The sequence below is a fragment of the Anomaloglossus baeobatrachus genome, chromosome 2 (assembly GCF_048569485.1).
Source record: "Anomaloglossus baeobatrachus isolate aAnoBae1 chromosome 2, aAnoBae1.hap1, whole genome shotgun sequence".
In the NCBI taxonomy this organism is placed as follows: Eukaryota; Metazoa; Chordata; class Amphibia; order Anura; family Aromobatidae; genus Anomaloglossus; species Anomaloglossus baeobatrachus.
Genome location: NC_134354.1, coordinates 238,572,336 through 238,644,424, shown reverse-complemented (window position 1 = coordinate 238,644,424; position 72,089 = coordinate 238,572,336). Strand labels below are relative to the sequence as shown.

General features: G+C 45.2%; 1 protein-coding gene and 1 long non-coding RNA gene across 2 annotated transcripts in view; one reads left to right on the top strand and one right to left on the bottom strand.

Moving 5' to 3' along the window:
- The window catches only part of YOD1 (YOD1 deubiquitinase), a 22,252-nt gene extending 18,147 nt beyond the window's left edge, over positions 1-4,105 (top strand). Inside the window, exon 2 of the mRNA XM_075335713.1 lies at positions 1-4,105. This exon is cut by the window's left edge and continues 3,100 nt beyond it. The gene's annotated coding sequence lies outside the window, so the exon portion shown is untranslated.
- Positions 4,106-35,939: 31,834 nt separating this feature from the next.
- LOC142289767 (uncharacterized) lies at positions 35,940-59,865 on the bottom strand. Its single transcript, XR_012750153.1, has 3 exons — positions 59,777-59,865; positions 40,638-40,727; positions 35,940-36,143 (listed from the first exon to the last, which is right to left on the bottom strand). It is a non-coding gene; the product is annotated as an uncharacterized LOC142289767 (long non-coding RNA).
- Positions 59,866-72,089: the final 12,224 nt, after the last annotated feature.

Genomic DNA, 72,089 nt, shown 5'->3' with positions numbered 1-72,089 from the left:
ATGTCAGTCAGTGAAAATCGGACTGCACTCGGATGTCATCTGACCATGGTCCAATATGTTCCACAGACCCATAGATTTGCATTGCAAATTTTGATCCGAGTAAAATCAGACGTGCACAGCCTCATACAATAATATGGGAAACCGTGAAAACCCCAGACAGCACTGGTCCGATATAGTTGATTATGTGCATGAGCCCTTACTTTGCATAGATCTTAATTGTAGAAGTGATGTCTGGTTCACTCATAAATAAGAAGAGGACCGAAGCTGCAAGGAAGGCCAGGGAAGATGGTAATCAGTAAGTACTACACACGTGGTCAAAATTGTTGGTACCCCTTGTTTAATGAAAGAAAAACCCACAATGGTCACAGAAAAAACTTGAATCTGACAAAAGTAATAAATTAAAAATCTATGAAAATGAACAAATGAAAGTTGACATTGCTGCTTTTCTGCTTCCACAGAATTTAAAAAAAAAACCAAAAACCTCATGAAATCGGCCTGGACAGAAATGATGGTCCCTTACCTTAACCCCTTCAGCCCCGGGGCACTTTCCGTTTTTGCGTTTTTGTTTTTTGCTCCCCTTCTTCCGAGAGCCGTAACTTTTTTTATTTTTCCGTCAATCTTGCCATATGAGGGCTTGTTTTTTGCGGGACAAGTTGTACATTTAAATGAAACCATAAGTTTTACCATATGGTGTACTGGAAAGCAGCAAAAAAATTCCAAGTGTGGAAAAATTGCAAAAAAAGTGTCATACAAAGTCATATATTAGCCATTTTCTCCTATTATTCCTACTCCTAAAAAAATGTATACTGTATGTATACATTTCTTCATCAAACACATGGTAGGTGACTACTTTCCACAATAACTTATCCACAGGGATTATGTGTAATGCTGTGCAAGGTTGTAATATGTTTTGTATTTTATTACTTTGCAAAGTCATTACTTGCACACAGTGAATGAGATTGTGGCTATTTAAATGCTCCAGTCTGAGACTTTGATTATATATAGTCCAGACCATCCTCTGCCGCTAAATACATCAGCGTCACAAATCCCAATACTGTCCTGAGCTTTGCAGGTCGCTTTAGTGTATAAGTCTTGGTACCAAACTGTTACAGCTCAGTCCTGGCAACTAGGCAGTATCTTCCACAGCTATCTGGGTGTGTGTTTTCATTCACGGACAGCGAACCGGTTATAATAATGGTGGGACAATGAAATGCAAAATATATTAGATACATGCGTTGCATAACTTGACATATCATTATAAAACTCATCTATCAAGTCAAACTCCTTCCACGTGTATGAGCTCCTCCCGAAGGGATAAAGGATAACCAGAATCAGTGAAGAATTGTACACCATGATAGGCATTTGCTAAATCTGTCATACAGAGTTTATCAAGTACTTGTATATCCTTCTATAGAAGAAAAGCTGTCCTATTGGCTGCATTAGTACCAACCAATCACGTCAGTGTGTGAAAGTGATCAAAATGTAACACAAAGGTCCTCAAACATTAGAGTAATGTGGACGGCACCTGCTGATATTGATGGGATTGGCTGACACTGTCTATGGGGGCCCCGGACAACTTATCAGTGGGGAAGATGGCACCTGGGCACGTCTGAATTCAGACTGTTGATTCCTTTGTTCTCTGAGCGATAGGTGCCCAGCAGCAATGTCTGTTGGTGGGTTTCTCACAGAGAACCCATGATCGATAGGCAAAGTGACTGCCACTGTGTATGGCTGGCTTAAGCCCGCTTTACACGCTGCAATGTATCTTACAATGTGTCGGCGGGGTCACGTCGTAAGTGATGCACATCCGGCATCGTAAGTTACATTGCAGTGTGTGACAGGTACGTGCGATTGAACGTTAAAACGTTCATCGCATACACATCGCGCCTTTCTCTAGAATTGCACGTCAGGTTGTTCATCGTACCCGGGGTATCACACATTGCAGTGTGTGACACCCCGGGAACGATGAACAGATCTTACCTGCGGCTCCCGGCCCACAATATGGAAGGAAGGAGGTGGGCGTGATGTTTACGTCCCGCTCAGCTCCGCCCCTCCGCGTCTATTGGCCGGCTGCCGCGTGACCGCTCTGACGCCGAACGTCCCTCCCACTCCAGGAAGTGGACGTTCGCCGCCCACATCGAGGTCGTATGGACGGGTAAGTACGTGTGACGGGGGTTAATCGTTTGTGCTGCACGTTCAACAAATTGAACGTGCCACACATACGATGGGGGCGGTTACGATCGCATACGATATCGTATGTGAAATTGCAACGTGTAAAGCAGGCTTAAGCCCAGAAACATTACAATTTCATAGCGCCAGTCATGCAATTGTGGAATAGTTCCTTTTTCAGAGCTTGGCCTTGCCACCTACATGTTTTCCTGTTATAAGAACAATATGCCATCTTTGCGAAGTCTGTGTTTTCCGTGTGTGCATGATAGTTTGTATTCGGAGAAGGAATGCCATCATTGTAGCAATGTACGATGACATCCTCACTCAATCTGCTTAATGGAACATAACCGGAGTGATGGCTAGGCCTTGTATTGTGCACCAAGTATCTCTGAGATGCAATCCTTATCGACCCAGCTCCTTACATTTAGGTTATGACTAAGATATTCTTCAGATCGAGCTGCCTGGAGGCACCCGAGGCTCGCAGCTTACTATTTTGTACGCCGTTACTGTCAATTTATACAGCCGCCTGTTACATAGTCTAGATATAAGCTATAAACCCTCATCTCTTTGCCAATTGATGGAAAGCTATACTGTCTAAGTGGCAATACATACGGCAGCGCACACTGCTTTCTTGCCCACCTGCTGTCATCCATAGTATTTTATAAAATGGCAGTAGAAGGGGGGAATGATAGTATGCCTGTGGCTTTTATCGTAGACCAGTCCACATTGTGTGCTTGTTCTGCCTGTATACCACCATGATTGTGTTAGTGTTATAAGCTATATTTATATGTACTGTATTGTGTATGTAACACTGATGCCATGAAATAGGGCTGAGTAGCTTCAGTTCTGTTTATTATGTTGCTGTGATTTATTTTTTTTTTCCTTCATTATTAAACCCATTCTCCTACACATTAGCATCAAAGCCAGACAACAATAGTGGTTTCAATAACGTCCTGTGATGCCAGAACAGCAAAGAAAGCTAAACATGATCTCGTCTTAATGTGTCGGCTGAAGCCTTTATATTCTGCACTTAGGAGTGCTCTGCTTGGATTAAAAGTCCTATTGACTTGAATAAGTTTGTAACTTAAATTTATCCAAACACTTAACGGTGACAAATCGTCTGCTGGGATTTCCTTGGAGCTTTGGTTTCCAATCCCTGGTGCTTGTGTATGGGTCTTACACCATTTTTCTGCAATGTATGAGAGCTCGTGTTTGAAAATGAATGTACTCTCCAAAATCTGGGATGTAATCAATCATCCAATACTTCACTGTGAAATATTTGCTATTTTTTTACAAAATGGGAGAAAATTCATATAAAAGCTGACTTTTGACAATTTGTAGATGGCTGTTGGAAACTAAGAAGTATAGTCCACCTACACGTGGATCCTGTGTGTTGGGGCTTTGCTTCTACTCCACACTTTTTACACATTCAACACCACTCAGATTACAAGTATTGATAGCCTTCAACACTAAACCTACCATAGATTTCGACCCTAAACTTGCAGGCCATTATAACTGATAATAATAGGCTGCTTAGGATCTTACATTTGGTCATTGAAATACAAAGTATAAAATCTCATATGTGTGTTACTTTGTGGTAAAGTCATCTATTCCCAAACCATGAGGATTTATACAGTCCCATTTCTAAACATGTCCTCCTGGTTTCATTAATGTCGTACTCCAGGATATATCCTTACGAGCAAGTTCATACTATGTGAAGCAAGATAAGATGTAATGGTCTTGGCTTCAGTTAGGGATAGTGCTCTATAACTTGGGCACGCCGCACCTCCCAGATCATTCTGTCCACATAATGAAGATCCAGTGTATTTTAAGACTGCTTATATAGGGATAATGCTTTAGGGGTTCAAAATATCATGGTGGCTTTTTTTTCTTAAAAGCCTTGTCTACTACCTGTATATCTTCCTTTTTTTTTTTTTTTTTTTTTGTTAAAAAAAAAAAAAATCCTCCCGTGCCAGGGCTCATGTTAAAATGTAATGCCACGTTAACCCTGCAGCCACTCCACGTCTATTGGGCTGCTGGGCTCTCGCTTCTCTTGGACAAGTGGAAATAATGAGAGCGCAGCAGCCCAATAGACGTGGGACTATCTGCATTGCGCATGTGGCGTTATAATGTCACTGAAGACCCTTTCTCACAATGCTGGAACAGATACGGAATGGGAGGTGTGATTTAATTTTACAAGGGGGAGTACTTTTTTAATAGGTGTTGAACCCTAGTTCAGAAGGTAAACTGTAGGGAACACTAAAGCTTTCTGCATTATATGACTTGGCATGGCATCAATCCATGTATTCAAAAGGTGACTACAAAAGCTTTCTGTCATCGTTGTCACAGTGAAACAGGTGTAGAAGATGTATAGATGTGTTTTGTGCCACCATAGCGCTCATTTCATCTCTATTAGTGATGAGCAAGCACTACTATGCTTGGTAGTCGAAACAAGCAGATCAGACTCTCGTACAGACTCAACTAGAGTACCGAGTATAATGGAAGTCAATGGGAAACTCAAGCATTTTTCTGGCAATTCTTCAGGAAAAATTCTCAAGTTCCCCATTGACTTCCATTATACTCAGTCCTCGAGTTGAGCGTGTCCGACCTCCTCGTTTCGAGCACCAGAGCATAGTAGGGCGCCCTCATCAATTATCTCCATGCTTTACTGAACCTGAATCTACATTGGTATTGAAAATGAGATTAATTTCTATGTTCTTCCACATCTGGACATCCATCAACTGTACTCTTGGATTGAAACGACTTGAATCTATGCTTAACGTCTTTAACAATGCTTGTATTGTATGCCTTCAGATGGTGCACGATCCCTTTAGTGTATTGCGAATGTCGTCTATAAACCTGTCCATCCGGAATAGCCTTAAACATTCAATACGACTTTTCTGATCTTGTATTACATGCATCAATTCTCCACCAGTTTTATATATATTTTTATTTATTTTTTTAACATGTTGAGTAATTGTATATACATTGCTATTTTGTTTCTGGGTTGTTGTGTTTTTTTTGTTTGTTTTTTTTTCTTGCACCATCGTTTTCAGTTGGCATATACATTATTTCAGGTATGTAATACTATGCTGATTTTTTGAGGTGCTGCTTTAACTGATAACTGCTTGACAATGAATTCTACCTTGAACACATTTTGATAAGTACAGAAGACAGTGACTCGCTTTGTCTGTTGATTTTGCCCTTATATAAATAAAGTCACTATTTAACCAAATGTGTGTTGTGTGTTAAAGTTTAACTTCTATCCAGATGCTAATAAAATGCTACCTTTCCTATGAAGGAAACCCTACCAAAGACTGTGTTTTTCTATTACTGAATCATTTTTGTTTGTTCATTTTGCTCTAATTATTCCAACTCAAAATGGTCAAAGCAAAAAACAAAATGCAGTTTTATTTGCAGCCAATCTACCCGCTCTCTGACTGCTGAACTCTGTATAACCCCGCCCACATTACTGATTGGCAGCTTACTGTGTATAGGCAGTAAGCTGGCAATCAGTGATGGGGGTGAGGGTCATACAGAGCTAATTAATATGGAGGACTACATGGCAGCAGGTTTACTAGTCCTCTAGTAACAAATCAGTTATTTTATCAGTAGGAGAGTAGTTTTATTATACCAGTAATCGACACATAGCTGGTACCACCCTCTTTGCCCCTACATTATGCTGCTCTTAGAGTATCTTAGATAAGATTGCAAAAACCTGGTGACTAAAGGCCACGTCACACGAAGCAACATCGTTAGCAACATCGCTGCTAAGGAACAACTTTTGTGACGTAGCACCGATGTTGCTAGCGTGTGACATCCAGCAACAACCTGGCCCCTGCTGTGAGGTCGTTGGTTGTCGCTGAATGTCCTGGGCCATTTTTTAGTTGTTGCTCTCCCGCTGTGAAGCACAGATCGCTGTGTGTGACAGCGACAGAGCAACAACTAAATGTGCAGGCAGCAGGAGCCGGCTTCTGCGGACGCTAGTAAGCACGGTAAACATCGGGTAACCAAGAAGCCCTTCCCTTGGTCACCCGATATTTACCTTCGTTACCAGCGTCCGCCGCTCACACTGTCAGTGCCGGCTGGAGCATCGCTTAGTGTGACATTTTACCAGCGACCTCCTAGCAACTTACCAGCGATCCCTATCAGGTTGTATCGTTGTTGGGATCGCTGGTAAGTTGTTTAGTGTGACTGGGCCTTTATTAAATCTAAAGTTGCTCAGTGATCACGCCGATGTAAATGACACAAAATTGCAGAGCCCAGTGATTTCCTCCAGCGGTCACATGCTCTGTAGTTGTGGTATCACCACTGCAATTCACTCAATCACATAATCAGTCCTAAAATTGCTGACGAGTGGGTGTCCCAGGGATCTGCATCAAAAGCTCAGATTGTGAAGTATATGTTGCTAACTAGTGATAACCGAGCTGTATCATGCTAGGGTGCTCTGTATTGGTAACCAGCAGTCGGACGCTTGGACAGGCTCGACTCATGTACTGAGTATAATGGAAGTCAATGAGGGACTCGAACATTTTTCTGGAAGATCTTCTGGCAAAATGCTCAAGTTCCCTATTGACTTCCATTATACTCGGTAAACAAGTTGAGCCAATCAGAGCATCAACTGCTTGTTACAAGTACAAAGTGTCATGGGTACAGACAGCCATGTGGTTTCTGGCCATAGAAGGTCACAGCTTTTGGCTGCGCAGAATGCACCCTGACTTTCCATTGGTTGTGCTGTCAGTATTCATTGGTATAGGTAGTTTTCCTGCTGGATTCATCTCTCCCCTTTTTTTGGAACCAGCAGGGTGCTCGCCTTCCACCCAGCTGCTGATCACCAGCATTCTCTTAAATACCCCTTCCTTCCTTGGACTGGTGCTGGTGATATTATTCAGTTATGTCAAGCCTTGGTTACAAGCAGGTGGCTTGGACTCCTCTGTTGTATCATTGCTGAAAACTTTGCTGAACTTGTACCTGAGTCATCTGTAGATAAGTAGTTCATGCATTTTTTCCCCTTGTGTATCCCCCTAGTGTCTTCTATAGTGTTTAGTTGGATTGACTAATAGCTCATCCCACCCGATCCCTATTTAGGGTCTAGCACTAGGGATACCTAGGGTCAGGTATCTGGCTCGGCGCATAGGTGTGGAACCTATCTAGGGTAATGAGGGATCCCAGGCATCAGAAGTAGGTTTGGTCAGGGGTCACCATCTTCTCCTTCTCTAGACACAGGGTTTCCCTTCCCTTTTGTTGTTTGCATGGTACTTACCCATACCGAGCGTGACACAAAACACCCAAGCATGGGAGTGCTCTCATCACTATTTCATTATTACTAACACAAAGATGATACAGCTAGTTGACCCTTATTTCATTCATTCTCTTGGGGGCTGCCAGAAAAAGCCAAGCGCTCGACAGCCCAATGGAGAATGAATGAATGTAGCAGCAGCCGAGCATATTCGTACTGCTCAATTCTTATTCTGCCGATCATCGTGGGCCCCAGCAAGCTGACCCTCCACTGACAAACAAGTTGTCACCTATCCTGTGGAAAGCGGTTGTCCTGTGAAAGCGTTCGTTAAAAGATGCTTATGTGTGGAAAAATATAATATATACAGTACAGAGCAAAGTTTGCACACACCTCATTCAAAGAGTTTTCTTTATTTTCATGACTCTAAAAATTGTAGATTCACATTGAATGTATCAAAACTATGAATTAAACACACGAATGAAATACTTAAAGTGTGAAACAACCGAAATTATGTCTTATATTCTAGGTTCCTCAAAGTAGCCACCTTTTGCTTTGATTACTGCTTTGCACACTCTTGGCATTCTCTTGATGAGCTTCAAGAGGTAGTCACCGGAAATGGTCTTCCAACAGTATTGAAGGAGTTCCCAGAGATGTTTAGCACTTGTTGGCCCTTTTGCTTTCACTCTGCGATCCAGCTCACCCCCAAACCATCTCGATTGAGTTCAGGTCTGGTGACTGTGGAGGCCAGGTCATCTGGCGTAGCATCCCATCACTCTCCTTCTTAGTCAAATAGCCCATACACAGCCTGGAGGTGTGTTTGGGGTCATTTTCCTGTTGAAAAATAACTGATGGTCCAACTAAACGCAAACGGGATGGAATAGCACGCCGCTGCAAGATGCTGTGGTAGCCATGCTGGTTCAGTATGCCTTCAATATTGAATAAATCCTCAACCGTGTCACCAGCAAAGCACCATAACACCACCTCCTCCATGCTTCACAGTGGGAACCAGCCATGTAGAGTCCATCCGTTCACCTTTTCTACAAAGACACGGTGGTTGGATCCAAAGATCTCAAATTTGGACTCATCAGACCAAAGCACAGATTTCCACTGGTCTAATGTCCATTCCTTGTGTTCTTTAGCCCAAACAAGTCTCTTCTGCTTGTTGCCAGTCCTTAGCAGTGGTTTCCTAGCAGCTATTTTACCATGAAAGCCTGCTGCACAAAGTCTCCTCTTCACAGTTGTTCTAGAGATGAGAAGGTGTGTCCAAACTATTGGTTTGTACTGTATGTAAAGTGCTGTAGGCGCTATATAAAAATAAAGATTATTATTACCGAGCTCATTTTAAATAAAGGCGGGCGCTAGCAGTGAGACATGTAATGACATGGGTCAGGAGAGAAGACTGTATCTTGCACTGGTAATTCCCCCCCTGTCTGTACTGCATATATAATGTAAATTACTGGAAATGAAGAATTCAAATGTTATGAAAATTCAGTTTCCTGTGGAGTTGATGGGAAGTGTCGAATAGTCAAAAATAGAAATGTCTCACCATAACATATTTTTCACAAAATGAGAACTTGCAAAAAATCTAAATTTATAAAAAAAAGATGTATCAGGCTAATGAATACAGTGAGAAATACTACAAAAGAGAATGTAGTAGGAGGCCTATCACTTCTACAAAAAATCCACCCTAAAGCATATTCTATTGGATATGCATTAAAGATTGAAAAAGGAGATGGCATCCAATAGCTAATAAAATATTTATACTAGGTCACGGTATATACGTCTAATGCAGCATGTATAGTGTATAGGTAGAGCAAGCAGACACAAATTCCAAGAAAATGGTCAATGTGTCCTCTCTGTTTAACCCAATATCAGCAAAACAATGGCATGTGTAAAGCCCACCATACACAGACTATTCTTGGCCAAACCTGACGATACTGACAAAAGACTACTTGGCCAATTGTTGGGTGAGTTAACAATCCAGCATGTTTGATTTCTGCCTATCCTTTTGTTCCCCCAGAGATCAGCATGTCAGGCGTCAAGTCTTTCGTAGAGAACACTGGGCCAAACATGTACTCCTGTGCATGGTAGAGTTGGCTAACATGGCTGCTGGAGAAACCATTGTTTATCATACCATGTAATGAGTATGGTGGTGGGTAGTGATGAGCTAGCAGTACCATGCTCTGTGCTCAGTACTCGTAACTGGCATTTCGAAGGGCTTGAATCCTGTACCGAGTATAATGGAAGTCAAGCATTTTTCCAGAAGATCTTCCGTAAAAATGTTTGAGTTCCCTATCGACTTCCTTGATACTCGTGTCAAGGCCGTCCTAGTCTCCTACTGCTCGTTATGAGTAGAGATGAGTGAACCAGTCGCGGTTCGGCTCGAGTTCGGTTCGCCGAACGGAGACCGTGTTCGAGTTCGGTTCGGCGAACCACTCGACTCCCATAGGAAACAATGGGAGGCAATCACAAACACATAAAAACACCTAGAAAACACTCTCAAAGGTGTCCAAAAGGTGACAAACAACTCACAACACAACACAAACACATGGGAAAGTGACCAGAACAAATTCTCATGTGAAAACAAAACAGCTTGACGAGGAAAAAAGAGATCGAGACACATATAGGCATGGCATGCCCTTCTAAAATCATGCAGAACACCGCAAGGGGACTCCAAGCGGAGTCTCCCTTTTTTCCAAAAATTGGGCCACACAGACACTCCTTCAGTGGCAGCACTTGTGCCCCAGTTGTACACTTCACAGGTAGATTTGCATCAAGCACATTCAAAAATACGCCATTCTTAACTGTCCCCAGGATGGCACCGGGGTAGGTAGCAAAGTCTTTGCTGATCCCAGATCTGTTCATCTTGGATCATTTTTAGAAACACTGCAAGCAAGGGTTACTCCAAGCGGAGTCTCCGTTTTTTCCAAAAATTGGGCCACACAAACACCTGTTCAGTGGCAGCAGTTGTGCTCCAGTTGTAAACTTGACAGGTACATTTGCATCAAGCACATTCCAAATCCACAAGCCTTTACTCTCCACAGGATGACACAGGGGTAGTAAAGTCCTTGCGGATCCATGACTTGTTCATCTTGATGAACGTTAGTCTGTCCACATTGTCACTGGACAGACGCGTGCGCTTATCTGTCAGCACACACCCAGCAGCACTGAAGACACGTTCAGAGACAACGCTGACAGCTGGACACGACAAGATCTCCAAGGCGTAATTGGAGAGCTCAGGCCATTTTTCAAGATTTGAAGCCCAAAATGAGCAAGGCTCCAGTTGCAAAGTCATAGCATTAATGATCATTTGGAGATACTCCTGTATCATCCTTTTCCAGCCGTTGACTATGTGTCAGACTTGTTGTCTCTTGTGGCCTTGCAAAGGATGGTCTAAAAAAAATTATGAAACGATTCAATAAAATTGCTGTTACCAGCACCAGATACGGTGCTGCTGGTACGGTTAGACTGTTGATGATGAGACCGTCACATGTTTGTCAAGTTATAACGGGGAGATTCACTCCGTGCACCATGGGAGTTTGGTGGAAAAGCCGAGCTAAGATCAAGTAACAGCTTCTGCTGATACTCCTGCATACGTGCGTCCCTTTCTATGGCTGGAATTATTTTACAAAATTTGGACTTGTCCTGGGGATCTAATAGTGTGGCAACCCAGTAGTCATCATCACTTCTAATTTTGACAATTCGAGGGTCATGTTGTAGGTAGTGCAGCAAGAAGGCGCTCATGTGTCTTGCGCATCCATGCGGACCAAGTCCGCGCTGTGTTTGTGGCATAGAAGTGCTAACCATGCTTTCTTCCTCTGACATCTCCCCCCAACCTCTTTCAACTGAAATTTGACCAAGGTCTCCCTCATCTGCTGAGTCTTCCATGTCCATGGACAGTTCGTCCTCCATTTCTTCATGTTCTCCTGCACATTCCTCCACATTTTGCCTGCTACCATGCGCCCTTGTTGATCCCTCTCCCCCACCATCCCATGCCTGCCGTCTTGGTGATGATGAACGTCTGGACCTTGTAGATGTTGGTATCCCTCGCGCATATGAATCCTCCTGTATTTCCTCCCCTTCCTGTGGTCCCACCCCCTGACTCTGAATAGTGTTTAGCGTGTGCTCCAGCATGTAAATGACTGGAATTGTCATGCTGATAATGGCATTGTCAGCGCTAAACATATTCGTCGCCATGTTGAAACTTTGCAGAAGGGTGCATAGGTCATTTATCTGAGACCACTCCATCAGGGTGATCTGCCCCACCTCTGCATCTCGTTGGCCCAGGCTATACGTCATGATGTATTGCACCAGTGCTCGGCGGTGCTGCCACAGTCGCTGTATCATGTGGAGAGTCGAATTCCAGTGTGTCGGCACATCGCATTTCAGGCGATGAACCGGCAGGCCGAAACACTTCTGGAGCAATGCAAGTCGCTCAGCTGCGGCGCTTGAACGGTGGAAGTGAGCAGACAGTTTTCGTGCCCTGTGCAGAAGGCCATCTAGGCCGGGATAGTGTGTTAAAAATTGCTGGACAACAAGATTCAACACGTGAGCCATACAAGGTACGTGTGTCACCTTGCCCAGGCGAAGGGCCGCACCCAGGTTTGCAGCATTGTCGCACACGGCCTTACCTGGCTGCAGGTTGAGTGGAGACAACCATTTACCAAACTTGGTCTCCGGAGCTGCCCACAACTCAGCCGCTGTGTCACTTATTTCCAAGTCATTTCAAGCTAAAAACCGCCTGATGCCATTGCGCTCTGCTGCCAGCATAGTAATGAGGTGTGCGTGATTCCTTGTGCGCAGTTACAACTATGGTGGCTTGACCAGCTGGAAGAAAGCAAGTGGGATTGGGATGACAACTCAGAGGACTGTTGTTTTTTGGATTTAGAAGTTGAAGTGGAGGAGAGGCCACTTGTTGGAGCACTTGAGATCCATTCAAGCATGTGCTTTTTTTGTGCATCATCTACCTTTATTACAGTTGTTCGGTTCAGTAAAAAAGGGAGCACATCGGATTGTCCACGGAAAGTAGTAGACATCTTACTTTTGCTGGAAGATGGCCTATCTTCAGCAAATGTTAATGTAGCTTTGCCACCTTCCCCACGGACACAAACTTGTTTTCCGATTACAACACGCCTGTTCCCCTTTCCACCAGCATCTGTCATTTTGCCACTCATTTTGTTAGCGACAAGATTGGCCACTTAAAATGTGATAGCAAAAATTGAGAGGTGGTGTAGATTGCAGAGGTGGTCTATTTTTATTGACAGCTGAAGAACCAACACTGACTATCCCTGACAATGCAACTATGGCCCTACAACTGGCAGCACTCTTTGCTATTAAAATAGCTTTGCAAAAAAGGGCAGCAGGGTACAATGCAGAGGTGATGGGACTTGCTTGGCACAAGTGGGACACTAATGGAGTACAGCAGCCACTTTTTGGATGGCACTAACTGGCAGCACTCTTTGTTATTAAAATAGCTTTGCAAAAAAGGGCAGCAGGGTACAATGCAGAGGTGGTGGGACTTGCTTGGCACAAGAGGGACACGAATGGAGTACAGCAGCCACTTTTTGGATGGCACTAACTGGCAGCACTCTTTGCTATTAAAATAGCTTTGCAAAAAAGGGCAGCAGGGTACAATGCAGAGGTGGTGGGACTTGCTTGGCACAAGTGGGACACTAATGGAGTACAGCAGCCACTTTTTGGATGGCACTAACTGGCAGCACTCTTTGCTATTAAAATAGCTTTGCAAAAAAGGGCAGCCGGGTACAATGCAGAGGTGGTGGACAATGCTTGGCACCAGTGGGACGCTAATGGAGTATAGCAGCCACTTTTTGGATGGCACTAACTGGTAGCACTATTTGCTATTAAAATAGCTTTGCAAAAATGGGCAGGAGGGTACAATGCAGAGGTGGTGGGACTTGCTTGACACCAGTGGGACACTAATGGAGTACAGCAGCCATTTTTTGGATGGCACTAACTGGCAGCACTCTTTGTTATTAAAATAGCTTTGCAAAAAAGGGCAGCAGGGTACAATGCAGAGGTGCTGGAAAATGCTTGGCACCAGTAGGACACTAATGGAGTATAGCAGCCACTTTTTGGATGGCACTAACTGGCTGCACTCTTTGCTATTATATTAGCTTTGCAAAAATGGGCAGGAGGGTACAGTGGCCGGGTTGTGGGTCAGTGGACATGAAAGGAAGCCTCACTTTCTATCCCTCCTAATGGTGAAATGCAGCAAGGAATTCCCTGAGCTTAGGTACACAGACGCTGTTATCTGAAGCTGTACACAGCGTTTCCACGGACCTGACTGCCACCTATGGCTCTGAGCCCAAGGAAATGAGCCCTGAAAAGGGCTGAAATAAACTTCTGTCCCTAATCTGTAGAGCGCTGTGTGTATAGCGTACACAGCAGGACCGGCGACAGGAGCTGCGTGAGCGGTGATTGTCACCCAGACGCAGAAGGCAGATAATGGCGCCCTGAGGGAAAATGGCCGTATTTATAATGCAAGGACATGTGACATTCACAACCTATGACACATGCCCTTGCTTGTCTAGCAAAAAGTCCACTTACCTGTGTGTGTGTCTGGGATTGGCTGACATGCTGGCCTGCCCCACTACACACGCGCTTAGGGAAGATGGCGATCGGCATTTTCTCAGCCACACAGATCTAAACCCCGTCCCCCCCGCACACTATACGCTGAAATTTGATAATAGTGTGAATCACAGTGACTCACACTATTACAGTGAAAAGCCAGCTAGTAATTAGCTAGGCTTTTTCCTGATAGAACCGTTTTCGAACGTAAGTCGAGCTGCCGAACTTTTAGCAAAAAGCTCGAGTTCGAGTTCCAAAGTATGATGGTCTCCATCTGAGCAGGTGAGCCGGATAAAACCTTGTTTTTCCTGCTAGATACAATATGGTGTCCGAGCTCAAGCAGTGAATGACCCTACATGAATACCCTAGTATATCATGTTTCCCTTAAATAAAACATTTCTGTAGCAGTATTATATTGACAAATATGGGCCATAGCATTCCATAGACATCTATATGCTGCAAGAAGAAACCAAGAACTATTGCCAGGTAAACGTGATACAATAATCCCAGAGTGAGTAAATATATACAAGCCTTGCACCATGGCCCAATGTGTTGCATACTGTGCACATCACAAATTACTAGGGGAAGTGACATCACTTCCTTACTCATTTGAGCGGAGACCTAGACGCTTCACAGCAATTGCTAGTTGACACGTTAGTAGGAAGAGTAACAAGTCCATATCTTGATTCTTGTTGAATTATTTTCCTATCTTAGTCTACTTCCCTTAAAAGAACTGAATGAACAGAAACTTTGTCCTCAGATGTAGATATGAACATAGTTTAATAATTTCAAGTAGACATCTTAAAGGGAATCTGTCAGCAGGTTTTTGCTTCCTCATCTGAGAGCAGCATGATATAGGCAAGGATATTCTGAATCCAACAGTATATCACTTAGATTTAATTGCTGCAGCCATTCTGACACAATCTGAATTTTTAGCTTTAGCCATGTAGCTGAGCCCAAGTAGCTGTCCTACGCACACATGAGGCTCATAATAGAGATTGTACATTGACAGAACTGTCAGTCACAGAAAGGGGTGTGCCGGGCTGCTGTGTGTGCCAGCTAGACCTAGCAATGATAATCAGCAAGTTATAAAGCCTTTAGCTTAAGTAAAAAACAGCACATCGCATGATAAGAGAGGCATAGGTGCTTTTTGTATTTTAACCCCTATAGCATGCTGTCTTCAGCCTAGCAAAAATCTGCATACAGATTCCCTCTAAGGGGGAACCTGTCAGAGTCCGATGTCTGGACGGCATGGCATATTTAAGGAGAAGATGAGCAGAATGAAATATATCAGTTTGTTTGAAAAGATTCAGTAAAACTCAATTTTATTCATTGACATCCCTGGTGTATGTATATGAGTCCAGTGGGTGGTCCTACTCAGTCATGATGATCATCTCTGCATGCAGTCATACAGGGAAGAGCTATTAGGGATTTTCAGTTCTCTGAAAAGGTATTCATACCCCCTGAACTTGTCCATATTTTTTTTTTACTTTGCACCCACAAACTTAAATGTGGGTGCAAAGTATAGAGGTGTGAGTAACATGATAAATTATGGATAAGTTCATTCGGTAAAAATACACTTTCAAGGCACTGTATAATCCTTTTGATATAGTATCCACGTATTCTGCAGATCTTTACAGTTCAGACGGTACACACACCTAATATATTGTACGGAGCTCTTTACAGCCACCACGTGACCATAGTGAGAAATCAGACTCAGGAGAAATCATTTTTGGGATGAATATTTAATGGCCTCTGCATAGATAGTAACCATGATTCACATGTAGTCAGAGCCAGCCAACTGGTGCTGTAATATAGTTATAGTTTATATCAAACACTGCAGCCAGTCTCAGTGACGGTATGATTTGAAAGTTGTGTTTACTGTCTTATGGCAGCAGGTGGTGCTGTACTCAAGACTGAGTTTAGTTAGCAGCTCCAATATGAATCCAGATAGTCCATTTCACCATTACATACAATATTTAATCTGGTCTTAAAAAAAAGTACTTTATTATGAGAACACTGGACAATAAATGAACTGATTGTGCTGACCACTTACATTGCGTTCCTTTGACGTCATCTCCCCAAGACTCTTAATTTACGTGTGCACAATGAGTTTTACGTTTTTGATGCATAGTTTTGCTGCATCAAAAATACAGAGGAAAAACATCAAAATGCATCTAATCGACACCTAAGAATGTCAATACCAAGAAATTTTAAAAATAAAGCAGCTTTATTTAAAGGGGTTGCCCACTGCTAGGACAGCCCCTTGTGATTCCATATTTCCCGCAGGTAAAATAATAAAGACTATTCTCATCTCCCACAGTGGCGCCGTTCCAGCAGTGTTGAGGATTACGGTGTCGGGGCTCACATGGGGTTGTGACATCACGCGAACCCCACATCCAATCAACGCCGGCATCCTTCTCCCCACCTTTGGACCAACTGAGCAATCAACAGGAAGTGAGTGCAGCCACAGCTCTCACTTCCTGTTGATTAAATAATTTGGTCCGAAGGTGGGGAGAAGGAAGCCAGTGCTGATTGGACGTGAGGTTCGCATGATGTCACAACCCCATGTGAGCCCTGACACCGTAATCCCAGACAGCGCCAGCATAGAAGGTAAGTCTTTATTATTTTACCTGGAGGAAACGTGGAATATGAAGGGGTTCTCTAAGTAGTGGACAACTCCTTTAAAGCATGATACACCAAACAGAGACAAAAAATGCAGCTTCAAAACCGCAACATCAAAAATACACACAAATGTAATGAAAAAAATGCAAGTATACTTAAGGTGCAGAAATTCTGCAGCATCTAAAACTCTTCAAACACTGATCATGGGAACATACCCTAAAGGCCCCGTCACACGCAACGACATATCTAACAATATATCGCCGGGGTCACGGATTCCGTGACGCACATTCGGCATCGTTAGTGACATTGTTGCATGTGACACCAACAAGCGACCGTTAACGATCAAAAATACTCACCTTATCATTGATCGATGACACGTCGTTCATTTTCTAAAAATCGTTGATTGTTGAGGTTGCAGGTTCTTCATCGTTCCCGAGGTAGCACACATTGCTATGTGTGACACCTCGGGAATGACAAACTACAGCTTACCTGGGCGGGATGTTACGGCCGCTCATTTCCGCCCCTCCGTTTCTATTGGGCGGCTGCTTAGTGACGCCGCTGTGACGCTGCACGAACCGCCCCTTTAGAAAGGAGGCAGTTCGCCTCCAACAGCGACGTCGCTAGGCAGGTAAGTCCGTGTGACGGCTCCGAACAATTTTGTGCGCCACGGGCAGCGATTTGCCCGTGATGCACAAACGATGGGGGCGGGTGCTTTCACCAGCAATATCGCTAGTGATATCGCTGTGTGTAAAGCCCCCCTTTAGGCTATGTGTGCACTAGAAAGTGCCTTTTTCTTAAGGAAAATCCAGACCCTCTTAAAGAATCCCGCACCCGCGGTAAAAAAGCGGACCAAAATCCGCATGCGATTTTACCGCAGTTTGCCGCAGATTTGCCACGGATTTTCCGCAGGTTGGTCCCTGTGGATTTTTACCATTATCTATGAAAAAAGCTGTCATCAAAAAAATTACCTATTGTTTAGATTAAGATTTGTGTTACATTTATTTTTAAAGAAAAAAATATTTATACCTGTAGTAATAAAAAAAAAAAAATAGTACTATTACAATTTTCATATTGGGCACTAGTTTTTTTTAGGCTCCTACTTCCTGTTTTTTTCAGGTAGAGTTTTCAACAAAGCTCAAGATGTTACGCTCGTAGGCACCGAGTCAACCTGGAGGGGTGTAATTAAGTTACCCCGTCTTCACTAGAGCCTTTAATGATGAGGATAGGCAGTGGCGTAACTAGAGTCTGATGGGCCCCTGTGCAAAGTTTGAGCCTGGACCCCCTACCACATGTTGGTCAGATGTATGAACCATTGTAGCATTTTAAATCCTATAGAAACATATGAGTTACCCCACCCCTTCATTGTGTAATAATGACGTCCACCTGTACTAATGTCTCCCATCCTGGGCCACTTCTTAGTAAACATGTCCAACTCCTGGTATATGGCCACATCCTTGTATATGCCCCTTTCATGGTCCCATCCTAGTTTATGACCTCATCATGGCTATGTCCTGGTATATATCCCCAAAATACCCCGATCCCGGTATATTTGTCCCTATCCTGGTATGGAAAGGGCAATTTAAGGTGTTTACCATCACAAGAGCTCAGCCCTTTCTAATGCACAGGGAGACCTTAAGATGTCTAGTTAAATATCCAAGACAATATGCACTGTTAACCTGTAGAGAAAGTCTGCAGATGATTAGGTCACTTGAGGCTCCACACAACCACCTTGTCACTACTACTACAGAACGTATTTAGGCTAGGTTCACACAATGCGTTTTTGCGGAAAAAACGCACAAAAACGCACCCGCGGCAAAAAACCGCGGGTGCGTTTTACCGCGATGTGGTGCGGTTTTTGCTGCGTTTTGCTGCGTTTTTGCTCACTGCAGTTTTATGCGTTTATTATCAGTGAACAATGCCATTAAAGATTGTTGAAGAAAAAAACGAAAAAAAAAAACTCTGATGTAATTTCCTTCTTCAATATGTTCTTCATTCTCCACTAGTGTATGCAGGAGAGCAGACAGCTGCAGAACTACAAGGCTCAGCATGCTCCATCCAGGACTGTATGCTGGAGGGAGAGGCAGGGCGAGCAGAACTACAAGGCTCAGCATACTCCATCCAGTAGTGTATGCAGGAGAGCAGACAGCAGCTGCAGAACTACAAGGCTCAGCATCCTCCATCCAGGACTGTATGCAGGAGTGTTTTGCCCCCCCAAAAAATGACATGGGCTTCACCATATTTTTGTATGTTAGCCAGGTACAGCAGGCAGGTACGGGCTGCCCCCAACCCCCAGCTGCCTATTTGTACCCGGCTGGGAACCAAAAATATAGGGAAGCCCTTTTTTTTTAAAATATTTCATGAATTTCATGAAATAATTTAAAAAAAAATGACGTGGGCTTCGCCCAATTTTTGAGTCCAGCCAGGTACAACTAGGCAGCTGTGGATTGGAATCCGCAGTACAGGGTGCCCATGCTTTCTGGGCACCCCCGCTGCGAATTGCAGTCCGCAGCCACCCCAGAAAATGGCGCTTTCATAGAAGTGCCATCTTCTGGCGCTGTATCCAACTCTTCCAGCTGCCCTAATGATGGGTGGCTTGCTGGGTAATAATGGGGTTAGGGCTAGCTGTATATTATCAGCTAGCCATAAGCCCGAAATTCATGGTGTCACGCCAATATTAGACATGGCCACCATGAATTTCTAGTAAAGATAAAAAAAACACAACACACAGAAAAATATTTTTATTAGAAATTAAACACAACACAATTAGTGACTCCATCTTTATTGAAATAAAGAACCCCCCTCCGCAGTAATCCTGGGTCAAGGGTCCCCCGGCGTCTAATCCGGATCCAATATCATCTGATCGGTTTGCTGGAAGGCAAAGCGATCAGATGATGTGTCAGGTTCAAGGATGTCAATCACATGACACAGCAGCTGATTATATAAAAGCCGTTTATACAATCAGATGATGCATCAGTGCAAAAAAATCCCAAATACTCACTTATGTGCTGATTACCGGCAGCTCCTGGAGCAGAGTCTGATCCCGTCCGATCGCTGCAGGAGCTGCCGGTAATCAGTGATGAAGTCATCTAACGGCATAAGCTGATAGGTGAAGCCGGCTAGGTGCCGGCATCACCGCGAGACTTACGATCAGCTAACGCGTCAGGTGACCGCATCAGGTGATCCATCGCCAGGTCCTGCAGCCATCGGACGTGCCCAGGGAGACTGCACACTGCCGGAGCGGCAGTACCGGGAGAGGAGCTGGGAGCGGACATGACACCGGGCGTTTGCAGACAGGTGAGTATGACATTTTTTTTCCTGCTGTTCACTTTTGATTTCACAGCTGCCTCCATCTCCTGCCCATACATGGCGCCGCACGGGAGCAGACATGCACAGGACTGGAGGTGGACGCAGCGATGACGGTACCGGGAGGATTCACGCTTCTGTGTTTACTGACAGAAGGAATCCTCTTCCTGTGCATGTCACTTTACTACCCACCTCCTGCGTTTATAGCTGCGTTTTTAGTCATAGAAACGCACTAAAATGCAGCTATATTTGCAATTTGCGTTTTTCATTGCATTTTTGAACATCTCATTGAACTCAATGGGTGGAAAACGCAGTGAAAAACGCAAAAATAATTGACATGCTGCCTTTTTGTGTGCAACACAAAAACGCAGCTAAAAAAAACGCTGTGTGCGGACAGCAAAAATGAAAACTCATAGACTTTGCTGGGGAAGCAATGTCACAGCATTTTCTGAGCAAAAACGCACGCGCAAAAACGCCGCGAAAAACGCACTGTGTGAACTTACCCTTACAGTAACCAGATACAACACATGACTCACTACCATATCTGTTATTTTGGGACAGTTTGCTGAAACTTTTCTATGAACATTCTGAACAATTCCTAGCCAGGATAAAAAGCAGGGACATAGATATAATGACAAATGGAGCCACCTTCATCTGTTTAAAGGAATGTGCCATCAAATTTAATTTTTTTTCCAACAATTGAAAAAATGTAATGTTTTAATTAAAAAAACAACTTTTTTTTTAATGGTATAATATCTAAAAAGTCATGTTGAAAAGGTTTGTTATTTTCCACTTTTGAACACTAGGAGGAACAGCTAATGCAATTTGTCTGTATCTTGCGCTCTGATTAGATAGATGGACTGTCACCAGTGCTATGATTAGATATGCGGCATGTATCCCATGCTGGCACTAAATAAGCAGCCTGTATCCCATGCCCTGATTAGGTACGCGGACTTTATCACATGCTGGGAATAGATATGTGGACTTTATCACATGATGGGATTAGGTAGGGGGTTTAGAAGCATGTATCAAATAGAATGGGATTAGATATATAGAGTGTATCACACAGGATGAGATTAGGTACACAGACTACATCACGTGCTGGGATTATATGCACGGAGTCTATCACACAGGATGGGATTAGATACAAAAATGTGGTGCCTAGATATAGGGCACAGAATAGTTTATTACATAGGATGGGATTGGGACTCAGCATAGTGTGTCACACATGCTGGAACTGGATATACAGCCCAGCAAACGGTCACACATTATAGGATTAGATACATGGTCAAGGGGACTGTCACGCATGAGACTGGATTCACGGTCCAGCCGACTGTGTCACACATAATAGGACTGGATGCATGGTCCAGCGGACTGTGTCACAAATAATAGGACTGGATGCATGGTCCAGCGGACTGTGTCACACATAATAGGACTGGATGCATGGTCCAGCGGACTGTGTCACACATAATAGGACTGGATGCATGGTCCAGGTGACCGTGTCACACATGATGGTACTGGATTAATAGACCAGCGGACCCTGTCACATATGATGGAATGAAATGCACGGCTTTGCTTGTTCAGTGTAATGCCTCACTCAGATGTCTGTAATGCAGGGGCGTCTGAATGAGGCTTTACTGATGACTTCTGATGTACTTTGCAGACACAACAGTATTTTTTTTTAGATGTCCCTGCACTCATAGCTGTCTGAATGAGGCATTACACTGATTGACCAGAGCTGAGTCAGTGTTCAGAGCACAGCAGCGTGATGATTATACTGATGTGCTCTGAACACTGCGTTGATAGCGGCAGCGAGTGCAGATCGGCAGCCTGACATTGTACTACTAATCCCAGCGAGGTTACTGAGCTGTTATCACCGCTGGAAGACATTACTGCTGCAGCACAGCTTTCATTATTCAGAGCATCCCGGCAGCGGTAGCTTCTTTCAGCGGTGAGAGCAACTCGATAGACTGGTATTAATAGCAGAAACGGGCAGGAATAGGCCCCCAAAAATTTACAGTTATGTATAGCAAAACTTTATTGATTAAAAGTCCAAACAGTCTGAGATAGATGATGCAGTAAAAAATGGCAACCTGACTAGGAGGAAAGGACATATACTATACATATGAGGGGCTGCTGATAAGTCTTTGGCTTTACCCAGAAAGAAAAGAGATAGGATGATGAAACTTTACATTTATTCTACATACTCCCTACTGATGTTAACACACTGCTTACACCGGTATTCCAAGTTCTGTAAGCCTAGCAAAAAGAAGGATTTCAGTTGTGCCTCAAACCAGGCATCCGTAGCAGCCATGGCATGAGAAATGGTGTGAAATTTGGTACCCTTCAGGCGTTTCTTCAGGTTTGTAAACAGATGATAGTCAGAGGGAGCTAGATCTGGTGAATAAGGCTGCTTTCACACCTCCGGTTTCTGCAATGCGGCACAATCCGGCACTTTGCAGGAAAATCGCAATCGTTTTTTTTTGCTGCCGGTTGCGTTTTTTCTGCATAGACTTTAATTAGTGCCGCATTGTGCTACAAGGCCATGCGTTCCATCTGGTTTTTGCCACATGCGGCAGATTTAGCCAATGCGGTGGCCGGATGGAACGTTGCCTGGCACGTTTTTTCGTGCGGCAAAAAAACCCGCATCGCGCCGCATTCGGCCAATGCGGCGCATTTTTCAATGCATGCCTATGGCGGCCGGATGCAGCGCGATGCGGCAATAACCGCATCCGGCAGCCGCATGCGGTTTTTGCCACTGCGCATGCTCAGTAGCATGCCGCAAGCGGCAAAAACCGGACTGGCCGCAAAGGAAAAACTCATGCAAAGGATGCGGTGTGTTCACCGCATCCGTTGCATAGCTTGCACAGCCGGATTGAGCCGCAGAGCTCAAGCCGGATGTGTGAAAGCAGCCTAAGGTGGGTGGTCAATCAGTTGGAAGCCCAGCTCTGACAGTTTTGCCGTGCTCGGTTGTGCAGTGTGAGCAGAGGCGTTGTCTTGCAGGAACAAGATTCCTTTGGACAGCTTGCCGCATCTTTTGGCCTTCAGAGCTGCCTTCAATTGGTCCAAAAGTTCAATTTAATACCTTACATTGATGGTGGAACCCTTTTGAAAGTAGTCCACTAGCAACACGCCCTCCTTATCCCAGACCACAGACACCATCACTTAAGTGGCTGATTTTTCCACCCTGAACTTCTTTGGACGAGGAGAACCACTGTACCTCCACTCTTTTTACTGCTTCTTGTTTTCAGGGTCATACAAATAAATCCAGGTCTCATCCATAGTGACCAGTCGATCCAGGAAGTTCTTATCAGTCTGGAAATACTAACAAATCCCCATGATGTCTGCTTTTGCTGAAATTCATTGATTCTCCAGTATGAGGTTGTGCACAGCATTGACAATCTCCGGAACAATAACCACTTGGTCGTCCAGAACGTTCCTCATCATTGGGGCTGAAGTGGCCCGTGTTACATTTGGCAACCCAGTTCTTAACTGTGGAATATGAAGGGCGTTGATCCCCCAATGTCTGCGACATATCACCATGAATATCCTTCGAGGACTTTCCTTCCAGAAACAAAAATGTTATCACTCTCAGTTACTGTGAATATCGCATTAGACTCTGCCATTTTGTTTTCCCGCATGTGTAGAAGACTGTTGCCATGAGCAACAAACACAACATTTTGAAAACATATATTCGACACATAAGGCTTTCATGTGATGTAACATTCGTTACCATAGAGACAAAAAAAAATCACAAAGCGAAAGACTTATCAGCAGCCCCTCGTATACATAGGTATAAGGGTAAGGTAGTAAAGATGTATTACATAAATAAATGAAGAACAAATGAAGATGTACATAAAAGTGCATACATACAAGGCAATTATTACAATCACAAACCCATAGGAAAGAGTCCTCTCCTGTAGGAATGGCGCCAGCCACAACGGATGTTTCGGCAATGAGCCTTCTTCTGGGGGTATTAATAGTATCATACAAGGCTGTGCTACCTGTGCTCACCGCTATGTTCCCAGAGCTCCTGACATTACCACAGCCTATCCTGTACATGCCGGCTATAACCCGTCACCACATACCCACATCCTCTGTCACCACTAGCACTAAGAACTGTGAGCGGTCACAGGGGGAAATTTTAGCTCAGAGCACCAAAATGGCACCTAGTTCTCCCCAAAGCTGAACTAGACAGTTGGGGGGGCTGTGCCCAGTTCACAGATCGAGGCAGACACAGTGTAGGAGATGCGATCGGACACTGAGCACAGTCTCCTCTGTCCAGGGGCTGCTACATTTTCAGCGTGTCGTTGTGTGTGTCGTTCTCAGACAATAATATGCCAGCAAATAAATACAGCAGCCCCCATCATCTGCATAAAAAAATGAATGAAAAACTGTTAAATCATGACCTAACATTTTGTATTAAAAAGAATTGATTATATAATCACTAATTATTAATACAAAAATAAAAATTGCAACTCATTTCTTTAACCACTAAGATTCTGCAGTCACAATTGATCACAGAAACCAAGAGGTAAAACAGCGAGAATCGGAGTAAGCTCTCATCTTGTCCATTGCAGCCGAATGTCTGCTGTTGGTTACAGTTTATACCGGATACTGTGGGGCAGACTTGGCACTTACTCCTGATCCATCTGTCACACTAGCGGACACAGACAGAAAAGAGCCCCTGTGCAAGAACAAAATATGGGCCCTTTGAAGCCCAAGAGCTCATAACTAATAATATATGCTAATATAATAAATATATAAATTGTGTAACTTAATAATTAATTAAATTCTTGACTGTATAAACAGTTACAGTTTTCTGATATATCTGGGACTATATGCTCCCATATTTTTTTCCCTCTAATTTTCTTTTCTTTTCTCTCAAATGTCTCATCCCGTCTGATTATTTTCCCCTGTCTTTTTTTGTTTCCCGCTTATATTTTTATTGTGCAAATAGGAACAGAATGTGGAACCATATCAAATCCATATATAGGTGGACTACAACCTTAAACAATACATTTACAACAAGAGAACCAACAGGGGAAACATAGTCCTGGTTATGTTCTTTTTAAAATGTTATACAAACACCTAAATAGTGGTCTATGATAAATATAAGACAATGGACTAGCACATATATGAGGTATGATAGTAAAAAAACACATCAATTCTATATATAAATCTTGGATTTAAGCCAATATATTTGATAGTCTTCTTTTTTAGCATACCCTTTCGTTGAAATACAGCCATCAGCTGTAGCAGAGTTTCAAATGAAAAATGCCCATATTAATATAATGCTCCAGATACTGTATTCAAAAAGCCATGATTCAGTATAACACACAGTGATCACTTACCCATGGTTTGGTATGCCTAAGAAAAATGTTGACACGCCACGGACCCCCGAGGAAGATATCAAAACGTGCGCGTCGGGGCACGTTTTTCTTAGGCATACCAAACCACCATGGGTAAGTGATCACTGTGTGTTATATTGAATCATGGCTTTTTGAATATCTGGAGCATTAAATTAATATGGGCATTTTTCATTTGAAACCCTGCTCCAGCTGATGGCTGTATTTCAACAAAAGAGTATTCTAAAAAAGAAGACTATCTAATATATTGGCTTAAATCCATGATTTATACAGTACAGACCAAAAGTTTGTACACACCTTCTCATCTCTAGAACAACTGTTAAGAGAAGACTTTGTGCAGCAGGCCTTCATGGTAAAATAACTGCTGGGAAACCACTGCTAAGGACAGACAACAAGCAGAAGAGACTTGTTTTGGCTAAAGAACACAAGGAATGGACATTAGACCAGTGGAAATCTGTGCTTTGGTCTGATAAGTCCAAATTTGAGATTTTTGGATCCAACCACCGTGTCTTTGTAGAAAAGGTGAACGGATGGACTCTACATGCCTGGTTCCCACCGTGAAGCATGGAGGAGGAGGTGTGATGTGTGGAGGTGCTTTGCTGGTGACACTGTTGGGGATTTATTCAAAATTGAAGACATACAGAACCAGCATGCCTACCACAGCATCTTGCAGCGGCGTGCTACTCCATCCAGTTTGCGTTTAGTTGGACCATCATTTATTTTTCAACAGGACAATGACCCCAAACACACCTCCAGGCTGTGTAAGGGCTATTTGACTAAGAAGGAGAGTGATGGGGTGCTACGCCAGATGACCTGGTCTCCACAGTCACCAGACCTGAACCCAATCGAGATGGTTTGTGGTGAGCTGGACTGCAGAGTGAAGGCAAAAGGGCCAACAAGTGCTAAGCATCTCTGGGAACTCCATCAAGACTGTTGGAAGACCATTTCCGGTGACTACCTCAAGAGTGTGCAAAGTAATAATGAATGCAAAAGGTGGCTACTTTGAAGAACCTAGAATATAAGACATATTTTCAGTTGCTTCACACTTGTTTAAGTATTTCATTCCACAAGTTTTAATTCATAGTTTTGATGCCTTCAATGTGAATCTACAATTTTCAGTCATGAAAATAAAGAAAACTCATAGAATGAGAAGGTGTGTCCAAACTTTTGGTCTGTACTGTATATAGAATTTATGTGGTTTTTTACTATCATACCTCATATATGTGCTAGTCTATTATCTTATATTTAACATAGACCCCTATTTAGGTGTTTGTATAACATTCTAAAAAGAACATTATGCCATGTGTGGTTTTGCTGGCCCTATGTGAATTATCTTCAGGGTCTTTTTATAAAAACCTGCTAATTTTGATTGTAATATGCTGATGTTGTATTTTACCCCTTGCTTTAATATTTTCTAATAAATATTCTATATTTTTTGTAAGGAAGTGGTATTGGATTTATTATTTATGGTCATGATATGACCAGGACTATTTTTATTGGTGATTGTTTGATTGCAAGAAACATTGCGATAATCCCTGGAAAGGGCCATAACAGTGTATACTATATCCACTCCTCAAGTTGACAATTACCGTACTTATCGCTTAGCCTTTGTTAAGTCTGTTTGAAGGTTTCCTTTTGGCTGTGATTTATATTTACACGCTCCTTGCCTTGTTTGGCCTATTGTTTGCTGTTTGTGGTTGGCTCCTGTTTGCCCCTTTATCTGTGAGTTTGTAAACTTGATTAAAAGAGATGACAAACTATATTATGGAACCTAAGAATGTAGGCTTCGTGGTTAACCGTATCATTCACATTTCAAAGCCTGTTTTTGTTATTGTGAAATTTGTAACTTTCTGTTCTAAAAATGTATGCTATTCTGGGAGCAGAGAACTATTGCAACATTGTAATTTGTGATCGTATGACGGCTTTTTTCATCACTTAGGGTTCCAGGTGCTGTTTTGGCATTTCATAATGCAGATGCAATGCATATTGATATTTAATATGAAATCCACCTGCCTAATATTGGGTAGGTCGTTCTCGTGCTGCCAAAATAGCTCTGACTTTTCTCAATTGCTCAAGACCTCTGGAGACGTCCTTTAGAATTTAGCAACAATACTTTAGCAGCATATCCTAACAACTTTGAAAGCCCACATGCACTTTTGATAGTCATCCAACAAACAATGGCTTGGACAGTCTTTCAGAGGGTAGCTATGTCACCTGACTCTTCCATAGACAAAAGCGCTAACCCTACCAAACACTCCTTTGTTCTCAATGAGAGAGCGGCTGCTAGATATCTCTGACTTTGGCATATATCTAACGGCCCCCAGAACATTAGAAATCCGCTGATATTGACAGGTTCGGCTAAAGGGGGCTTTACATGCTACGATATCGTTAATGTTTTATCATCGGGGTCACGTCGTTAGTGACGCACATCCGGCGTCATTAACGATATCGCAGTGTGTGACACTTATGTGCGATCTAAAATGATCGCAAAAGCGGCCAAAATCGTTTGCCGCGGAGAGGTCATCGTAAAACAAAAAATCGTTTACCTCTCATTAGCGATGTTGTTCCTCGTTCCTGCGCACCACACGTCGCTGTGTGTGACACGGCAGGAGTGAGGAACATCTCCTTACCTGCCTCCACCGGCTATGCCGAAGGAAGGAGGTGGGCGGGATGTTACGTCCTGCTCATCTCCGCCTCTCTGGTTCTATTGGACGCCTGCCGTGTGACGTCACTGTGACGCCGCACGAACTGCCCCCTTAGAAAGGAGGCGGATTCCCCCAGTTAAAATAAAAAACCCTGTGCTCACCTCTCATTCTGGTGCTATTCCAGCGCTGTCGGTAATCGCGGTTCAGCGGTTCAGGGCTCATGTGACATTGTGACATCACGTGAGCCCCGAGTACAATCACTACTGGCTTCTCTCTCCCCGCCTTCGGTTGAAATTAGTTAATCAAGAGGAAGTGATGCTGCGGCTGCCATTTGCTTCCGGTTGATTGCTCATTTGGTCCAAAGGCGTGGTGAGAGAAGTTGACGGTAACTGGACGTGGGGCTCACATGATGTCACAATGTCATTTGAGGCTCAAACTGCGATTACTGACAGTGCTGGAACAACACCAGAACGGGAGGTGAGTACAGGGTCTTTTATTTTAACTGGGGAAACAAGTGTAATTAGAAAGGGTTGTCCTAGTAATTGACATCCCAATTAAGGTGTATGAGATCTCCTGACAATTTATTTTTGGGGACACCATTGATGTCTGATTTCAGATTGCCCAAGTTTTTATTCTACCGGTTATAGGTTTGGTGTCGGCTCTCTTATAGAGAACACAGCAGGGCTCAGCTGAATGAACGCTCCTGTGTGTGAGAGCACTGGCTGTCAGCTGAATGACTGGCTGAAGCATTGTTCAGCTGACAGGCATACCATGTGTATGGCGGGCTTTAAAGAAGAAGAAAATCATCAGTATGAGATCACATATGCCGAATCCTTATCTCCCACTAACTGTAGGCCAAATTCAGTGATATTGAAAGGTTGGACTCAGGGACGTAACTACCGCGGTCGCAGCGGTCGTCATTGCGACCGGGCCCAGGAGGTTAGGGGCCCAAGGCTGTCCGGCAGATCAGCAGCCAGCTCCTTTCTGTGAGAGAGGAGCTGCGCTTTTCTGCCGCAGACCACACAGCGCGGCCACCGCTATATGACCTGGTCGCCGCCACTGACACCGGGCCCCCCTGCCTGGTGTCAGTGGTGGTGGCACCGGGCTCCTGTCACCGCACACTGCTTTGATATTGCATAGAGCGGCCGGCGCCGCTATGCATCATCATTCATCCCGGCCGCATCATCATTCGGGCCGCTATGCATCATCATTCTTCCCACATGCCTGCGCAGTGACGTCACTCCTGTGCGACTGCTGTGTGTGGTGAGAGCACAGAGCGCAGGAGGACGCCGACCGGAGCCACGGGGGAGCAAGGACAGAAGTGAGGCCGAGCAGCGGTGAAACAAGTAGAGGTGAGGACAGAGCTGTGGTGGAAGGAGAAGAGAGGTGAGTACTTGTTTTTTTATTCATTTATTTTTATAAATCAGTGAGTACATGGGGAGACTGGTTGCAGGACACATGGAGTCCTTGGGGGGGCCTGGCTGCAGGACACATGGAGTCCTTGGGGGGCCTGGCTGCAGGACACATGGAGTCCTTGGGGGGGCCTGGCTGCAGGACACATGGAGTCCTTGGGGGGCCTGGCTGCAGGACACATGGAGTCCTTGGGGGGGCCTGGCTGCATGACACATGGAGGCCCTGGGGGGCTGACTGCATGACACATGGAGGCCCTGGGGGGGCTGGTTGCATGATACATGGAGGCCCCGGGGGGGCTGGCTGCATGACACATGGAGGACACATGGAGGCCCTGGGAGAGCTGGATGACACATGGAGTCCCTGGGTGGGGCTGGCTGCATGACACATGGAGGCCCTGGGGAGCTGGCTGTATGACACATGGAGGCCTTGGGGGGGGGCTGGCTGCATGACACATGGAGGCCTTGGGGGGGCTGGCTGCATGACACATGGAGGCCTTGGTGGGGGGAGGCTGGGTGCATGACTCATGGAGGTCTGGGAAGGGGCTGGCTGCATGACACATGCAGACCCTGAGGGGTTTGCTGCATGACACATGGAGGCCCTGGGGGGCTGGCTGCATGACACATGGAGGCCCTGGGGGGTCTGCATGACACATGGAGGCCCTGGGGGGGCTGGCTGCATGACACATGGAGGCACTGGGGGGGGCTGGCTGCATGACACATGGAGACCTGGAGGTCTATGGGGCTGCATGATATATGGAAGTCTATGGAGCTGCATTATACATGGAGGTCTATGGGGCTGCATAATAAACATGAAGGACACCTTATACATGGACTATATGGGTGCATTATACATGGAGGAGTATGGGGCTGCATAATACAATATGAAGGTTTATGGGGTTGCATTGTAATACATATAGGACTATGGGGGCTACATTATAATATATGGAGGACTATGGAGGCTACTTTTTACATGGAGGACTATGGGGCTGCGTTATAAAACATGGAGGACTGTGGTGCAGTATAATATATGGAGAACTATAGGGTGAATTCTAATATATGGAGGACTATGGGAAATTAATTATAATACATGGAGGACTATGGAGGTACATTCTAATATATGAAGAGTTATGTGGGACCCTTTATACTATATGGAAGGCTATGTGGGGGCCATTATAGTATTTGGAGATCTATATACAAGGGGGGACAAAGATACAAGGATGGGATGGGAATGTTTTGTGCTGAATGAAAAAGGCTTTTTCCCTCAGCACCCAGCTTTCCGATGCTCTGCTGTACATCTCTCAGCACCCAGTTTTCCCATGCTCTGATATGGGAAACTGGGTGCTGAGGGAATGATGTATAGCAGAGCATGGGAAATCTGGGTGCTGAAGACAAGATAGATATCAGAACATGGGAAAGCTGTGTTCTGGTAGAGGGATTTTAGATCATGGGAAACCTGGGTGCTGTGGGTAAGAGCCAAGTGTCAGCATCTTTATCCCGTACCCCAAGTGTCAGTGTCATTATCCCGTACCCTAAGTGTCGGTGTACGTGGAGGAGGGCCCCATTCCAAATTTTGCACTAGGGCCCATCAAACTCTAGTTACGCCACTGGTTGGACTGATGTTAGTCTAATATATATGGGGGCCATAAGGTGCTATCCTTAGATTGGTATTGATTTTGCAGCACATCTGATAGATACTCCTTTAAATTGAAATCTAGGAATTTGGAGGCCAATTCCACCAAGTCAACACCTTAAACTCCTTGTCAAGCTCCTCAAACCACTCCAATTTTCACAGTGTGACACAATGAAAGAGATCACCATTATTAGACAATACTGTTACCATAAAGAGGTGTAGTTGGTCTTTAACATAAATTAAAGGACTTGAGCATTCCCAGTAGAACACTGCCTCCACCAACCTATTTTTTTCCATAGTACATCCTGATGTGAACTCTTGCAAGGTAAGTATTTCATTCGCAAGCAACAATCCACATTACACTGGAGATCAAAATTAGAGAACACTGTATGATTACTTGTTTTCTTTAAGAAATAAAGTAATCTACATTGATCAACATTTGAAGGTTTTTTTGTAAGGGGTATCCAAGGCACTACAACAGTGTTTTACAAAAGATCCAAAGTTTATCAACATAATACTTTTATTTTATCCAAAATGTGATGATCATAATTAAAGAGCAACAATTTCTGTAGCACAGAGAAAGATTTTAACTAAATTTTCTGAAGGTAACAACAGTCACCAATCATTAGGAAGTGTACAGGCCTTTGCTTTGAATTACTTCAGCACATCTGCGGCCACAGGACATCACTAGTCTCTCACACTGCTCTGGTGTGATTTTGGTCAATTCTTCTTCCAGTCTCTTCCAAAGTTCTTTGACTGTTGTAGGTTTCTTAGCCATAACTTTGTCATCAAGGATTTTCTACAGGTTTTCTACTGGGTTTAGATCAGGTCTCTGGGCTGGCCATTTCATTATTTCAAAGTTTTCTGTTTCAAGGAACTGCTTTACCCATTTTGCTGTGTCACAAGGGGCATTGTCCTGCATGAAAATTGCTGGCTGATTGAGTGATGGAAGCAAGTAAGGAACCAAGTGTTGTTGCAGAAGGTTCTGATACACATTGCATTCACTGCGCCATGTAGCTGTGTGAGACGTCTAGCTCCTGCTACAGAAAACATTTCCCAAACCATGACACTTTCTCCACCACCATTCACTGACTTCTTAACACACTTTGGGTTCAGTACTTCCCCAGTTTATCGACAAACATAATGTTTGCCAACAGACCCAAATAAATTAAACTTGCTTTTATCACTAAAATGAACTGTGGACCACTTCTCCTCTGTTCACACAACATGCTCCTCACCAAAGGTGAGTCTAGCCTTTTGATTCTTTCTGCTAATGAGAGGTTTGGTCACTGCAGAGTGGGCTTTTAGTCCAAATGCTCTTAAACGTCGTGTCACTTTATAATGAGACAAACCCTTAACCTGGTCAGTGCTGAACTGCTGAACAATTCCAGCTGCAGTGTTGAAATGATTACCTATGGAGATTCCCCACATTATTCTGTTTTCTCTTGCGAGGGCCACCAGCCTTCTTGGGGGACCTGAAAGACTTTGTGATGTTGCAAGGATGCAATATGCTCAAAAGCACAGACTTGGAATGACCAATTTCTCTTGCTGTGGCTGATAGGGTCACCGCTTTGGCCTTCATCTGAACAAACTGCTGCCGGAGGGTTTCAGTCACTTTGAAATGGCACAAAGTTAGTGCAAATTTTAAAATTAGACTGCCAGTTACATTGGTTTTGTCACATAATTAAGTAAATTAGCACTAGGTGCTTGATTAATACCAATAAATTGCAGGAATCTGAAAGTGTTCTCTAATTTTGATCAGTGTTCTTTATCATTTATCTTATTTACATTTTAAGTATGGTATGTATTTTTGAAAAAATTCAATTTATGAAGTAAGTTTAAAATACTGCTAGTTTAGGGTACTTTCACACTTGCGTTGGACGGCTTCCGTTGCTATCCGCAGCCTTGAGGAATTACAGTAACCGTTGCAAGAAACCGTTATATTCCTCATAGACTTCTATTAGCTACGGATAGCAATGGATGGTCTTGCATTGCATCCGCCCCGCGGCGCATCAGTTGTTTTGATGCTGACCGTCAGTGACCGTCGGGTGGATGGAACGCTGCATGTAGCGTTTTTCTGCACTTGGCGGAGTGTCAAAAAAACGCAACCTGCAGGATTCCGTCGGCGTCCGTTGTTTTTATAATGGACGCCTTTGGTGGCGGATTCCGTTAGAATCCGTCATTTTGACAGATTCCGTTAATGCATCCGTCTTTACACAACTGCGCATGCTCAGATGTGTAAAGTAAAGGAAAAAAACCCTATAGCGGATTGCGTTATTTTGTACGATCCGTAGCATCCGTTGTGCCACTATATGCAATGCATCCGCTGCATGCGTCACACAACGCAATGCTACGGATCCCGTCCAATGCAAGTGTGAAACTAGCCTTACTTATGTTAGGATATAATCACATAGGACTATACATTGACATTAACATTTAGGAAATTGTGTGTTCTCTAATTTTGATCTCCAGTGTATGTACTAGAATCTTGAGCCAGACTAGTCTAACTTCTTCTGTTACTTTATGGTCCCATTCTGATGTGTATGTGCCTCGAGTCCAGTGATGGCTAACCTATAATACGAGTGTCAGAGGTGACATGCTGGGCCATTTTAGCTGACACACATGGCTGGGGTAGGCAGCCGCACCCCAATCTATAAAACAAGCCGTGGCCTAGGCAATGCTCCCACTAGCCAGATTCCTACTCCACACTGATGAGGGGCAAATACCCCGAAACGGCTGTCTGTGGATGGATACCATGTTTGGCATAGGTGGTCTCCTTGACTGGAGACTGCCCTTCCCGTGGTTGTTCCTTCCCGGTGAAAGACCTGGCTAGTTTCCTGCCGGCGTTGAGAAACATGTGATGGTGTCTCCGCAGGCCTTCTTGCTTTGAATAACCTATAATACGAGTGTCAGAGGTGACATGCTGGGCCATTTTAGCTGACACACATGGCTGGGGTAGGCAGCCGCACCCCAATCTATAAAACAAGCCGTGGCCGCCGGTGATTTAACTAGAGCTGCATGTGCAGCTAAACTGTTCTGAAATGACCGACCCATGGGGGGGTGCACATGCAGCTCTAGTTAAATCACTGGTGGCCGCGCAGCTTGTCTTATAGATCGGGATTCAGCCACTGGTGCTTTGTGTTCTGTACCTTTAATCAGGGTCCTGAGTGACGCATGCTTACGTACCATGCAGTACGTTACATACCTCTCTCTAACCCAGGGTTCTCAAACACGCAGACCTCTGGCCCCTGAGACACCTTCTTGTGGCCCACAGGCCCCCTGACGATGGTGGACCTATGTTAGGGGCCGCAGTCATTTGCGCTTTACTTCATAGGAACCCTCTTCAGAGCTTTTCAAAGGCAGCCGCCAGTCAATCTGAGGACATCAGGTGATGTCATTGTTTGGCGTCACCTGCTGGCCTCAGATTGAGTGACGGCTGCCATTGGTAATCATCAGTGGAAATCATCTGAATTAAAGCACAAATGTCTGCAGCCCCCGGTATAGTGCCGCCATCATCAGGGGACCTGCGGGCCGCAAGAAGCAGGAAAGAGGACACCAAGTGAACGGAGAACAGATGAGAAGAATTTTTTTTTATTTGTGTATGTGAAAACAGCATAATGTAGCATAAATAAGGTATATTACTACAGGATGGGACATTGCTGAAAAAAGGGGACAAGGATGGGCACAAGAATGGATACAATACTACAAGGGTGACAAGTATGGGGCACATTACTACTGGGCACATGAATGGGCACATTACTAGAAGAGGACAAGGATGGTCACATTACTAAAGGATGGGGCAAGGATGGGTACAATGCTACGGAATGGGGACAAGGATAGACACATTACTACAGGATAGGGATAAGGATGGGCACATTACTATAGAGGACAAGGATGGGCACATTGCTATAGAGAACATGGATGGGCACATTATTACAAGAAGGGGACAAGGATGGGCACATTACTACAGGATGGGGACAAGGATGGGACATTACTACAGGATGAGGACAAGATGGGCACATTACTACAAGAAGAGGACAAGGATGGGAACATTACTACAGGATGGGGACAAGAATGGGCACATTACTACAGAGGACAAGGATGGGCACAGTACTATAGAGGACATGGCTGGGCACATTACTACAAGAAGGGGACAAGCATAGGCACATTACTACAGGATGGAGACAAGGATGGGCACATTACTACAGGATGAGGAGAAGATGGGCACATTATTACAGAGGACAAGGATGGGCACATTAATACAGAATGAGGACAAGGATGAGCACGTTGCTGCAGAGGACAAAATGGGGACATTACTACAGGAGACAAGATGGGTACATTATTACAGGGGACATGGATGGACCTTTTACTACAGGGGACAAGATGGGCAAATTACTACAGGGGACATGGAAGGGCACATTACTACAGGATGGGGACAAGATGGGTACATTACTAAAGAGGACGAGGATGGGCACATTACTACAGGGGACATGGATAGACATATTACTAAAGGGGACAAGATGGGCATGTTACTACAGGGAACATTGATGAGCACATTACTACAGGGGACAAGGATGGGCACATTATCATGACTGCTGGGGCGAGGGGGAGAGGAGATAATGACTGCTGGTGGGGTGAGGAAATTATGATTATATCCTCTCCCTCCCAGCAGTCATTATCTTTTCTCCTCCTCTCCCCAGGCAATGACTGCTGGGAGATGGAGGAGACGAGGTAATGACTGCTGGGGAAGGGAGAAAGGAGATAATGATTTTCTCCTTTCCCCCTCCCCTACAGCAGTTATTATCAGATAAGCTTTTTGTTAATAGAGCTACAAATATAAAATTATAACATTATAATTATAAAATTATGGATTTTTTTGAGAAGTGACACACCACCCGAGTTATGCTCGTTGTTTTATTTATTTATTTATTTATTTATTTATTTAATTTTTACTAATTTTGACACACCAAGCTCAAAAGGTTAGCCATCACTGCTATAGTTGGTACTTTTAGGAAGATGTTTCTCTGCCCCAGGTGATGTCCTGTGGTCTGGCAACTTTTATAATCGTATTATCTTTCTTTGCCATTTGTCCCACAGTAGCTCTCTTGTGTTGAGTTGACCACACCAGATGCTGTCACTCTCCAGCCTTGGGTGTACGTGACCCTGTAAGAACCACTGCAGTATTATTTCATTGTTCTTACGTTGAAAATGTGACTCTTAGAATTGTTAATCATTGCTTAGCTTTTTATATGGCACACACTTATGCTCTTAATCTCTCCATAGTTTCATTGTGTTCCTTTCCAGTATAGAGGCATACTATATTTGGCATCTACCAACTTTACAGTATTTAATAACAGGGTTCTTTATGTGATGCTAAATCTGTCTGTTTTATTGTGTTTCTTTGGCAAGTTTTTCTATGTCATAATTCTAATTGTTATGTAACAGTTCTCCATGTTGAATATTATAGGCGATGTTAAATGCCATTATTCTTTGTAACATGCACTTGATTGGGCAGTTACTTATATATGCATGTAAATATAGTATTAAAATTTTAGCCAGAATGTTTAAAGTGAATATACAGATTGTGTATAACATTAACATAGGAACATCTAGCATTTTAGAATATCTTAACCTTCGTCTTTTTCCATGTGTGTAATGTAGAATGAAAACAATGCCAACCACCAATCAGCAGCTGTTGGCAAATCTCTCATTCCTAGATATCAGTAACTTTTAGTATTCTGACCAATGGAGTATATTAAAGAAGGACGTGCACAACAGAAATCCCAAATGTATCCCTCATTGTCATGTCAGGCTTTGTGACCAATGGTGGATTGAAGTCTGGTGCAAGTTGTGGTCACCAAAGGTGATAAGTCCAAGCAGGGCTGAGCTTGTTTCCATCAAAGCCTGAAAGCTTGTAAATTAGGGTGGCTTTACACACTGCGATCTCACTAGCGAGATTGCTAGCGTGCGTACCCGCCCCCATCGCTTGAGTGACACAGATACTCCTTTCTAAGGGGGCGGTTCATTCGGCGTCACAGCGATGTCACTAAGCGGTCGCCCAATAAAAGTGGAGGGGCAGAGATGAGCGGGACGTAACATCCCGCCCACCTCCTTCCTTCCTCATTGGCAGCGGCCGCAGGTAAGGTGAGGTTCCTCATTCCTGCAGTGTAACACATAGCGATGTGTGCTGCCGCAGGAACGACGAACTACATCGTCCAAGCAGCAGCAATGATAATTGGGATGAGGGGGGGGTCACCGATGAGCGATTTTGAACGTTTTTGCGACAATTCAAATCGCTCATAGGTGTCACACGCGACGAGATCGCTAACGTGGCCGGATGTGCGTCACAAATTCCGTGACCCTAACGAGATCGCTTTAGCGATGTCGTAGCGTGTAAAGCCACCTTTAGGGCTTGCTGACCGGACAATGGTTGGGACTGATCAGAAAACGAATTACTACAGCACAGGCTTGATGACGCAACGTACCTTATTAGTGCTCCTACTGTAGTAGCAGTCTTGCATTGTGTTATGTACTTATCCTAGCGTAACTTATCTTATTTAATATCCTGATATCTGACCTGGCTTGGTAACTACTCTTTTGCTATTTAAAGGGTTTTTCCCATCTTCAAGATCTTATCTCAATATGTAGTAGGTGTACTAATAATAATATTAGCAAATACCTTCAATTAGAAATGCAGTATAGTTCTCCTGATCAGCTATCTTGCTTACTTCATGTGCAGGGCATTGCACATAAAGCTTAGGTATGCATGATTATGACCGCTAGTAACTAACTGTCACTATATGAATGATCATAATAATGGATCTAAATAAGAGTAAGTGGTAATCCAGCACCCGTAGTCCAGTCTTCAGTGAAAATTAAAATATAAAAATCTTTTATTCACAAAGCATGTTAAAAACATATATGTTTAAAATCAGAATAGCCTTACGCGTTTCAGGTCATAGAGACCTTTACTCATAGTGAGTGACACCAGCACCGCCCCATACTTTTTAGCACCACCCTCAAATGAATTTTCATCAGTGGGCGGTGATAGAAGTTGAGTGAGTGACTCCAGCACTGCTCCCTGATTACGATTCATTTGAGGGCGGTTATAGAACTTGTGGGGCAATGCTGGTGTCACTCATTGCTTCTATCTTTACCCCATGACAACATCTTCTTTGACAACTAGAAGCTGCGGCATTGAGCTAGAACCAACGTGCCGGTACTGTGCTCCATAGCTTTTATCACCATGGATCATGGACTTCTTCAGAGGGCAGCAATACAAGAACTGTAGTAAATAGCTGCAGTGCTACACCCTGATGATGTCTTATTACACGAGGCATAATAGACACTGCAGAGAAATTAGTGCAGAACCATCCTCCTGTGGCAATCCTTGGAAGACTCCTCTCAAACAAAATTTTAAACTAAGGAAATTAATTAAAATAAAACACATTTAAAAGAAATCTGTCAGCAGGTTTTTGCTACCTCATCTGAGAACAGCATAATGCAGGTAAAGAGAACCTGAATCCAACAATGTATCATTTAGTTTACATGGTGCAGCTGTTCTGACACAATCAGAATTTTTAGATTTAGCATGTACAGTAGCAGAACTCAGAAAGCTGCCCCCACCCACACCTGGCTTTCTGTAAACAATGTCTATAGACAAGGCGCTGCTATTCACAGTAGTGGTTTTGTCAGACTAGCTGACTTCTAGCTGATCTAGTCTGGCAATGATAATCTCCTGAAGCTAAAACAAACATAGCAGGCGGGGCGTGCATAGAAATAATTTTCCTCTTATTGAAGCCCCTAGATTCCACTTTCATTGCAGCCATAAAATATGATGGCAACAAAAGTGCCCCACAGACACTGCATGATTCCCCCACAGTAAATTCTTCCACAGTATCCTTCACATTCACAGTATGATGACCCTACTGTATCCCCCTTCAACTACCCTGGGAATGAATGGTGACCCCAACACAGTGAGATCCCCAACTGTGACCCCACTCAGCCCTCCATGCAGTATAATGGCCCTTACTATCCTCCAAATAGTATAATGGCTTCCACACAGCCCTTCACACAGTATCACGGACCCCACACAAACCTTCATACTGTATAATTGCTTTCTCACAGTATAATGGCCCTCATATAACTCTAGATAAAGTATAAAGGCTCCCTCATAGCTGTCCAAATATTATAATTGACCCCCACAAAGCCTTCTATATAGTATAATGGGCCTCACATAGTCCTCCATATAGTATAATGGGTCTCACATAGTCCTCCAGAAAGTATAATGGGCCTCACATAGTCCTCCATATAGTATAATGGGCCTCACATAGTCCTCGATATAGTATAATGGGTCTCACATAGTCCTCCATATAGTATAATGGGCCTCACATAGTCTTCCACATAGCGTAATGCACCCCCATTTGTTTTCAGCAGAGAACCTCTGTAAGTGCATATTTGCTACAGTGCAATAATCATAGGCCAGGGAGGGGTTAAGCTTTCAAGTATTTAATCTCTATTGGAAATAAATAATCTTCCCCATATTGATATCAGAGAGAAAGTGACCTCCATACACAAGACAATCCACTATAACAAGACCAATAATACTAGACCAGACCACATATTACCACCACACAGTGATCGAATACAACCACATACCAGGGAGAAATAGTGCCACACTGTGACCAGATAACATATTACCACCATACAGTGACCAAATACAACCACATACAAGGGAGAAATACTACCACACTGTGACCAAACATATTACCACCACATAGTGACCAAATACAACCACATACAAGGGAAAAATACAGCAACACTATGACCAGACCACATAATGACCAAATAATACCATATACAAAAGAGGAAAAACTGCCACACCCTGACCAGAAAACATATTACCACACAGAAGGGAGAAATTTCGTAACTCCATGACCAGTCCGAATAATACCACAAACAAGTGAGAAATACTGCAACACTGTGATCAGACCACATGGTTACCAAATAATACCACATACAAGAGAGAAATACCACCAAACTATGACCAGACGACATAGTGACCGAATACAACCACATACAGTACAAGGGTTAAATACCAAAACCCCATGACCAGACCACATAGTGCCTGAATAATACTACAATAATGATCATAAATAAAAACCACAATACTAATAACACTAATATTACCATCAGTGCCATTATACACAGGAGCTCTGTATATAGGGTCAGTGTACCAGTAATAAAGTGATCAACGGTGACATTATACACAGAAATTCTGTATATAGTGTACAGGTAATACAGTGATCACCATTGACATAATACACAGGAGCTCTGCATATAAAGAATAGTGTGTGTGTGTACATGTAATACACTGACTTACCAGTGACGACATACACAGGAGCTCTGTATGTAGTGTATTTGTATAGTGTACAGGTAATACAGTGGTCACCAGTGACATTATACACAAGTGCTCTGTATATAGTGTCAGTGTACTAGTAATACAGTATTCACCGGTAACATTATAGACAGGAATTCTGTATATAGTGTACAGGTAATACAGTGATCAGCATTGACATTATACACAGGAACTCTGTATATAGTGTATAGTGTGTGTGTGTGTGTGTGTGTGTGTGTACATGTAATACACTGACTTACCAGTGACGTATCTAGCTGAGGTTATTCAACTGCACTTTTCCTCTTTATCCGGCATTGACCACTTTTATTTCTTCCTGCCATAACTCGACTCTGCAGAAAATAACACACAGTCACCTATAACCGATCACTCTCAGAGAACATTCCCCAAGTTTTCACCAATTTCTACACTACGTCAGACTTTTCTTTCCCCATGGGAAACAGTATCCTCAAAATTAAATTATATTATGGCAGTAATAATTTCACCTAATTTGCCCCTACAGTAGTTATCTCCACTATTTGCCACCATAAACCAATAATGTTTGTGTGACGGGGGTGTACAACAGAGCAAAGGATGGACGAGGCCGAGGGACGATCCAACAGGTTTATTAACAGGAATGCAAGAACAGCACACGATAAGTCCACGTAAAACAGATTCGGGGGCCCTTCCCGACAATCCTCGGACCGGATTACAAAGCAATCGTCCTTACAGTAGTCCAAAGAGTTCCACACAATCCCACGGGCCGCCACACAGGCCTAGCTCCGTCCGTGTCCACAGCCACACAGGCTGGAGCTCCTGCTCCCTTCAAGTTTCAGCTCACTCTGCCTGAATCTCCCAGGTAAGCAGAGTTTACACTAGTTGGACTCTAGGCCCACCTCCCCCTACTCCCAGGGATGGAAGTGCCTCAAGAGGATATAACCTTGCATTTTAGGGGGGTGATTACCTACAACAATAGAAATGTACACAGAAGTAGTTCAAATAAGACAATGAACCCAGCTTGAAATAGGAATCTGTACAGCATATACAGTGAGAGGGTAAATTACATCTTCACAATCCCTCCCCCTCCCAACTTGTGTACGTACTAGGGACCTCTACAGGTCACTGGTTAAGTACACACAGGCAGAGCGTTACTTACATGTGGCTTCATGCAGCCACGAATTGGCATCGTAGCTCTCCCACATCATTGCCCAGGAGAACAGCTGCAGGCAGACCACCCATCACCCCAACCACACATCGCCTGACCCCAAAACCAAAGCTCAGATCCACAGTGGCTGTGGGAATAGTCCTCCATTGTCCACCAGCCAGTTCAATGACAATCCCAGGTCCTCTATGGATTGCCTCAGGCCGAACCACTCGGGGATCAGCCAGTGTGAGGAAAGCACCCGAGTCACAAAATCCAACAAGTCTCTGTCCATCCAGCACAACCTCCTGCAAGTGCTTACCTCGATGAGCAGAAGTCGTCATAACTGCAGGTCGCACCCCGTAAACTCCTGGTGGTGCAACATGGGCTGAGTCACTAGGCCAGTCCTCACATAGCGGTGCCACATCTTCCTCCATGGCGCTGGGCCGTAAATAATTAACAATCCGATTGGGCGCAGGATCAGTCCTCATTTGAACAGCTGGGCAGGAGACTTGCCGATGCCCTGGCTGTCCACATTGATAGCATCTGAGCTGGGTCTCCCTCCATCCAAGGCGTCCTCTTGGGTAAGGGGTAGGGGAACTTGGAGGCCGGCTCCCACCTGAAGGTGCTGTAGGGGTTTGAGGAGGATTCCTCCATGGCCTGGCTGGGCATGAGGCCTGCAAATGCCCGGGATGCCTACAAACATAACACCTGCGCTCTGTTACTTCCTCTCCCCGGCGTATTCCAGAAAGTGCAGTAGAAGCAACTGGAGGCACATTAACACGGGTATCAACATGTGGTGGCTTAGAGGAACGGGGAACAATGGGGACAGAATAACTGGGGGCATCCGGTGTTGTGGAGCTGTTAGGCGTCTCTCCATCCTCCAACAGAACCCTCCACTGAGGCTTGATGGTGAGCACCTCATCAGCTAGAGCAGCAGCTTCCTCCACTGTCGCTGGTTTTCTCTCACGCACCCATTCCCGGATCTCAGCGGGGCACTTGAAGTAAAACTGCTCTTTTAGGAGGACCTGGAGGACGGTCTCCAAGGTTAAGGCCTCCTCTGCCTCCAACCAACGATGCCACAGATGTTTGAGTTTGTGGGCATACATCTTGAAGGACACTTCCTCATCACATGCTAGAGTACGGAACTGAGTCCTGTAAGTGTCTGGCGTTACAGCATAATGTTCTAGAATAGTCTGTTTAATATACGCATACTCACAGTTCCACCGATGGTCCATAGCTCTATAGGCTGCAGCAGCTCCACCCTCTAAGAGCCCAACCAGATGCCGGACGCGCTCCCTTTCTGGGACTTCCATTAATCGACACTGATGCTCAAAGTCCTGGAAGAAGCCCTCAATGTCACCAGCAGCCTCATTAAACTGCTTGAAGTCTTTGCGGGACACTCTGGGAAGTTCCCTCATGATGGGTGCTGGGGTTACAGTCTGTCTGGAACCTCTCGCGGCTTCCACAGCGAGCTGCTTATCCAGCAATGCCATCTCCTCCATCCTGCGCTCCTTCTCTTCAGCTCCACGCATGGCCTCCCTCTTATCTTCTATGGTGGCCTCATCTCCAAGCAGTGCCATCTTTTCCTTGTACCACACAACCCATTGACTTTTTTGGGTATTCACCTCCGGCTCCCGTCTTTGCTCCCCTTGCTGTGGAAATTGTTCCTCGGTGCCATCTTGCAGGCAAGCGTGTTCCAATGCCTCAATTAGTTGCTCCTTAGAGAGTCCTTTGTAGCCGACACCTAATTCACGGGCCTTTGTTTGTAGACTCGCCACAGTCCAGTTCCTGTATCCTGAGGTTCTGGTTTCAGACGTCGATTGGCTGTTGTCCTCCATTTCTTCTGCTCTGATCCCGCCGCTGCCAACCAGTTTGTGACGGGGGTGTACAACAGAGCAAAGGATGGACGAGGCCGAGGGACGATCCAACAGGTTTATTAACAGGAATGCAAGAACAGCACACGATAAGTCCACGTAAAACAGATTCGGGGGCCCTTCCCGACAATCCTCGGACCGGATTACAAAGCAATCGTCCTTACAGTAGTCCAAAGAGTTCCACACAATCCCACGGGCCGCCACACAGGCCTAGCTCCGTCCGTGTCCACAGCCACACAGGCTGGAGCTCCTGCTCCCTTCAAGTTTCAGCTCACTCTGCCTGAATCTCCCAGGTAAGCAGAGTTTACACTAGTTGGACTCTAGGCCCACCTCCCCCTACTCCCAGGGATGGAAGTGCCTCAAGAGGATATAACCTTGCATTTTAGGGGGGTGATTACCTACAACAATAGAAATGTACACAGAAGTAGTTCAAATAAGACAATGAACCCAGCTTGAAATAGGAATCTGTACAGCATATACAGTGAGAGGGTAAATTACATCTTCACAGTTTGGCCCCTGTATTTAATAATATCTCCCATTCTAGCCCCCTTTATTTTAAAATGTCTCCCATCCTAGGCCACTATATTCCTCCATCCAAGGCCTTTAAACTGCTCCACACTGGGCCCCTATGTTCCTCCATCCCAGGCCCCTAAACTGCCCCATACTGGGCCCCTATGTTCCTCCATCCCAGGCCCCTAAACTGCTCAATCCTGGGCTCCTATACCTACTACTCTGTCCATTCACAGAGGGGAGGAACAAAAAGATTCTTCTCACCTCCCTACGCTCCCCTGGTGTCCTCTTGCGGCTTCATATCCGGTGCGGTCAATTGGCCACCCCACCCATCCGAGGCTACGTGATGACATCAGAGCGCGGCGCATAGCAGTGATGTTAAAAGATGTGATGTGGGCCCATATACATGCATACACATGCAGACAGGCACACACTGACACATGCACGCAGACGAGCACACACACATACGCAGTTGCACTGACATTGAAACGTATTGTGAGACTGTGACCGGGGTTATCTATGACGGCCGGTATGTCTCGCCCCGGTTGTGCTCACTCCATGATAATCCACTATAGGGTTAATGCTGTTTCCCTACAGGCTGAAGGGAGGGTTAAATAGATTCAGGAACAAGGGCAGGTGTGCCGGGGGTGAGGGAGTGATCACATCTCCCTGAGTTCTCTGCCGGAAAGGCACATATGTACTATTGTGGACTTTTTCTTTGGAATAAACCGTGTGCTGTGAACCTTGGTGCCTGGATCCCGAGTCTTCTGCAGCGCAGCCGACGACGCTACCTCACATATGGTGGAGAATCGGCGTGCATGACAGCCGGTGAGGTGTAGCATCCATCCCTGGTGACCCAGCTGCGCATGTCCTGGATTCGAGCGGCTATACTACAGCCCAAACCCGGTGACGCCATGGAGGACATAATAAAGCATTTGGCTCAGGCTAATGCACAGCAGCAACAGGCTAATGCACAGCAGCAACAGGCTAATGCGCAGCAGCAACAGACCAATGCACACCTGCTCCAATCCTTGCAAGTGCAGGAAAAAAAATTCCAAGAACAGATGGATCAGGCCAATGCACGTCAGCAGCAAGCCTTGCAATTGCAGGAAAAAAGGCACCAAGAACAGATGGTTCTCCTGGCCAAGTCGATCCGTGCCGGACCGGCAGCAACAACCCCGGGACCGGGTGACGACAGCAGCGTCCGGAAAGCGGTGAGACAAGCGTTGCAAAAGATGACCCCGGGTGATGATGTGGAAGCGTTCCTGGCGGTGTTTGAACGGGTGGCCGAGCGGGAAAAGCTGCCGACCCCGCAGTGGGCTGAGGTATTGTCACCCTATCTGACTGGGGAACCCCAAAAAGCATACCTGGACCTCTGTACCGAGGACGCCATTGACTATGTGACCCTGAAAGCTGAAATACTGGCTCGGTTGGGGGTGAATACCTATGTACGGGCTCAGCGGGTAAATCAGTGGTTCTTTGAGGAAGCCAAACCCGTACGCTCCCAGGCCTATGACTTGTTACATCTTGTAAAAAAGTGGTTGCAGCCTGACACTCTGAGCCCGGCGCAAATGGTGGAAAGGGTAGTAGTGGATCGTTTTGTGCGCACTTTACCCGTCACCGTTCAACGGTGGGTCGGACAGGGTGACCCGAGTACCCTGGACCAATTAGTGTCCCTGGTAGAGCGGCATGTGGCTACGCAGGACTTGATACGGGACACTGAGACTTTGCGTACCGCCCGTCGGTCCGGCCCCTCCAAGCCTAGGGCCAAGGACCCACCGCTGACACCGGTGCGGGAGTCCGCTACCGTCCCGTCTGAAGCCGCACCCTCCGTCCCTGAGGTCCGGAAAACTATGTACCCTAAACGACAACTCGTCAAGGGGGTGTCCTTCCCTATTAGATGTTGGCGGTGCCAGCGGGTGGGACATATGGAAGCCCAGTGTCCACTCACCACGGAGCCCATGGATTGTGGGGTTACCCGGCGGGGTTCAATGTATGCTCAGGTGGTGTGTACCGCTGACCTGGTCTACCCAGAGACTGAGCCCCACTTGTGCCAAATTCAGGTGAATGGATGTCCGGTTACAGGCTTGTTGGATTCCGGAAGCTTAGTGACCCTTGTGCGATCAACCCTAAGGGCTAAAGTAAAGGCCACAGGACGTACCGTGGGGGTGGTTTGCATACATGGGGACCGCCGAGACTATCCCACGGGGATAGTCACCATCACAGCACCTTGCGGTCAGGTGCAACATGAGGTGGGACTTATTAATACTCTTCCCTATGATGTGATCCTAGGAAGGGATCTGCCCTATTTTTGGACTTTATGGAAGGGACCTCCTAAGTCCCCTCAGATATTGGTCAGTCCGGGACCTGAGCCCTACAATCCTGAATCCGGGACGCCTGCCGTAGGGGTCCCCATGATAGGGACAGGATATGAACCTGATAGGTCGCCCCTAGAGGTACTGGCAGGAGAGGCTGAGACGGTCGAGCCCATCCCGGAGTTGGAGGCGTCCCCGGATACGTTTGGGACAGCCCAACTCCAGGACCCTACATTAATACATGCCCGGAGTCGGGTGACAGTAGTTGACGGGGTGGCACAGCTGCCTGGTGCCCAGGTAAGATACCCCCATTTCGCTCTTAAGCAGGATTTACTCTACCGGGTAGATGAAATACGGGGCGTAGGGGTAGAGCAGTTGGTGGTGCCCCAGCCGTATCGCCGGCGGGTCCTCGACTTGGCTCATAAACACCTGATGAGTGGTCACCTAGGGGTCAAGAAAACGCAGGAGCGAATATTGCAAAGGTTCTATTGGCCCGGGGTCTTTGGGGAGGTAAAACGGTTCTGCGAAACCTGCCCGGAGTGTCAGCTTACCGCACCCCTGACCCACTTTCGCAGTCCGTTGGTACCGTTACCCATTATAGAAGTCCCTTTTGAACGGATAGGGATGGATCTGGTGGGGCCCCTCGTAAAGTCTGCTCGAGGGCACCAGCATATCCTAGTGATCGTTGACTATGCCACCCGGTATCCAGAGGCGATACCTCTCAGACATACTGCAGCCAAGCTTATAGCTCGGGAGTTGTTTGCTGTGTTCTGCCGGGTGGGGTTGCCCAAGGAGATCCTTACGGATCAGGGGACCCCATTCATGTCTAAAGTGACCAAAGAGCTATGCCGGCTACTCCAGATCAAGCAGTTGCGTACGTCTGTGTATCATCCTCAGACGGATGGTTTAGTGGAACGATTCAATAAAACCCTGAAAACCATGCTCAAAAGGGTGATTTCCAAAGACGGGAAAGACTGGGATATGATGCTTCCCTATTTGATGTTTGCCATACGAGAGGTGCCACAGGCATCCACGGGGTTTTCGCCTTCTGAATTGTTATACGGGCGACATCCCCGGGGATTGTTGGACCTGGCAAAAGAAACCTGGGAGCAGGAGCCCACCCCCCATAAAAGTGTGATTGAACACATTTTGGGTATGCAGAACCGCATAAGCGCGGTCATGCCAATTGTGAAGGAGCATTTACAGGAGGCTCAGGCCGCGCAAAGCGGCCGCTACAATAGACAAGCCACCGTGCGGACCTTTAAACCCGGGGATCGGGTGTTGGTATTAATCCCCACGGCGGAGAGTAAATTCCTGGCTCAGTGGCAAGGCCCCTACGAGATAAAGGAAAGAGTCGGGGTGGTTAACTATAAAGTATTGCAGCCCGGTAGGCGGAAACCTGAACAAATATACCATGTCAACCTATTAAAACCTTGGCAGGAACGGGAAAGCCTGATGGCTGTTTTTTCCCCACCTCCCTCCTCTTCGGGTCGTTCACATCCGGCTCCAGCGACCTCCGGAGAGGACGAACCGGAAGTAAGGATTGGAGAAGCCCTCACCAAGACACAGAGGCGAGAGGCCAGACGGTTGGTTCAGCAGAACCCCGATGTCTTCTCCGAGCTGCCCGGTAGGACCAGTCTGATACGACATGATATTGTCACCGAGCCCCACCTGAAGGTACGCCTGAAGTCATACCGAGTACCGGAGGCTCGACGACAAGCCATATCGGAGGAAGTAAAGACAATGTTACGCCTGGGGGTCATCGAAAAATCCCGGAGTGAATGGGCTAGTCCGATTGTCCTAATACCAAAACCCGATGGCTCCTTAAGGTTCTGCAATGACTTTAGGAGATTGAACGAAATATCCAAGTTTGATCTCTACCCCATGCCCCGGGTGGATGAGCTGATTGATAGGCTGGGACAGGCGCGATATTTTACCACGCTCGACCTGACCAAGGGGTACTGGCAGGTGCCACTAACGGAGTCCGCCAAGGAGAAAACCGCTTTTGTTACGCCGGAGGGTCTCTTCCACTATGTTGTCTTGCCTTTTGGGTTACATGGCGCTCCGGCCACGTTCCAGAGGTTGATGGACTTAGTGCTGGAACCCCACCAGGCGTATGCATCAGCGTACCTTGATGACATCATTATTTACAGCTCCGATTGGCAGACCCACTTGGAACAGGTACAAGCGGTGGTGGACGCGCTTCGAACAGCCGGATTGACAGCCAATCCCAAGAAATGTGCGTTGGGACTCACGGAAGCCCGCTACTTGGGCTACGTAATAGGCCAAGGAGTGATTAAGCCCCAAATTAACAAAGTTGAGGCGATCCAGAAGTGGCCTAGACCCCTGACCACGAAGCAGGTTAGGGCCTTCCTGGGTATCGTGGGGTACTACAGGAGGTTTGTAAAAGATTTTGCGGGACTATCAGCCCCCTTGACGGACCTTCTCAAAGGCAAGAAGTCCGTCATGGTGCGCTGGACTCCGCAGGCCGAGGACTCCTTCCGGGCCCTGAAGGGGGTCCTGTGCGGACAGCCCGTTCTTGTAAACCCTGATTTCCGGAAAGAGTTCATAGTACAGACTGACGCTTCGGAGGTCTGCCTGGGGGCAGTGCTGTCTCAGGTGGTTCAGGGGGTGGAACACCCCGTCACCTTCTTAAGTAGGAAGCTCACCCCTCCCGAGCGGAATTATAGCGTAGTGGAGAAGGAGTGCCTGGCGATCAAGTGGGCCTTGGAGTCCCTACGCTATTACCTGCCGGGACGTCAGTTTCGCTTGGTGACGGATCACTCTCCACTGGTCTGGATGAGGTCCGCCAAGGAACGGAATGCCCGGGTTACCCGGTGGTTTCTTTCTCTGCAGAACTTCCGGTTTACGGTTGAACACCGGGCCGGTAGGTTGCAGGGCAACGCCGATACCTTGTCCCACGGCCCGTGTTTGATGGCAGGAGTTCAACCCCGCACGCTTGAACTGAGGGGGGGGGTATGTGAGACTGTGACCGGGGTTATCTATGACGGCCGGTATGTCTCGCCCCGGTTGTGCTCACTCCATGATAATCCACTATAGGGTTAATGCTGTTTCCCTACAGGCTGAAGGGAGGGTTAAATAGATTCAGGAACAAGGGCAGGTGTGCCGGGGGTGAGGGAGTGATCACATCTCCCTGAGTTCTCTGCCGGAAAGGCACATATGTACTATTGTGGACTTTTTCTTTAGAATAAACCGTGTGCTGTGAACCTTGGTGCCTGGATCCCGTGTCTTCTGCAGCGCAGCCGACGACGCTACCTCACAGTATGTAGACACACATACATAAACACACACATACGTAGACACACAGATATACGAAGACAGTCAGACAAATGCATGCAGACAGACACATGCATACAGACACACGCAGACAGGCACACAGACACATGCATACAAATGCACACAGACATAAACACTCATGCAGGCAAGCACACACTCACACATACGTAAACACACAGGCATGAACACACAAGAAGATATGTACACAGACATGAGGACAGGCACACATGTAGACAAAGAAGTGCACATACACGCATGTACACTTACTTATGTAGACACAGACAAATGTACAGACATGCTGAGACACACACAGACAAGCACACATACGCATAGGCAGACACATAGACATGCACACATGCAGAAAAATGTACACACATGAAGACAGGTGCACGTAGACAGACATCTGCACATATTCACACAGACACACACACATATATAACCACGCAGACAGTTGCATGCACAGATAGACATGCATACAAACACACACACATATGTAGACATCTAGGCAGGCAAACACATGCATAGACACGCACACATATGTAGACACAGGCACACACTCACATGTATGCAGACAGGCAAACACATGCACATACATGCACACATATGTAGACACAGGCACACACTCACATGTATGCAGACAGGCAAACACATGCACATACATGCACACATATGTAGACACAGGCACATAAACACACACTCATATGTAGACATGCAGACAGGCAAACACATGCACAGACACTCACACACATGTAGACACAGGCACACACACACACACTCATATGTAGACATGCAGATAGGCAAACACATGTACACACATATGTAGACACAGGCCCACACAGACACCATATGTAGACATGCAGACAGGCAAACACATGCACACATATGTAGACACACACACACATTCTCATATGTAGACATGCATATAGGCAAAACCATGCACAGACACGCACACATACATAGACACACAGGCAAAAGCCTGCACACACTGTATGTGGTGTGTGTGTGTACGTGGACACACACATAGGCACATACTGTGTTTTTCCAAAAATAAGACACTATCTTTTATTTTTTTTGCCTCCCAAAAATGCACTAGGGCTTATTTTTGGAGGCGGTCTTATTCTTGGAGAAACACGGTTGGGGGTAACTTAGGTAAAAAAGCAGACCCTCCACTTCCCAGGAGACTCATACTCACCAGACCCAGATGTCTGCGTGGCTCCCAGGTCTTCCTGTGATCCCCGGTGGGTGCTGCACGCCGTCCTCTCCTGCTGCTGGCTGACACACTGACACACACACACACACAGCAGATCACACACACACAGCCGATCGCACACAAACACACACACACACATCAGATTGCACACACAGCAGATCGCAGACACACACAGCAGATAACACACACAGCCAATCGTACACACACAGCCAATCACACGTGCACGCACACGCACACACACACACACACACACACGCGCACACATGACATAACATCCAGCGTAAGCGGCCGCAGGGAATGATGGGAGGAAGTCACGTGTCCGGCCACAGGTCCTGTTCTGCAGGTCCTTGCGCTCCACTGCACTGCCTCTCAGATTCTGCTGACAAGAAGAGATCGGTGTTGCTGGATGTGGTGAGTTATGTATGCGATCCGATGTGTGTGCGGTCCGATGTTTGTTTGTGTGATTTGATGTTTGTGTGTGATCCAATGTTTGTGTGTGCGATCTGATTATGTGTGTGATCTGATTGTGTGTGAGATCAGATGTTTGTGTGTGAAATCGGATGTTTGTGTGTGAGATCTGGTGTGTGTGTGTGTGAGATCTGATTGTGTGTGTGAGATCTGATTTTGTGTGTGTGGGAGATCTGATGTGTGCGGGTGTGCAATCACTGCAGGTGCTCTGTTCAGCGTCGGGAGAGTGTGATTACAGGGTGCCCGCTGTATATAAGGAAGTGTCCTGCAGCATTCTATAACTTTTTTAGCTACACGGACACTTTATTATTGATCCGCAACTAGGGCTTATTTTCGTGGGAGGGCTTATATTTAAGCCTTGCTCCGAAAATGCTGAAAATCCCTGCTAGGGCTTATTTTTGGGGGAGGTCTTGAGGTACATGCACACAGAACGCAAATACAGACACAAATACATAGACACACAGGCATATACATATACACACAGATATATACTCATTAATATAAACAGACATAAATATACACACATACACACATATTAGGGGAGTTCTTACCTTCGCCTGCTGGTCTCCGGTCCGGCCTGCAGGCTCCATTGAAGATCCTCTCCGGCAGGAAGCTACAGTGCAGGGTGCACTGCGTGACGTCACAGTTAGCAGACACGGCGTCTGTTAACTGTGACACGGCCGGGGCAGTACACGAACGATTGCTGGTGCAGTGCAGTCCCAGCCGACACAGACGGACCCGACACAGTTGCTGGTGGAGCCGCCTGGGGTCCTCTGCCCTAGCCCAGACTGGGGCCCCCTGCACTATCCCAGCCCACAGATAGCAGCCAGCACTGCATACTCACCTCTCCTTACCGCTGCTCCTTGTTCGCCCGCTATCTGTTCTCTGCATAACTCAACATGGCGGCGACTGTTGCGAAGTAGTGACGTCACCACTGTGCTGAGATGTCAGAGAACAGACAGCGGGACAATAATGAGAAGGGAGCACTGCACTCGTCTCATCATTACTTTCAAATGTTTCAATTTGAAAGTGCGATCCTGGGCGGGGGGCCCAGTGCTGCACTGACACCGCGGGCAGCTGCTCCCGGGCCCCTCCAGCTCACAGGCCCCATAGCAGTGGCGTAGCCTGCCTCTATTGACGGTACGCCACTAATAGCAGGTAATAATCAGCACACAGTTGATAAGAGACACATCACTGACATGTTTCAGTTCACCATTACAGCATGGTGTCATCAGATTACATAGCAAAGACCTGCTGACAGATTCCCTTTAAGGATTAGCCAGGTAGGGGGAAGTGTAAGGCATTTTATAATAAAGCTAATTACAAAAATGGTTAGCGTGTAAAGATAGATACTTAGAAAGGGTATTTTAGATACTGGACCACTCTTTTTAGTCTTGGACATCCCATTTAACAATCATGTCCTGAATAGAGATGAGCGAACCGGTCGCGGTTCGGCTCGAGGACGGTTCGCCGAACGGGGGTCCCGTTCGAGTTCGGTTCGTCGAACGTTCGACGAACCGAACTCGAACCAATAGGCTATAATGGGAGGCAATCACAAACACATAAAAATGCATTATAAATGTACACAAACAGTTAATAAACATTGCCATAACACTTACCGGTCCTCGCGATCCCTTCTGCACTCTGTCTCCTGCCGCTATTCCATCCGATGATCGCTGAATCCTCCCGGTGACGGCACTGCCAGCAGAGATGCAGGACCTATCATGACGTCAAAGTAGCCATGTGACCAGTCACGTGGCTATTATCTCATTGGCTACAGACTGGTCACATGACTATGATGCGACATGTAGGACCTGCGAGTGCATCTCTCCGGTACACGGTGCACATATGTGTATCGCCGTGTACCGGCGACATGCTCTAGCACACGGTCGACTCCCCGTTCCGTTAGGGACCGGCTGACACAGCCGGTCATTAACGGAGATCACCGTTGCCATAGCAACGCAGTTAGCGGTGACGTCACCGCTAACTGCGGCTCCGAGAGCACCGTTACTATGGTAACGCGTCTGTCAGCGTTACCGCTGACAGCCAGCACTGATCACTCACGGAGTGAAGGCTGCACGCTGCTTCCCGATTGTAGTGAGGATTGTAGTGAGGATGAGGTTCCCCAGCCCCAAGTGATGAGCTGGGGAACCTCATCCTCACTATAATCGTCACTACTACTACACTAGAAAGAAAGAAGACAGAAGAGCAGGATCGTGGAGGGCTGACAGGGGGTAATAAAGATGGAGTCTCTAATGTGTCTGTGTATTTATTTCTATTAAAGTATTTTTTCTCTGTGTGGTGTTTTTTTTTAACCCTTTATTGGAGATTCTTAATGGCCGGGTCAAACGTGCCTGACATTAAGAATCTCTGGCTTAATACTGGCTAGTAAAACAAAGCCAGTATTAACTCATGATTACCCAACAAGCCACCCGGCTCCAGGGCTGTTGGAAGAGTTGGATACAGCGCCAGATGATGGCGCTTCTATGAGAGCGCCATTTTCTGGGACGGCTGCGGACTGAAATCCGCAGCAGAGGCGCCCAGAAACCTCGGGCTAACCTGTGCTGCGAATTCCAATCCCCAGCTGCCTAGTTGTACCCGGCTGGACACAAAAATGGGGCGAAGCCCACGTCATTTGTTTTTTAATTATTTCATGAAATAAGTGAAATAATTAAAAAAAAACGGGCTTCCCTATATTTTTGGTTCCCAGCCGGGTACAAATAGGCAACTGGGGGTTGTAGGCAGCCCGTGGCTGCCTGCTGTACCTGGCTAGCATACAAAAATATGGCGAAGCCCACGTCATTTTTTGGTGGGCAAAAAAATTCTGCATACAGTCCTGGATGGAGTATGCTGAGCCTTGTAGTTCTGCAGCTGCTGTCTGCTCTTCACCATACAGACAGACAGCAGCTGCAGAACTACAAGGCTCAGCATACTCCATCCAGGACTGTATGCAGAAGTTTTTTGCCCCCTGAAAAAATTATGTGGGCTTCGCCATATTTTTGTATGCTAGCCAGGTACAGCAGGCAGGTATGGCTGCCCCCAACCCCCAGTTGCCTATTTGTACCCGGCTGGGAACCAAAAATAAAGGGAAGCCCTTTTTTTATTATTTCATGAATTTCATGAAATAATTAGAAAACAAATGACGTAGGCTTCGCCCCATTTTTGTGTCCAGCCAGGTACAACTAGGCAGCTGGGGATTGGAATCCGCAGCACAGGTTGGCCTGAGCTTTCTGGGCCCCACTGCTGCAAATTGCAGTCTGCAGCCGCCTCAGAAAATGGCATTTTCATAGAAGCGCCATCTTCTGGCGCTGTATCCAACTCTTCCAGCACCTGCCTGCTATACCTGGCTAGCATACAAAAATATGGCGAAGCTCACGTCCTTTTTTTGTAGTTTTTTTGGCAAAAAAAATAAAAAATGCTTCCCTGGATTTTCCATTGCCAGTGAAGGTAACACGAAGCAGTGGGGGTTAGCAGCCAGTAGCTGCTTGGATTACCCTTAGCTAGCAATACAAAAAATGCAGCGGGAGCCCATATATATTTTTTTTAATTATTTATTTAAATAACTAAAAATAAAATGGGCTTCCCTGTATTTTGATTGCTGGACATCACAGTGCTGTAAAAATAAATCTTTAAAAAAATGACGTAGCGCTCCGCGGTATTTTTGATTCTCAGCGCAGATAAAGCAGACAGCTATGGGTTGCCACCCCCATCTGCCTGCCATTACCTTGGTTGGCAATCAAAATACAGGGAAGCCCATTAATTTTTTCTATTTAAAAAATAGTTAAAAAAAAAAATGACGTTGGGTCCCCCCATTTTTGATAGCCAGCTAGGGTAAAGCAGACAGCTGTAGCCTGAAAACCACAGCTGGCAGCTTTACCGTGGTTGGGGATCCAATGTGGAGGTCCCCTCAGGCTCTTTTTTATAATTATTTTATAAATATTAATAATTACACAATAAAAGTAGGGTCCCCCCCAAATTGGATCACCAGCCAAGGTAAAGCGGACAGCTGTGGTCTGGTATTCTCAGGGTGGGAAGGTCCATAGTTATTGGGCCTTCACAGCCTAAAAATAGCAGGCCGCAGGCACCCCAGACGTGGCGCATCCACTAGATGCGCCAATCCTGGCGCTTCACCCCAGCTCATCCCGTGCCCTGGTGCAGTGGCAAACGGGGTAATAAATCGGGTTGATACTAGCTGTAAAGTAACCTGAGATCAAGCCCAGCAGTTTGTGATGTCATGGCGTCTATTAGATACCCAACATCATAAACTGTCAGTACTAACAAAAAAAAAAATCGACAAAAGAAATTTATTTGAAAAAACAGTCCCCAAAACATTTCCTCTTTCACCAATTTATTGTAAGAAAAAAAATAAAGGGGTCCCACGACGACTCTGGACCGTCTAGAATATGGGGGGAAGACACTCAGGGAACGTATCCCCCATTTTCTAGGAGTGCGGACCCTTCATGTGAGGAGTGTGGGTGCAATGAATCTGCACTCACTCTTCTCGGGTCCACAGAAGCAGAGTCCATGTCGTAATGGTTGCTACCAAAGCTGCAATGCCCTGCTCATGAGGTAAGGGCATACCTAATCAGGAGAACTACTGTAGAGGAAGCTCTGCTCACTGGTAGATAGGTGCTCAGAGGTAATAATAGATAAAATTAGTGAGTAACCTCGGCACTCTAAATCTCCCAGACTAAGTCAGTAAGTCACAACGGATAGTAATGCAAAATCACTCTTTATTGGTCCGTATTAAGAAAAAAAAAATTTTCATAAGCATATATGTTTTTGTCCAAAACAAGTTACAAATGACGTTTCGGCCTGAGCCTTCGTCAGATTGGACTTATCTGCATGTAATCATGAAAAATGACAATAATCAGTATCACATAAGAGTGATAGAACAATAACATAAACTCGAACAATGTAGAGGTACAATTGGGATGCAGCAAAAAAATTGCAACACAGCAAGAAATGAAACACATGATACAAATGTCATAATACAGTACAAGGACGACAATATAGTAATGACAAATATGGGGTCAGAGTAGGCTTAGACAGCTCTGGTACGAAAGAGATGTCAATCATAAAGTAACATGTGCAGTAGGTGTAGAGCTACAGTATGCATGGCAGAGCTAATGGGTAGACCGACCATAGAAAAAGAACGGAGAAAAAGTGGAGAAAAAGTGGAGAAAAAATGGAGAAAAAAATGGAGAAAAAGTGGAGAAAAAGTGGAGAAAAATGGAGAAAAAGTGGAGAAAAAGTGGAGAAAAAGTGGAGAAAAAGTGTAGAAAAAATGGAGAAAAAAATGGAGAAAAAGTGGAGAAAAAGTGGAGAAAAAGTGGAGAATAAGTGGAGAATAAGTGGAGAATAAGTTGAGAAAAAGTGGAGAAAAAGTGGAGAAAAAGTGGAGAAAAAAATGGAGAAAAAGCGGAGAAAAAGTGGAGAAAAAAATGGAGAAAAAATGGAGAAAAAGTGGAGAAAAAGTGGAGAAAAAGTGGAGAAAAAGAATGGAGAAAAAGTGGAGAAAAAATGGAGAAAAAGTGGAGAAAAAGTGGAGAAAAAGTGGAGAAAAAAATGGAGAAAAAGCGGAGAAAAAGTGGAGAAAAAAATGGAGAAAAAATGGAGAAAAAGTGGAGAAAAAGTGGAGAAAAAGTGGAGAAAAAGAATAGAGAAAAAGTGGAGAAAAAGTGGAGAAAAAGTGGAGAAAAAATGGAGAAAAAGTGGAGAAAAAGTGGAGAAAAAGTGGAGAAAAAATGGAGAAAAAGTGGAGAAAAAGTGGAGAAAAAGTGGAGAAAGAGTGGAGAAAAAATGTAGAAAAAAATGTAGAAAAAGTGGAGAAAAAATGTAGAAAAAGTGGAGAAAAAGTGGAGAAAAAAATGGAGGAAAAGTGGAGAAAAAGTGGAGGAAAAAATGAAGAAAAAGTGGAGAAAAAGTGGAGAAAAAGTGGAGAAAAAAATGGAGAAAAAGTGGAGAAAAAGTGGAGAAAAAATGGAGAAAAAGTGGAGAAAAAGTGGAGCACCCTTTGGTGCCTTTCATGTGGCACTAAGGAGTGCTTAGCTTTGTATTTAGCCAAAAAAATGAAAAAAAAAATGACGTAGGGTTCCCCCTAGTTTTGTAGCCAGCTAGGGTAAAGCAGACGGCTGCAGCCTGCAGACCACAGCTGGCAACCTCACCTTGGCTGGTAATCCAAAACTGAGGGCACCCCACGCTGTTATTTTAAATTAAATAAATAATTTAAAAAAAAAAACACGTAGGGGTCCCCCAAAATTGGATCACCAGCCAAGGTAAAGCAGACAGCTGGGGCCTGATATTCTCAGACTAGGGAGGTCCATGGTTATTGGACTCTCCCCAGCCTAAAAATAGCAGGCCGCAGCCGCCCCAGAAGTGGCGCATCCATTAGATGCGTCAATCCTCTTGCTTCGCCCCAGCTCATCCCGCACCCTGGTGCGGTGGCAAACGGGGTAATATATGGGGTTAATACCAGATGTGTAATGTCACCTGGCATCAAGCCCTGGGGTTGGTGAGGTCAGGCGTCTATCAGATACCCGACATCACCAACCCAGTCAGTAATAAAAAAAAAAAGACGACAAACACATTTTTATTTGAAAAAACACTCCCCAAAACATTCCCTCTTTAACCAATTTATTAGAATGAAAAACAAATCCAGGTCTGCTGTAATCCAAGGGGTTGCCATGACGATCCACACTGTCCCAGTCAATGAAGAGCAGGATGTTCCCCATTGGCTGGAAGAGCAGTGCAGTGACCTGAGCTAACATCAATGGGTCAGCCCAGGTCACTGCAGGGCATGACAAGTGCTACTGTCAGCGAGGTACATTACCTGCGCTGATCTCCAGCACTGCCGACAGCACCTGTCACTGAGTTCAATGACCGGCGCCTTCACACCAAGTATTGCGAGAGGCCCGTGACGTCACCGCTAGTCAGTCTCGGGTCGGAAGCGAGAGAAGGTGATGTGACAAGCGGCGGCCATGGAGGACAGTGACAGCGCTGAGGTCGGGATGGTGGGACTTCATCACCGCAGGTAAGCCGAGCGGGACCATGTGTGTGTGTGTGTGAGTGTGTGTGTGTGTGTGTGTGTGTGTACATGCCGCGGGCAGGAGGGGGCGGAGTGAGCTGAGCGGGGAAGTGTGGGCTTCCTGCACGTAACTAGGATAAACATCGGGTTACTAACCAAAGCGCTTTGGTTGGATACCCGATGTTTATCTTGGTTACCAGCTTGTGGCAAGCTGCCAGCGATGGCTCCTGCACACTGTAGCTGTAAAAAGCCCTGCTTTTTGCTGCTAGAACCGTTCTCGAACATATCTAGAACTATCGAGCTTTTGCAAAAAGCTCGAGTTCTAGTTCGATCTCGAACAGCCCCCAAAATCACTCGAGCCTAGAACTGGAGAACCTCGAACTTCGAACCGCGCTCAACTCTAGTCCTGAAGCACAAACAGGGCACTATGTATAGGACAATAAAATGTCATATTTCCAATTTTCTCCACTGTGCTCTAATTTATGTAAAATAGCGTTACTGCTACACCCATAGATTCATTTCCTGAGATTAATCAGCAAAGTGGGGTCAGTTTCTGGGGTTTTCTACTGTTATGGAAGGTTTGAGATCACCCTTTAGTGCCATATGAAAGGCACTATAGGGTATCATAATTGGGGGGGACCATATACCGTTTTTTTTAAATTATTTATTGAAATAATTATAAAAATGCCGCACAGGGTCCCTCCTGTTTTGATACACATGCAAGATAATGCACACAGCCGGAGGGTTGCAGCCTCTAGCTATCTGCTTTATCTGTGCTGGGTATCAAAATACGGGGAACCCTACACCATCTTTTCCAATTAGTATTTATTTTACACTTCACTGTGGGACCCAAACAGCTAGTGTGAGGGCAACTAATTACAGGAGCTAGCACTTCGGCAACTTGATTGCAACTAATCACACTTGCTGTCACTGAGACTGGGCAGGGGAACCAATGAATATTCATAGGCATTAATGAGCAGATGTGGAAGCAGTGTGACAGCTGTGCAGAAACTCAGTAAGTATAATTGTCCTGCTTTAGTCCCATTTTCCTTCCTTTTGCAGCCCCCTAGCCATTACAAACTCCCTTTTATAACACTTAAGTTCGGGTCCTCAGACTTATGTAGGGTTTGGCATCTGGAGTCATGTTTGGGCCAAGTCCGGTTCGGAACCAGACTTTTTTTTTTTTAAAGTCCGGCTGGACCTGCCAAACATCTATGGGTTTGCCCATCTCTGCTCTCCATCCAATCTCACTGAGCTAGAAAAGGAGTGGGCAAAAATGTCAGTCTCAAAAGACTTGCAGCAATAATTATAGTAAATGATGGTCCTACAAAGTATTGACTCAGGGGGGAGCTGGATACAAATGGAAATTACAATTTTCAGACTTGTATTTTTAAAATATTTAGAAAACCATGAATCTTTTCCTTTAAGGGCACTTTACACGATGCGATGTCGGTATCGCTATTGCTAGCGAGCGTACCCGCCCCCGTCGGTTGTGTGTCACGGGCAAATCACTGCCCGTGGCGCACAACATCGCATACACCCGTCACACGGACTTACCTTCCTTGCGATGTCCCTATGGCCGGCGAACCGCCTCTTTTCTATTGGCAGCCGTCCAATAGAAGCGGAGGGGCGGAGATGAGGAGGCGGAATATCCTGCCCACCTCCTTCCTTCCTCATTGCCAGTGGACGCAGGTAAGGAGATGTTCGTCGTTCCTGCGGTGTCACACGTAGCAATGTGTGATGCTGAAGGAACAACGAACAACCAGCGGCATGCAACACCAACGATATTATGAAAAGGAGCGACGTGTCAACGATCAACGATTTTTGCCATTTTTGCGATCGCTGATCGTCGCTCCTAGGTGTCACATGCTGCGATGTCGCTAACGACGCCGGATTTGCGTCACTAACGACGTGACCCGGACGATATATCGTTAGCGATGTCGCAGTGTGTAAAGCACCCTTTACACTTCACAAATACCTTCTACTTAGTGTTGGTAGATCATATAAACTTCCAATAAAATACATTTGTGGGTGTAACATGAAAAAATGTGGAAAAGTTCATGACAGAGACTGGAGTACGACAGATACCAGTATTTTCTAATATGCGACAACCTCTAATTTTTGTGGCCAGTCTTTGATCTTCAAAAATAAATACACAAAACATATAAAATGTTGGGGAAGAATAAATGTTGACGTATTATTAGAGCAAAGTGGTAAGTCTTCATAAATTAACCATGCACGTGTCCATAATGTATAAAAAGTGATGACAGTTAAATGCATAATCTTTAATAGGGATGAGCCAAAAGGTTCCTGCCAGATACAAGGACATGCTAGGTTACATTGTTATAAATCAGATCAGTTTATGATTGTTTGCATGAATACACCCCATGTACAACATATATGTTTTTACCATTCAACTGTTAAAACAGAAGTGAAAATATCAAGAAATTCCAGTTTGAGAGCAAGTTTAAAGCTGTCGCACCCTGAGTTCAACAATGTTAAAACTATGGAAATAGAGAGTAAATAAATAATGACATGTGCAGCAAGTGGACATAACGCCTACGAATGCAACTTTCTAGTCACTCAAAAAATGTATTATGTTATATTAATATTTTATTCAAGATGTCTTACAGGAGGTCTAAAATCACTAATGGAGTTAAAACTGAATTCTGCGCCAAAGTACAGACATTCCACTGGCTGTGTATGTGAATCGGGCTTTCTATGTTCCCCTCTCACACTTTGGAAAATATCCCTGTGGATTTCATGATGAAAAGCTGTGCATCAGAGGTTGGCCACGTCTGGAGACACTTTTTTCCCTAAATGTATGAATTGGGGTTAAATACAGTATGATTTTAGCAATTTGGATTAATTAAACATGTTGGTTCGTTGGACTTTTACAGGGTCTTTGTTTCCCAGCACATTTATCTTTAATGTAGTCTGTGGTCATAAATCAGCTCAGAGGCGCTAAAAATTAACATACAAACAAGGTACAAACCCTCCCAATGGATCCTTAGAACATATCAGGTGACTTGGTGATACATAAAGGCAAATTTATGTATTTCTTGCTTTTCCCTAAAATTAGTTTTCTGTTTGTCTTGAAAATGCACATTTCAAAACTATAGAAGAAATTAATTACCCTCATTGAGGAGTTGTCCATCTTCAAACACATTTTTTTTTACTTAAATGCATGTATTTTTTGTTATGTTCGTCGGGTGAGCACGGTATTAGTAGGTCCACTGGACCGAATGTCACTTGCCTGGAGGAGCGAACAGGACTGGCTGCCGAAAAACAGAGATGAATCAGCAGCAGAACACAGCACAAAGACAACAGCAGCACAATGGGACCTGAGAATGGGCAACATTAGGAAATTGTTGCCCAGGCATCTCCCTTAAGAAGAAGGTACCTTAAATACCTGAAACCTCTCAGCTGACCTGAGAGTCACTTCCGGGTCTGTGCGCACTGGCCCTTAAGTAAAGGGGCATTACCAAGAGGCCTCTGTGGTGTGTGCAGGCCATGGCATACAGCAGCATATACCAAGGATGAGACAGCCGTCGCAGGATGGCTGGGCAGGTAAGAGAACTGATGTCCCTGCCAGGGGAGGGGCAGGACAGCACAGGGTCACAAGTATGTGCGTTATAATTTTAACTCAAATTATTTTTGTAAATGGATTTCATTAAAAATTTGTTACTAGTTTTGTACTGGCCTTTATGGTGTGCTGTCTGTTTGTAGCTGAATAATCAGTTACCAGAGAATCTGTCACACCCGTGTCCTGCAGTCCGACAGTCAGGTCACCTGAAGTCACACCATGGGAACCCAGGTGTGACCTCCAGTGAACTGAGTGACGTCACCTGCTCACAGCCGGGTGCCTTTCGGTTGTAAGTGATTCTCAGAGCTTGCAGGGAGTGGATATGGTTTCCTTCTCTGCAACCTCTGGATGTAGCAGAACTGAAGATCATTTGGAGTCTTCTTTTGAATTATGTCGGATCTGCAAGGGTGTTTTGGGGGTTAATAAAGGGGTGAAAGAGTGTGTATTTTATTTCAAATAAATGATTTTCCTGTATTTGTATTTTTTTTTCTTTTCACTTACAGGATTAGTAATGGGGGTGTCTTATAGAAACCTTCCATTACTAATCCAGGGCTTGATGGCAGCTGTCATTTTTTGACAAATCACAGCTGTCATTTACCCCTTATATTACCCCTATTGCCACCACACCAAGACAATTAGGAATGAGCAGGGTAAAGTACCAGGTTGGGCACATCTAATGTGATGTGCCAATTCTGGGCAGCTGTGGACTGGTATTTTTAGGTTGGGGGGAAATATCCATGGCTCCTCCCATCCTGATAATACCAGCCCCCACCTGTCTGCTTTACCATGGCTGATTAGCAAAAATATGGGGGCACCCTACGCCTTTTCTAAAATTATTTATTTAAATTTTTTTTTTTTTAAATGTCGTATGATTCCCTTTATTTTGATGTCCAGCTATGGGGAAGCTCATAGATGGGGGCTGCAGCCAAAAAATATGGCGGAAGCCCACGTCATTTTTTAAAATTATTGATTTATTTATTTTTATACTACCATAAAACAAACTAACTGCAACAAATCACAAATGTGGACACAGGGTGGGGTGGCATATATAGCAGTCTGCAACCAAACACAGACACTGGCACAAAGAGTGGGCAGGGGAGGCAGTGAATGTTGATGAACCTTAATAAGCGGGCCTGGAAAATAATCTGACTGAAGTGTGATCCTCCAGGAAACACGGTATGTATAACTATCTTGCTCTTGCTACCATTTAACGTCTATTATTAACCCCATACAGCTTATTACGGCCATTTTACAGCCCAACATTTTTTGTTCCCATTGACTCGTATGCGGTTCATTGTCCGGGGTCAAGTTTGGCTGACAAACGTATTTGTTTTTTAGTCCATGCTGGTTCAGCGAACCCAAATATCCATGGGTTTGCTCATCACGGGTTAACTTCTCACATTTTCAGCAAACTCTATACCTATTCCCAAGCTATACAAACTCCCCATCTTACTGCTACCCGCAATTCTGTGGCTCAAGTAATAATGCAACATCAATAATGTTACCCCCTGAGTATTCCATCCAGTAATAATGTTCCTTGAATTCTCCATTCAGTAATAATGCCCCCTAAGCCCCCTCTCCTGTAATAATGCCTCTTGAGTGCCATGCTGGGACACTAACGTCTTGTATGCTGCAGACTGCTAGGGCAGTGTCATGATGTGACTGTAGGATAACGAGGGACAGGGTGCTCCTATACTGTCTCTCATGCTAGGGGACCCTAGGTTATCTCTGACTTCCGGATTACCTCTGATGGTGGAGATGCCTTACTATTTTCCTGACCAGAAATAAATTGTCCCCCCACAGGGAAGGAAGGGGAAGGAGTGTGATGGCAACACAGATAAAGACAGACTTTGCAAAATCAAAACTCAGACACACTGCAAACTAACGGGAACAAACAGTAAGAGACTAAGGAGAAAAGCAAGAGAAATAAGACAGCAACAAAAGGACAACAAGAGTTAACACCACAGCCGCTCATAGCAACATGAGGATATTAAAAACTGACCTGGATAGTACAATATTACAAAAAGATCTGGATAAGATGTCAGAATGGGCAGATACTTGGCAAATGAGATTTAATGTTGATAAATGTAAAGTAATGCACCTAGGACGGAGTAATCCTATAGCTGCGTATACATTAAATGGAAGTAAACTCGGGACTACAGAACAGGAGAAGGACTTGGGTATTCTCATTACAAATAAGCTGAGCAGCAGCACTCAATGTCAAGCAGCAGCTGCTAAAGCAAACAAGATTTTAGGGTGTATAAAAAGAGAGATTAGATCCCGTAATCCCAACGTATTGTTACCCCTCTATAAATCACTTGTAAGGCCACATCTGGAATACGGGATCCAGTTTTGGGCTCCACATTTTAAAAAGGACATTCAGAAGTTAGAGTCAGTTCAAAGGCGGGCAACTAGACTATTACAAGGAATAGAAGGCCTCCCATATGATGACAGGTTGAAAAAGTTAGATATGTTTAGCTTAGAAAAAAGACGTCTCAGAGGAGATCTCATTTATATGTATAAATACATGTGTGGTCAATATAAAGGACTGGCACATGACTTATTTCTTCCAAAAACAATACTAAGGACCAGGGGGCACTCACTGCGAGTGGAAGAAAAGTGATTCCGACACCTAAATAGGAAAGGGTTCTTTACAGTTAGAGTGGTCAGACTGTGGAATACACTACCACAAGAGGTTGTAATGGCAGATACTATAACAGCTTTTAAAAAAGGGCTGGATGATTTCCTCAGTACACAAAACATTGTTGGTTATAAATGACTTAGTGACTAAATGTAGAACTGGTGGAGGAAGGTTGAACTAGATGGACCTAGGTCTTTTTTCAACCTAAGTAACTATGTAACTATGTAACTATATGTAACAAAGTGCTACAACCACAAGTAAGTCTGGATCACAACACCTCACCAGACCAGTTTAATTTAATCGTATGAACGTATATCTTACCATCATATAAAAATAAACACCAGACAATAGACAGTGATTGAAAAATATCAAAAGGATAAAAATCAAATTTGAATATCAAGATTTTCTATATATGCAATAGCGTTATCATTTACAATATAGAAATCCTTCTTGTCACCATGGTAGGATCTCAGGGGACACTCCTCAACAATGTGCTGGATAGTTTGACAATCTGCTCCACAGTCACAGGTCGGAGAGTCATATTTTCCCCACTTATACATAAAATCTGCACAGACGCCAAAGTTTCTTCTGATACGATTTAGAGTAACCCATGTTTTCCTTGGTAGATTGAAGCCTGGTGGAGGGTTTTGTAAATTAGGGAACATTTGGGGATCACCTTCTACTACATTGACCCAAAGTTCTCGCCATTTCTCCTCTAAATTTAAGTTTTGTTCATGCAAGGTGATTGCAGTTCGGATGGGTGGATGTCTTGATTTTAATCGTTGTATTGTAACATCTCCGATATTTTGGTGTATTGGAAGTTTTTCATTATTCACTACTTTAGTGTACTCTTTAAGTAGGAGCTTTTGTCTTCTTAGATTTGCGGGTGCGATATGACCCAGCACAGGTAACCAGTGAACAGGTGTAGGTCTAATAGCACCAGATATTATACGCAAAGAGTTGTTCAGCTGAGTGTCAATTAAGTTTACATGACAGCTATTTAACCATGCTGGAGCACAGTATTCTGCAGCAGAGTACACCAGGGCAAGAGTAGATGTTCTCAAAACAGATGTTGCTGAGCCCCATGAGGATCCACAAAGTTTCTGAATAATATTATTACATGCTTTCAGTTTCTGTGCCAATTTATCCAGATGGGATTTAAAAGTTAGACTTCTAACAAGGGTTACACCTAAGTACTTAGGATTGAAATTGTGTTTAACAGATTGGCCTTCAAATTGTACTTTAAGTTCAGTCTTGGCACTTGCATTGTGTAAATGAAAGCAACAAACTTCCGTTTTTGATGGGTTAGGTTTTAATCTCCATTGTCGGAAGTACTTTCCCATTACACTAAGATCTTTTGTAAGAACATCCTCTGCTTCCTCCATTGTTTTGCTTACCATAGCAAGTGCCCAGTCATCGGCATATCCAAATTTCCGTGACACTGTTTTAGGAATATCAGCTAGGTAAAGGGCAAACAGGAGAGGTGCCAGCACTGATCCCTGGGCCAGTTCGTTGTTTAAAGATTTCTTACAACTGGTTGAATCGCCCATAATAAGATGAAAAGTTCGATTTGCAATCATATTGTTCAAGAGGTACATCATTTTCTTACATGGAATCACCTTCAGAAATTTATAAAAAAAGCCCTTCCCTCCACACAGTATCATATGCAGCAGAGAGATCGATAAACGCCACTGAAACTTTCTTGTTCTTCTGGAATTCAGCTTCAATGAGAGTTGTCAAAGCTAAGACTTGGTCACTACAGTTTCGAGCAGGTCTGAAGCCGGCTTGCTCTATAGGTATTGAGTCGTAAATCTTTAGACTTATCTTGTTATATAGTAAGCGTTCTAAGAGCCTATATAAGCAACTCAACAAGGCAATGGGTCTATAGCTTGATGGATTATCTTCAGGCTTCCCAGGTTTTAACAATGCAATTATTTTGGCATGTTTTAATTTACTAGGGACTTGAGCATTCTCCATAATATCTGAGAAGAACTTTGCCATCCATTTTTTCGCATAAGGTCCACAGTTTTTGAGAAATTCAGGATGGATCCCATCACCAGACCAGTATAGAAAAGCTATAGCTGCCATTAAAGGAAGTGTCCAGCAGGCATATATAGGAGGGGGCGAATGTGACTGGCTTACCCCTTGTCACGCTAGGTATGGGGAAGTTACTGAGAATATATGAGAAAAATTACGACTGGATATTACTCTTTTTTTGTCAAAAAAGTGTGTCCTACATTGTGGAGATGGTATAGGGACATGTCCAATTGGTCATTTAAATGGAGACAATTTCAGTATCATCTTAATGGCATGTTCCAAAAAAAGATGTGTTAGAATACTTATAAGTAATACAAGTACAGTATTTGCTAAGTTTCACATGACATGATTATTGTGATAATAAGGTGGGGCATTGGCAAACATACGTATGGAAAGATAAACAAATGTAAGGAAAGATAAATAGTATATAAAGGACATTTGGGTATGTGAGAACGGATTTAGGGCTTGATCACACAGTTTTTTCACCTGTTTTTGTTGCTGTAAAATGTAGCGTTTGTCAAAACATCAAAGTGAATGAGAAAAATCTTGTGCAAATTCTATTTATTTTTGCCTTGCAGATTTTCATTTTCAAATCTGCTGCATGTCAATTCTTTCAAATTAATGGGAATAAAAAATTAGATATGCATAAAAACGCAAAAATGGATGTATTTTAGACAGCATTTTTTTTACAACATTCCAGTATTTTACTGAATGTGTGCAATGGAAGGAAAAAGGAGAATTCGAGATGAATAAAATTCTTCAAGTTTTATTAGTGAAAAATATTTTAAAATCCATAGGTGGTAGATTACGTCTTATGTTCAAACGTGTTTCAGGCGTTAAACCCTTGCACCCTTGCTCCATTCAGTGATTTAAGGGCTTAATGCCTGGAACGCATCTGAATATACGATGTGATCTGCCACCTATGAATTTTAAAATATTTTTCACTAATAGAACTTGAAGAATTTTATTCATCGGGAATTCTAATTTTTCCTTACGTTGATTACCACAGGACAGCGGTGCAGGATAGTTATCCAGTTTTCGTTAACCACCCTGGATGTTCCATTACGGCAGTAACACAGTGAGCATACAACTTTTTTTTTGTGTTTTACCTTTTACTGAATGTGTGTGTAGCTCCCCTGACCATCAGGGAGCTACAAGGTACTGCATCCCCACCAGGATGCAGGGGCTACCCCCCAGGAACCCAGAAGACCACTGTCGGTAACAAACAAACATTCCAGATAATCCCTCTTTTCCCCAAATTCCCCATAGACTGGTACCAGGCTAGGGTTGGACCAATGGATGGCCACCTAGAGGTGGAGCCAATCCACTAGATGACCAGGTGGGAAGGGCAGACAGTGGACAGACAGTCAGTAAGTCGGCGACAGAGAGAGAGGAAGGACTGTCAAGAGTGTAACAGTGACCTGAAGACCCAGGCGGTTGGTTGCCAGTGGAGTACGGTGGAGTACTCCCGGAGCAACGCATCAATGTGGTACAGAATCCTAGGTCAGGCAGATGCTCCAGGCAGACCTGATAAAATCTGCACAGTGAGGGGACCATCAAGGACCTCACTGACCTTAAAGTTCGAGACACTGTAGCAATGGGAGAACCAGGGACCAGGACCAGAAATTCCGACCCCACAGGGTTCACACTACTGTCATATGGACTACCGTTAAGAGTCTACCAGGAGGGGACCCCCAGCGGCTCCAAGCCACAGGGACCCACCAACCAAAGACAGGTGCATGGGAATGAAGCCACCAGGTCACTAAACCGGCACTGGGACTAAGGGGACCTGCGGTTGAGACAAGCCGGCCTCGGGTGACCAGTTTCCAGCTTACTGTGAGTAAAGGAACCAGTTACACTGCAACCCCTTGTGTGGCTTACCTTCTTTCAACACCCATCTACATCACCTATCCTCTGGGGCCCAGCCCTGCTTGCGGAGGGCCTAACATCCAGGCTGCCACTAACATCCCTGGTAGTGAGAACCTTGCAACTGCGGCTCCATCCACATAGCCGCAAACCGCAACTGGCATAACGTGATAAACTTTCTTTTATTATCCCCTGTAAATATTCCCCTTTTAAAAAAGCACCCAGGGCACAGAACCGGCGAACGGCCACCAAAGTGACATTCCCCAGTTATACACCGCCCGAGACCGAGTACCCCATAACTCTGTGAACAGGATTGAACTGGACCCGGTTACCTCAGGTGACGTGTGCCTTATAGACTGTGTTTTATGGACTGTGTTTTACTGCTTGAAAAAATGCCGCCATTTTGGTGTAAAATGTGACTGCGCCACAGCAGTGAAAAAGGCGCGAAAGGGTATCCCGACCACAACTCCTGTAAGCGTGGGCGGAAGGGGGCAGTAATCTGACCCGGAAGTTGCCGAAGTGCTCCAGTCCCGCTAGAGAGTGGTGAGAAACACCAAGGGGGACGGAAAGATGCAGGCGCCTGATAACCGGAATGCAGCGGGGCCTGCGCCGGTAGTGCAAGCGGCAGCGCCCGAAGCCGGAGCAGTGACAACGATCATGCCGATCACCCTGCCGTTTGTCCCTGGAGTGCCGTGGTTGCCCTAGTATGATGAGAAACCGGATGCCTTACCTGGGTTCAAAAAGAAAATATGCATCGTGTTGCACATGTATGCAATGACTGGCAAGCAACGAGCGTCTGTTGTGCTGGGACAGTTAACGGGTGCAGCAGAGATGGAAGTAGAGACCTGGTCAGATGTAGATCGGGAATCAGTGACTACCATCTTTGAAAAGTTGAAGATTGCTTTTGAGACCTGTACGGAGGCAGAGCTGAGAATGGGATTTTACAACTGCAGGCAGAGACCACAAGATAGCATCAGAGACCATACCTTGCGATTACAATCAGCGCTACGGACCTTGAAACATGTAGACTCCATCAGTGATCTAGATGGAAACAAAATGCTGGTTGAACAGTTCCTGCAGGTGTATAATCTGTGGAGGACTTTAAGCAGCTGCACCTGTGGGCCCTGGAACATCTAGATTTGGACTTTGTGAGAATAGGAGAAAAAAGGAGATTAACAACCCAAGTAATATAGGTAAAAAAGTCCAGAGACATCCTCTTAGTGAAAAAAGTACAAAATCTTTATTAAGAATTTATCACATAGATATTTATAAGAGGGAATATAAATAACAGTAAAATAACAAGATAACAGACAGGTGCAAAGTGAGAGCTCCAGGGAGCACCATAAGTCAGAGAGTCAGGAAATGGGTAATGCAATCAATCAAATTGTTCCCAAATATTGAACGATAGAGCCGTTGTGTAAAGTTTTAATCACTCCCAAAGTTTAGAGGGGTACAGCATATAACCAGCCTAGTGACAAAGCCATATAGAATCAGAGTGCCATAAACCCATTAAGTGATATTACACAGTCTGCATATTAAAGGGTTAACTCAGCTTACCCATATCTTTGAGACACTGACAGATGGACAGACGCGCCCCAACGCGTTTCATAACCTTCCTCGAGGGGCCGTTGCATGGTGTCTGGATAGGGGGGTCATTTTATAGTGGTGATACATAATCACCATGTGTCCTTATACAGCCATCAACGTCCTCAGGCAATTCCCGGAAGTGACGCGGGTACACAGTGTTGTCACACTGAACTCGCCCCACTCCGTTCTGGAAGCCGTCAGACGAGAATGCTGACGACGGGGTGCCGCCGCGCATGCGCGCCCAGGACATAGCCAAAGCCATTTTGGAAGTGGGCAGGAAAATGGGCAAAACAGACTGATGTCCCACGTGAGTCACCAAAATGACATACATAGTAACGCACGTAAGCATCCCAGTTAAGAACCACTGTTCCACATGAGTCACGCAAATATATCGCACGTGCGTCGCCAAGATAGAGACGCATATAAGCATCTCATAGCAACCCAATGCTCCACGTGAGTCACAAAAATAACGCATATGGGGCACCAAGATAGAGTTCATCATTTCAACTATGGAACGCTACCGGTTATATTAGTAGCAGAGGCTCAACCTACTCTGTGGCAACCTTTTCCTGTGACAGTCCAGTCCCAACGTCCCGAATCCCATCAACCCGCCACCCAAGCAACCTGACCCGCTGCATTCCTATCCGTGGGTCTGTGACCAGGTTAAGGTCCCGAGTGTTGACAAGACGACTCTGGTAGGCACAGGAGGTGCAACTATGTACAATAACACAAGTCTGTGTTGGCCACAACCAGTCCCGTGGCCATGGTCCATATTTACTACTAAAATATATATAGATAACCGAAGTCCATGCACCTTGTGCAAACATTATGTCAACTTTTTCTCAATCTGGTAAAATTCTCTGTTGATTTAAACCCAGTATGATTACTCAGCATTCTTTTCTTTTATAAACATTACTATTCACTATGATACAAAAAAAATAACAAAGTATGGAAAAGGAAATCACAGATCTTAATTCTAACTTTAAATGGCCGTGTTCCGTAGCAATGCTTCCTTGCGGCTACGCACCACGGACGCCAGCACAAACTCTTCCTCCATCATGACTTGTTTGATTACATCCAGGGTGTACCAGCCCTGCTCTCCACAATGCCGGGTATACGTGACCATATCCTCCAGCTCCAGATTCCACCCAGGATGTTCCCTGGGGAGGTGCTGTGCCACATCCCGCCGGGACACAAACACCCCAGCTGTGAAGTCCGCTTCCCGGATGAACCCCCATCCCTGGTCGGGGTCAAAACGATCTATGAGGTCACGGCACCATGGCCCTCAGACACAGGAGGTGGCATTTCTCAACTGGTCCTTCTCGGTGAGTACGGGTGGCAATCTCTCGTCGTCGCCGATCTCGTGCTGCCATCTCTTGGTAAATCTTTTACTGGTGTCGTTCCCAGTAGGGGGCATCAGTGTCCGGCCTCGCCTCTTTTGCTGGCATGGGTTTTAGCTGTACTTCTGCGGCCCCAACAGCCGCTGGGTCCCGCGCAGTGGCGGAACCGGTAGCTCTCCAGGTTCCACCTTTGCCACTTCACGGAGAAGAACCGACTGCTCCGCAGCCGGGGGTGCAAAGTCCTGGTGCTCCATCTCTATGTACGGACCCGGTGATGCGGACGGGCCTGGTCGGGCCGGTGTCTGGGTGACCGCTGTCGTGACCTGATCAGGTGAAGGGGCCGGGAGCTCCGCAGCTGGTTTGTCATAGACTGGGGCTAAAGGTTCCGCTGCCGGGGTTGGAATGGGCAGCTCTGCGTCCGCCGAGGATGGGGGTGGTGGTGGTAATGTGGTTGCCGTATGCGGGGGCGAACCGGATCCCACAGCCGCATTGGCCAGATTAGTGGAATCAACTGGGACTGGGTATCCGCTTACCCGCTCCTCTCGTGGGATTACAATCTCACGGGCTCGCACCGCCACTGCCAGGCTCCTCATCTCTTCCCTCCAGTGGTCTAGTATGAAGAGGAATTGCGTCCACATCCTCCTGCAGAGCTGCTCCGTTTCTTGTTCGATCCAGGTCGCGGTCCCGGGAGCAGCACGCTTCGGTGACCAGTCTCGTGCAGTCGCCATCTTTCCTCTGCGGGGTCCAGGAACGTTATGGCAGAGTCCTGGTGTCCCTGCTTCTCTTCCGCTGCTACATGCCGTCACACCCCCT